The 57,682-nt window shown below is 40.8% G+C and overlaps 2 protein-coding genes across 7 annotated transcripts; one reads left to right on the forward strand and one right to left on the reverse strand.

Moving 5' to 3' along the window:
* The first annotated feature begins 2,982 nt into the window (after window positions 1-2,982).
* On the forward strand, window positions 2,983-37,525 carry TXLNG (taxilin gamma). 2 transcript variants are annotated; one of them, XM_032100717.1, is made up of 10 exons: window positions 2,983-3,578; window positions 12,204-12,519; window positions 13,208-13,299; window positions 16,522-16,692; window positions 17,442-17,636; window positions 19,057-19,176; window positions 20,181-20,255; window positions 22,874-22,966; window positions 23,498-23,593; window positions 36,572-37,525. In XM_032100717.1, exons 1-10 carry the CDS (start codon window positions 3,285-3,287, stop codon window positions 36,605-36,607), a joined length of 1,488 nt encoding a protein of 495 aa, XP_031956608.1. In that variant the 5' UTR covers window positions 2,983-3,284; the 3' UTR covers window positions 36,608-37,525. The 2 variants fall into 2 exon arrangements, with proteins under 2 accessions (XP_031956608.1, XP_031956607.1); XM_032100716.1 differs by lacking the exon at window positions 36,572-37,525 and adding an exon at window positions 24,606-30,887 and having other exon boundaries at window positions 2,984-3,578.
* RBBP7 (RB binding protein 7, chromatin remodeling factor) lies at window positions 34,862-43,541 on the reverse strand. Of its 5 annotated transcripts, none has more exons than XR_004238456.1 (12): window positions 43,229-43,539; window positions 42,853-42,997; window positions 40,894-41,036; window positions 40,273-40,446; window positions 39,848-39,963; window positions 39,138-39,298; window positions 38,604-38,730; window positions 38,437-38,514; window positions 37,781-37,857; window positions 36,797-36,870; window positions 36,195-36,305; window positions 34,862-35,395 (listed from the first exon to the last, which is right to left on the reverse strand). XR_004238456.1 is itself a non-coding variant. In XM_032100719.1 (12 exons), exons 1-12 carry the CDS (start codon window positions 43,290-43,292, stop codon window positions 35,327-35,329), a joined length of 1,323 nt encoding a protein of 440 aa, XP_031956610.1. In that variant the 5' UTR covers window positions 43,293-43,537; the 3' UTR covers window positions 34,862-35,326. The 5 variants fall into 5 exon arrangements, 4 of the variants coding, with proteins under 4 accessions (XP_031956610.1, XP_031956613.1, XP_031956609.1 ...); XM_032100719.1 differs by having other exon boundaries at window positions 36,813-36,870; window positions 43,229-43,537; XM_032100722.1 differs by having other exon boundaries at window positions 36,813-36,870; window positions 43,277-43,536.
* Between the last annotated feature and the right edge of the window lie 14,141 nt (window positions 43,542-57,682).

Below are 57,682 nucleotides of genomic sequence, written 5' to 3' on the forward strand. Positions count from 1 at the left end.
TCATTAAAAAGTACAGCTCCTTTTTAAAACAAATTCATTGCGTCCCTGGTATTGTGGGGTATTATTGATGTGTGAAGGGGGAAAATCTTTTTATTGGTTTTGAATATGCTGGGTTTTAATTTACCTGAGCAATGTGTAACATAGGAAAACAGAAGAACTTGACTTTGCCTTCTTTGCAAGGTAATTTATGTCCCACAAGTTACTTTCCTGAGCCAAGCAAGACATTTCAAACTTCACTCTTTTCAAATTTTAATGGGGGCATTTTTCCATATACCAAATAGTGTGTGGGAGCTTTCTTTAAAACTTATTCTCCTTCAGAGGTCATTTTCTGGGAGGGAGGTGGGACATGCAACAAGCACATACAAGAAAGCACCACCAAGCTGACGCATGCTGGTTCCATTTTCTGTATTTCTCCTCGTCTCATTCCACATGTATGCTGGCATCTTGTTTGTTTTTATCTATAACTATATAGTATGTTCAGCCAGTACATGTTTGCCATGTTGTCCACAATGGACCCCAGGCAACTTCCCTAGTAGCCATCACTCAATTTTAGGATCCTGTAAAGTGTGATGGTTTGGGTTGGGGTTTTTTTTTTGTCTGTATTTTTCTGTTTCCCTCCTGCCTTCATTTTCATATTTGATTAGTTACTCTGTGAAAAATAACACTGGAAGAATTACTGCTCCTACTCAGTGTCATGGTTTAACGAGGAGGGAAATGTTCCAATAAAAATTCTGATAGTCCCGACCTTCTTCCAAGGTCCAATGGAAGCAATTATCATAATCATCATGAGAAAGGGACAAAACTAAATAGTTTCCTGACTGCACTGTATGTTGTTACAATGCTGCAAGAAAAGAAATTTTATTTTTATTTCCCAGTTTCTCAATTGTCTTGGTTAAAGATTTGAACGTCTTGTTCTAGTTGTCACCTTGCTGATGTGTTTAAACATAATGAAGGAACTAATTTTTCACCCAGTTGCCTGGGAGCCCCTCTGCAATGAGGGCAGTGAAGTAGCTAAGAGATGTGTCAATCTGGCTGATAAGAGTAGAGGGCTCATGAAGACAGACTACTCTTATCAGGGTGATAACCACGTAACTTGGCTATAGTTCATAAAAACAGAGTGCTCCAAAAATTTGTAAAAAGTTGATGACTAAAGATTTCTACCAAGGGATACTTAGTTATATCCTAAATAATAATTTAAAAGAACTAATTTTCCTAGAATTTCAGCTTCTTGCCTGTCAAAACTTGAGACCACTACACCTTCTTGGCAATGCCAATTGGGTGGAACAGCTACTTGGCTGCTCCTGGTGCATAAGATTGCACGAGCAATCTCCAGCAAGGTCATTTACAGGGCACAACTGAAAATATGTTCTCAGTACATGTATTTATTTGCAGGAATGGAATATAAATTTCCCATACTGTTGACATGCGCTTTGTTGGTACGTGCATTTTTGAGGGAAAGCAGTGCACAGGAACACAAGAGACACAGGGAGAGAATGTTAAATGTAATTTAAAATACTAAAAGTAATTCTTGTCATTCAATTTCTCATTTGTGTTCTCCAGAGGACAACAGCACAGCAGGCAAACAGTGCACCGGAGACCTGAGTCCTGAAGCTGATGGCACCTCTCCTACTACACCTGCATCAGCTATCCTCAAAAAAACCTGAACTTCTAGTAAACTGAGTTATTAGGGAGACCATCTTTCTTCACAAAACAATTATAATTCATCTGCATCACTTTATCAGCAGAAAAAAACCCAAAAGAACAGGCAGTTCATGTGTGAAAAGAACTTTTGCTGGAAATATATTCTCTGACATCTGATAATTTTTGAAGAAAACTTTATTCTCCTTGACAGAGCAGCCTTGTGCCTGCTTCTGCTGCACAATGTATGCTAACCTCCCTGGCACCGAAATTCACCAAAACGGGCCTCACAATTAATTTTATTACAGACAGCAAGAGCTCTGTGATTCTTTATCCCATTCTCTCCAAGTAGCTCTTACTTGAAATTAATCTTCCTTCCATTCAAAAAGTGTCTGAGAGGGGGAAGGTACAAAAGTAATTTATGTTTGATATATATATATATATATACTTTCATATAATGCTTGGGAGAAATTAAAAATAATCTTAAAGCCCTATTTAAGGATTGCATGAACTATCCAGGGATCAAACAGAGCATGTCTGATGAATGGATCTCTTGCCACTCTCAAATGGAAGGGGTGCATGGGAAAAATACTAAAACAACAAAATTCTGCTGCGGAAGAGGAGTGGGCCTTCTTTCTTTCTCCAAGAATTTTTAGCAGTATTAGGCATGTTTGTAAAAGAACAAGTGTTTTGGGGGGACAAAACTTCCATCTAAAGATTAGGATGGTACCAAAAAATGTAAAATTGTTTTTCATCTTGAAATTAAAAGTTGAATACTTCTGGTAAATATAGGTTTAAGACGTAAGGACAAGATACTTTAAGCAGTTACTGCCCCACTGCAGCTACTTTAGTCAACACTAACTCTAGACCTATTCTCTGAAGTAGTAAGTGCTTAGGCTCAGTAACTCTAAAGTTCCCGTCAGACATGAAGTGGGTACATTTGTTTTCCCGGAAAGCAGGAACATACGTATTTCTAGGATGTTTGTTTCCACCAGTTCTAAGTCATCCCCCTGCAGTCCCCGACACCCGAGGCCCACGTGTGCTCATGGCACGGACGGTGATTCACGGGAGCGCAGGTGTGCCTTGGCAGCTTAATGCCCCGCTTCCTGTGCTGAATCCTTGTTTCCACAGAGGCGATCCTGTATCCCGGCGCCGCCGCCCTCGAGCAGAAGCCCCGTGGCGGGGCGGACGATGGCTCACACGGGCATCTCCAGGGGAAGCGCTGCCTGCAGTCCCGGCCTCGGCTACACCCGCAGCAATTCCTGGCACAACTTCCTTGCGCAACTCGCTCTCCCCGCACACACGCCCCAGTTTTCCTGCAGAAGCAGCAGCCGAGTATCACTGAGTACCTCCAGTGAGCCTCCCTGACTGGAGATATTCCAGAACCGCGTGGACGCAAGCCTGTGCTCTGGGATGGCCCTGCTCGAGCAGGTTGGACCAGATGCCCCACTGAGGTCTCCTCCAACCTGACGCACCCTTTGATTCTGCTGACCCTGGCCGCCCCGCCTCCTGTCCCGTCACGGACACGCCGCTGAGTCGGCCCCGACTTCAAAGCCATGACCAAGGCAGGAACAGAGACAAGGGAGGCAGGATGCAGCGCGGGCAGGGAGGGGACCGTCCGTCACTGACCCTCTTCGCCCGGGGCCATGCCGTGCCACCACTCCTCGACGGCGGGACTACAACTCCCGGCACGCCCCGCGGCAGGGAGGACACAGGCCTCCCACGTGGGCCGCAGGGCTGCGCGGCGATTGGCTGCGGCCGGGAGGGAGGCGGGTCCCCGGGGAGCACTTCCGGTGCCCCGCGCTCGGCACTTGTTTGGATGCTGCCGTCACATCATGGCGACGCGCGGGGGCGGCGGCGCGGCGGGACCGACCCGGCGGAGCCCGAGCCTCAGCGGCGGCGGGGACGAGGCAGCGGCGGCCCCGAGCGGCAACCCCGAGGTGAGGCGGCGGCGCGGTCAGGCCCGGCGGGAGGGAGCTCCACCTTCCCCGCCCCGCCGGCTCGCGACGCCGCGTTCCCCGCCTGCCCCGTCCCCACGCGGCCGCCCGGCCCGGGCGCACGGGGCAGGGGCGGACAGTGCCCGCGCCGCCTCCGCCGCTCCCGGGAGCCTGAATCTCGGGCTGCCACCGAGGCCGGACCCTCCGAGGCACCCGCGGGCATGTGTCGGGAAGGTCCCGGCGTGGCCCCCGGTGAGCCGTGGTCGCCCCGAGGGGTCGGGAGCGGCTCCTCCGCGCTGTCCGAGGGTCGCGGGGCGGTCCCTGCCGAGCGCGGGCCGCCGGGGGCGGCAGCACGTGGCGGGCCCGGTGTGCGGGGGGCGGGAGCCGCAGGGCGGGGGGAGGTTTGCCGCCTCCCCGGGGTCTCGCCGGCGGCCCCCCCGTACCCTCTCGACACGGCCGAGGTGCGAGGCGGGAGCGGGCGGGGGCTCTGCCCGCGCGGGTGGCGGGAGCGTTTTCTTATTCTCCGAATTAGTAAAAAAGACAAAAGGCCTTTTTTTTTTCTTTTTCCATTTTCTACCGAAACCACACTGAAAGCAGGGCTGTCCCCGGTGATTTTACAGTAATTTCGGTTTGCAGATCCGTGTAGGAAAAGCTTAAAATACCTGTGCTTGGTCACCCAACGGCAAAGACTTAAAATATGCTGTAATTCAGCTGCTGTGTGTAATATCACCAGCTCGGTGTTTTATGTGACAGAATTGCCTTGCTAATCTCACGTGCTGCTAAAGTATCTCATCCTGTGCCCTTACATAAATTCAAATGGCTTTTTAGTGGTAACTTTTTTCCATGGTACAGAGGGCAGCATCTCAGAAATAGTGACTTGGTGGTGGTGGAGGGTTATATTGGCTGTTAGAGAGATCTAGGAAGCTACGGAGCTAGTTTTCTTCACTGAAAAGCACAATCTTCTGCAATGTGTTTTTTCTAAGATGTGTTTCTTTACTAAGAAGTAACTTGTAAGTAACTTCAGTGTCTATTATGAAAGCAGATGATGATGTTAAAAAAAAACAAACCTGCGTTCCATATTATTTCAAATACAGTCAAAAGGGATTCAGTTATTTTAAAGAAATGAAATGTGGGAGGCAATGTTAAGCAAATTTTAGTTTGAACTTTTTTTTGTGAATTAAAAATTGTTCAGCACTCTCTTGCAGATTTCCCTTCCCCTGCCTTGATACTATTTTTAGGTTCCTTGTGACCTGTTTGCGTTGGAAATTCAGAACTTGTCTACCCTGCTTTTTCCAGAATCATACTGTGGTTGACTACAAAACTATTAAGTTTATAGTAAAGAGGAAGTGAAACCCCATTGGTGGAAGTGATTCATGCTATATTAAATGTTTTCTTAATTAGCACCTGTCTCAGATGCTTACATTAAAAAAAAGTCTTGTTAGATGTGCAGCACTTTGTCCTGTGTGTAAATGCGCTGAAAGCTTCCATGTAAGCTTTGGGTTCCTGCAGTGAATTTTTTGCTAGAATTACAGGAGGTGTTTGTCGTTAATTTTTTAGGTTGCTCAAAGAATCACCAGCAAAACCAGATTTAATATAAAAGCAAAAGCACGACAGAGTTCCTTGGCAGGGTTCACTCTGCTACTTACTGTGTGGTTAAAGCATGCAGAGAAAAAAACGCAATAAAATCAGTCAGTTTAAAACTAAAATCAACCAAAATGATCCGTGTGGAGGTTGGGGATGGGAAAAGGGTAAGGATAAAAAGAAATAAGGGGGACCCTCCTATTGAGTCACAAGGCTCAGAGTGAATCCCCCCTGCCAAGCTTAGCCCCAGGCTTGACTGATGGTTTAGGCACAAAGGTTTTAGAAGCACTTAAGCTTAACAGCACTTAATCGATGCCTCAAGTTAACGAATTTGACGAAAGTTTCTGCAGAATTTACTATCAGTACAACAGTAAGTCACTTACAGGCCTTACTTACTTAAAAATGTAAAGCACTTAAGAATCTCAGAGAGCAGCATTCACAGTACATTTCCTATGGTATAATCACACTTGGACAGACTCAGACTTGAAGAGTAGTACCAGGTACGTATCTGTGAAAAATTCCCCTCAGATCCAAGGAAGTACTCACATTGGATGCCTGTCAGTCTTCTCAAGGGGTACAGAGTTGAGCCTTGAGGAGTGGTATCAGCCCAGGCTCCATCACCAGCGTTTGGCAGTGGTCCTCCAAGAATAGCAAACTTGGGAGTTGGCTGGGTCTGAGAGATGCCCCCCCGAGAGGGAAATGCTGGCCACAGCCTGCTGCAGTCCAGGAGAGCTCAAAGGATCTCACTTAGGACCACTGTTTATAGGGTTGCAACAGAGGGCTTTAGTCATAATAATTTTTCATCCTGGCGGCAGTTTGGGTTGGTAATTTTCTCTGAAAGTTCAGTAACAAAAATATTGTTCCACTTGGGTTGTTATTCATTTAAGAAAAATAAATTTTCAAGGATGTTTTTTAAAAGCCATGGGCTTGTTAGACATCACTAGTTCCTGGGAGCAGACAGTGTTTTTGATAAGCTCCAGATGAATTTATTCCAGGGTGCTGTTTGTCAAGGCCAAGGCCTAACAATTAGGCCTTGAGATCATGGTGTGGCCTGGGGTGGGGGTGTGAGAGATGCACCAACACTGTTTTAATGTCTTAAGCGAAATGAGGGAAGAGATGGGGTTTTTTTTCCCCTTTGTGGTTGTGTTTGAGGTAAATTTAAAAGCTTTTCTTAAAATCAGGCATGTCATCTGTGTCAGGAGGCCACTGAAAGAGCAAAAAAACCCAGTGTGGTTAAGTGTAACAGTAAAAAGTAAGGACCATAAGCAGAGGTCATGTGAGAATGTTTCTGAACCAATATTGAAGACGAGGTCTTGAATTATAAGAGGAATCTTAATGGTGCAGTTCTAGTAGCAAAGAGTCTGTCTTGACTTTTATGAAGATAAAATACAAATTTAGGACTATTTCTTAATAGTCCTTCTGCTTTGTCGGGACTTCTAACCTTGCAGTGCTTTGAAACTAGTGATGAGCAATATTGCAGGTGCCTCAGTCCCATGTTTTGAAAGTAGACAAATGAGTGCATAGAACATAGTTTTTAATATAATGACAGAACATGGTGAAATGTTTGTTTGAAATGACTTTCAGATCTCACAGCTAAGATCCTTGTTCAGTGGGGAAGCCACCTCAGAGGCCATTAGGTTTTGAGAAAGGTATAATTAGACTGCATGATCATTCAGGTCAGCGAGCACAGTATAGAGAAATATTGCATGGAGAAATAACCTTAATAAGCTAGTCTTGTGGTCACAAGCATCTGAATAATTGTGTCTAGACCAGTGGATGAAGGTGTGCCTGCTATAAAATTCAAACACAAATTTTATGTCATCCTAAAATGGTGGTTTTCACACAGAAATTGTAAATAAAATTATTACCAAAAATTATGACTTTATTTATCATAGCTGTTTGTTGAAAAATCAATATTGAGTATTGGCACTGAGGAAAAGTATATTACATACATGTTTTCAAAATAAACTTTTCTGTGTTAGCTGGAAAAAATAAATTGCTGGTATGCAGGAAGCCTAGTATTTGTTATGAACCATAAATATTTGTGATAAAAACTTAAGTTTTTTGCCACAATATTTTTTTTTACTGCAATGGGTCAGGATAAGGGGTATAAGGCTTTAGTGACCAGCTGCATGTGCAGTAAGTTTGAAAATGTAGTCAGCTGAACAGTCCTCAACAGATGTTGAGGAATTGGTTATATATTCACTTACATAGTTAGGTTGTTTTTTTACAGTTGTGAAAATCTGGTTTATGTACATATCAAAGCTTTCAGGATATTTCTTGAAAGTATTAGCAATTCCAAAGGCTAGGAGTGGAAGAGTCTTTTCACAGCACAGTCCAACTGCTGCTGTGGGGTATGTAGGAGTTGTTTTCATAGATTAATGCTAGTGCTTATGTTTTTTAGGATAATTAGCTAACATACAGGAGAAAATGTATTCTGGTGCAGCTGCTAATTATGGTTTCTTTTATTAAAAGGTACATAGAACTGTTTTCAGGTGGTTTAGGGAAAGATTGAGTATGTGTATACACAGGAGTATGGAATACAGGTAAACACGGTACTGATAATAAGCACAGTAAATTTTAGGTAGCATTGTGTGCTATAGACCTGTATAGGTAGTAGAACAAAAAAAATAAGTGGGTTTGTGGTACGTTTTGGTGTGGTGGTAGGACAAGTTCTGTAGGACAAGTGTCTGTTTTATCCTTATGTGCAGCACATGTTTCTGAAGCAATACTGCTTGAAGGAGAGCTGGCTTAGGCTCTTATGATCATAGCTATTTTCACAAATAGGGATATCTGTCTTGTATGCTGATCTTTTAGGTATGAAGTAAGGTCGAGTTTTCTTGATGTTAATCTTTTTTGATCAAGGTATAAGCTGAAGGTACAGAGCAGTAGTGAAAACTTCGGGGTGAGCAGGAGCAATGTTGCCAGTAATTTTTCTACAGTCATCCTCAAGTGGTTTGTCCTGTAACTCTTAAATAGCTTGAAGATGATGTGCTTATTCAGAAATATCAGCATCTTGTAATAGCTGGTTTCACAGTTAGGTAGGTAGCAAATATCTTAGAATTTTGATAAATTTGTGGTCTTACGAAATTGCACATTACCTGTGCAACGTACTCTTTTTGCTGCTCTGTAAGTCTTTCTAGGCATATAATAATAGTCTGACTCTGGGTTGTCAGATCATGAGCCACCTGTAGTTGAAGATGGCTGGAAGCTGAGGGAGCATGGTAGCAACTAGAAAAGGTAGCGGCGATTTCAGTAGAAGGTCTTTGCTGGGGTAGTTTTGTTTTGGTTTTATTCAGTCAGTACTGAGTCAGCACTATTATACAATGTGCTGTGGGAAGTGCTCTGTTCTGGCTGGAACGTTAAACTGAGAAGTTCACTAGTCTGATGAGCACACATTTGAAAAGATAAGAGGTAAGAGTTAGGGTTGTTCTCACCATTGCCTCAGTAACGAGGGAGCAACTTCAGTGTTTAATATGGGTTAGTACTTAACATTCTCAATTGTGTTGCTTATTATTGCTATACTCCCAGCTTGAAGCTTGATACAGACCAAATCTGAAACTACCTGTAGTTAACGTGTTTTAAGAATAGCATTGAGTGTAAGAAGGCTCTTTAGACTTCTGGCTAATGTTTTTTAATATCTAAAGTTACAGCTAATGTAGAAAATTCTTTGTTAGTCATAATCAGGAAATCATTTAGATATTTGTGTCTGTGGCCCCTGTCAGGCAATAGCAGACTTCTGGGTTTTGAAGTTAAAAAACTTTCTAATTTAGGTTAAATAAGTTAGAATTTTAATATGTCAGATTTGCTAGAACTTACAGGCTACAACTTGTCACATGAAGTTTTAACTAAAAAGGGTTTTTTATTGTGGTTTTTTGGGGTTTTTTCGTGTATGCTGTCATTTTGTTCTAGCTGCTGGTAGAACCACTTTTTGAACACAGTATTTTAGCCTGTGGTCAACAATTTGTAATTGTATTTAAGATAAGAAAACTGGATATTTTTACAAAACCTGTCTACTGCTACACTGAGCTTTGGTTTTGCAGGGAGCATACTTGCTTGTCAGTAAGCTTGGATTTGTTCCATGTTCACTGGAAAACCAAAAGAAGGTTGACACGTTCTGTATATTTTCACCATCTTTTTAATTTTCAAATGTGTTGGAGATACACAGGACACTTGTACACAAACCTTTTTCTTCAGTTCAGTATTCTGATAGGTTGTTTCTGCCTTTGCTGTTAGACTTCGGAGAATGAGTCTGAAATTCTAAAAGTCCTTGTGGCTTTTTTGACAAAGAAAAGAGAATACTCAGAGTTTAGAAATTATTATTGTCAGTAAAAAATTGAACTGACACCTAATTTGACTTCAACAAAAAGCTCTGCTGAATTAATGAGGTGGTGGTGTTCACTTTGTGAAACTTCCAGATGCTTTAGAATATGCATGTGAATTGCGAGCTCTGAATTGACGTTTAGGTTACTATGATGGTTTGCTAAAAAAGAGATGGGCGTTTCATGACTTACTGGTCACATGTATGCCCCTGCATAAAAAAGTTGTTCTTTTTTTCACTGGAAACAACAGAATTTTCTCAGATAAAAACCAGTGAACATCTTTCAGTTGACTAGGTTTGAAGCTGTGCTGCTCACAAACGTGGTCTGGTTGACGTTCCAGTCCTTCAGTAGCCAGTGTTAACTGCGTACCTGTGCTGAGGATAAGGTATTGTGTGTTTAGTTCCTTGTGCTCTGACTGTGATTAGATTGACTTTTATTTTTTAGAGGCTCTTGTGCTTTGGCTCCTTTCCAATCATCCTGCTTTACACTTCTGTTGGCAGGATTGCCTATTGCTGTGCAGTGAACTGGGCTGAGGAACTGATCTGGCTATAAGCTGTGTTAGAACAAGTTGCATGAATGTTATTGCGATCCCAGGGAAGGCGGGTATGAAAAAGGAGAATGAAATGATAGTAAGAGCTGCTTGGGCACTGCTGCTGTTCAATGTGTGACTGCAGCCACTCAGACCTCCTCAGCTCTTGTTGGAGCTGCTGACAGTTTTGTGCTCTCCTTTCAAAAAGAAACTCCAAAGTCTCTTTATGGATATCAGAAATTCTGGAAATGCTGTGCCAAACCCGAAACTTTGAGTTTAAAGCAGACTTTCCTTTTGTTTTGCCAGACTTCTTGGGTACAAGTATCTGAATCAGAAGTTTGTGTTCTGTGCAAAGGAAAATCTGCTTGTTTCAGCTGTTCTGTTGGTACTGCAGGTACTCTTGGTATCATGTTGTGGTAGAACACGCTGATCTTTCTTGTCTTGTCAACTTACTGTGACACAGTGTCTTCAGCTTCTGTATGAATCATGGGTTTTAGACAACATCTGTACCATGGTTTCAGCCATTGGTACATACAGAGAGGTGAAGTGAGCTATGTTGTTTTCACACTTCTTCTTCTTTTGTGTTTATTTGGCTTACCCTAGGAGGGTAGGCCTTTCCTGGAAGACCCACAGTTCAAGACAAGCCAAGGGGAAAGAAATACGCATTTTACAGATGACTTTTTAGAGGTGTAAAATGTTGTAATTGGTTATTAGTTCCAGCAGTTCAATTACTGCTTGACCTTTGTAGGCATTTATCAGTATGCTGTCTGACATGGTTGGAGAATAAAACTGCATTGCATTTATATTTGTCCATAAAACACGTGCATCATTTCCACACTTGTAAAGAGCTGTGCAATGTGAGTCTTCCTTGGTAAGTCAGAAGTTGTTTCTAGTGTCTATACAGATTATTTGCAGTTAAAAAGCTTCTTGTCTTTTGAGAAAGACACTGTGAATTCCATCTACTCAAGAATGAATCTACCTTGAGATAAGGTCTAAAGAAAGGGGCTTACTTTAAGAATAGAGAACAACAAAGCTGTTATGCATGAATATTGAAAAAAAAATTTGTTTAATGATTTTTAAAAAACTTTTTCAAGCATGCTCAACAAATTTGAAGTTGAAATACATCTCACTGGCTGCATTCCTTTGATGTTGGCTAATTCCTTTTGAAGAGGAAAACAGTCCTATGCAGAACATAAAATCCAGTGCAAACTCCTGGCTTTAAGAATTAGCACATTTTTTAATAAAAAAAGGAAGGTAATCTGAAATTAATTTGTGCTTAAACAGCATAACTGTGTACAAACAAGCTCTGTTTTACAATTCCTTGTGATTTTAAGAACATTTACCTTCAGTTCACTAAAAATAAATCAACAAGAATGATCCCTTTACTTTGGCAATGAGTTCAGTTCTGCTTATCATGCTTTTAACTATCTGTGCACATTGTATAGTGGGATTGCAAATGGACTGCAGAAAAACACCCAGCCACCTTCAAGTATTGTCCTGAGTCCCAGCCTCTGCAGTGTAACCAAATAAACAAAACAAAAACATGCCCAACCAAACACTCTTGCAATTCTCATCAGCCTGAAATGTTTCTAGAAATTGAGAATGTTGTTCAGGTGGTGGAGAGAGAAGTCTGGAGATGCTTAATAAACTATAGTGTTACATAGAGAATTCTGCTCTAAAATATGACCATATCACAGCAGTGTTATAAAACAACTGGTGATATTTAACTTTTTGGTTAAGTGATTAAGCATTTAGCATTTTAGGAAATCTTTTGAGAAAGATCTGTTTAATTGAGCAGAAAGAATGTATTGTTAAAAATTATAGCTAGTAGGAGTCCAAGCCTGAAGCCAGTTAATACTCTCTTTTTTTGATAATTTCATTGATGTGAATTTTTTAAAAGCAGATGTCCTTCTGGTCCTGTTTATCATTCTTGTTATAACAACCAGCTTTCTCCAGTTAAGTTTATACAGTTAATTTCTCCAGTTAATACACTTGTATTGGGCATCGCGATTGAAGTAGCTCAAGCTTCTGCTCTGTGCCCTTGAAACAATGTATTTATGTAGAGTTCCCTAAACTTATCAGAGTTTCTTTTTTGCATTTTACCCTTATTTGTCCATGCAAAAGAAGGGTGGAAGTTGTCATTTTAAACACGTTTGCTTGACTGTTTACATCCACTTCCTGCTTTCCCTTCTGAAGGTGGTTGGTGGTGCCATGGAAGAAGAAGCTGGATCTCAGGAGATGGGGATGAATAACCAGGATCAGCTGGTGAAGAGCAAGTGCACTGAGTTGTCTGATACAGTGTTGCAGTATCCACAGTCCAACTGTTACAGCCTGGAAAACACAGGCACATTGGAAGAAGCAGAATATATCACAAAGAATAGAAAGCACCCAGGGTCCACGTGCTGCTCCCAAGAGTCCCGTGAGGAGACTCCTGGGAGAGAAGAGGCCCGTACTGATCCGCCTGATGGCCAACAAGATCCTGAGAGTGAAAAGCACAAAGAGAAGACTTTGGGTGTGTTCTCTTTGGCATTTTGATTTTTAAATGGCTTTAATGTTTTTGTAAAATAGCTATGGATTTGCTCTTTGTCTCAAATTTACTCTGTAGCCAAAAACTTGTCACCCGTAACAGGCTATTTTGAGAAACTCTATGTGCACTTCTACTTGGGAAAGACAGTTCTTAATGCATATGTAAGACTCCTTCAGCTGGCAGTGCTATTTTTACAGGAATGTTAGTAATAATAACGTGGTAATTGCTAATCAACTTTTTTAACTTTCTGATTTAAATCTGGGGTTGCAGTGTTCAATGCTGCCAAAGCACAGCTGATAATTAAATTCTAAATGCTTATTAAGAACATATGTGCCAATATCCTTTATTAGTGAAACTTAACCTTCTAGATGTCATTTTTTTTCAGATTTTTCTTTTTATCTGTGCAATTATAAAACAAAAATATTTTTGTGTTTTTATATTAAAGTAATTTTTGCTATCCTAGTTGTTGAATGGCACGTAGGGCAAGACAAATTTATTCTTGCTGTGATGACTTCCCATTTGTCATCAGTTAGGATTATGCAGCTGTCAAACTAGGGAACAACTTAAATCACACTAATTTCTCATGGATCTATATTTTACTTCTAAAGACAGGCTGCTTTTCTGGTATGTGGTTTTTCTTCCTCAGTATCATTGTCTTTCATCCATTTCATAGGAAAAGAAGTGTTATTATTAATGCAAGCCTTGAACACACTTTCTACTCCAGAAGAAAAGCTGGCAGCTTTGTGCAAGAAGTATGCTGATCTGGTAAGTAATTTGTAAAGATAGCAGAAGTTATTAATGTGTTAATATTAACTATGGAATGCAAGAACAACTAATGCAGGACAGTTAATGATTTTGAGTATTTTACAGTGTTGATAAAAAAGACCCTCAGGCTGACTGAGTATTGCTTCAGCCAAACTTTCATGTAGTCGTTTCACTTCCACATGACTGCCCAAATCCAAAGAAAAAATAGGTTTTGATAACTTGGTGTTGAAGCATAATACTAGGATTAACAGAAAAGTTGTGTTCTTTTGGGAGTAATTATTTTCCTAGTTGTTGATAATGCTTCTGTGCTAGTGTTTTATCATTGTAGGATAAAGAGAAAGAACATACTATCATACAGAGATTTGGGGGGCGGAATGTTCAGTTATATTTAACTCTTCAGTGATTTTTGGGGAATGTGGGATGTTGGAAAGATTTAGGTTTAATTTGGTTTTGTGCTTTCTGATCATGTAAAGGAACGGAAAGAATGGGTTGCATTTCTTCAGTAACAAACCAAAAAGAAGCAGTTCATAAAGTTCCCGCCTCAAGTATGCTAAATGATAATTTATTCTCTAAATTGATCACAAAGTTGGGGAGTTAGAGGAGAGGGTTCATAAGCTTAATTTCCAGAATGTTCTTGGAGATAGCAACACTTGACTCGTTTGTCTTTAGACAGGGACAGACAGGAATGGAAAGACTGGAAGTCCTGTGTGTATATGTTTTCCCACCATATTTGTAGCTATAAAATGAATGTGAACTAAAGAGATTACAAAAGCATAAGTTTTCTCAAGCTGTCAAGTGTATTATATGCAAATATTTCTGAAAATGACATAATGGCTGCACAACATGGCATAACTCTTCTGAAATAATTTTTTTTCCTTTGAGATTTATACTATCTCCAAAACTTTTGAGGATGATCTAGGAGGTAGTCTTTTTACTCACAGAGGCGATATTGATTACTTAAGAACAGACTTAGATTAGTTTTATTGAGGAGATCGAGTCCTCCGTGGAGGTGTTACATTTTTGCTTTGTTTTCCTTGCTCTCTCTCACAAGCTCTTGGTTCACGTGAGTGCATTTCCTTTAAAATTAGTAGCTTCTCTAAGAAGTCACTTTCATTTAAATGAGAAACAATAATAGTTCTGTGTTGTAACTCAAGGATGGAGAACCCACCTAAAAAATGAGCTTTGATATTGTGAGAGGAAAAAAATGCCGTAAGTTAGTTGTTTCTTATGAGCAATTGCTCGTGCATGCGATGCCGTTTCTATTTAAGCAAACTGCTCCCATGTCACCTCACAGTGGTCATGAGGACCTGCATGAGGAGCTAGGCCAGCATGAATCTCTTGATTCTGCAGAAAGAAAAGAGTCAGCCCTATTTTCACTTCAAGTTTTGTTATTGAAGGAAAGATCTCAAAACGATTAGGAAACAGCTAGACCAAATAAATTGTCATTTCCTTCAAGAAGCTTGGCAGTCAGAAGAGATGTGTTCTCGTTTTTTGCCCTCGCAGGAGAGGATCAATAGACCACAGGCGGAGAAAGCATTCACAGTCACCATCCTGGAAAACCACTTGCTTTCCCCATGATGCTCAGAATGGCTGAGGAGCTGGGTGGGAGCTTGTCTGGCTGTAAGAATAGCTCTGTTTCAGCTAAATGAGTTTGAGAGATGCTCCTGTTCCACTTAGAATGTTTAGGTTGGATCTGATTGTGTTCCTTTTAAGATGCATTCTTTTCTTCATGCTAGTGGTGGGAACCACTGGCATACATGTCGGCTTTAATGCCAGCAGAGGTTTGAACTGTTTATGACAGTGCACCTACAATGCTTTTTTTCTTTTTTTAAAGATTCATCATCTTTAAAGCTCACTGTCAGGTTTTTCAGTGGTGTCTCATGAAAAGGACTGTACAATGAAGGTAGGAATGCCTCTCTCCTGGCAAAAGATCTTCCACAATTTTTTTTTCCGTAATTTGGAATCTATCAGGAGATCAGCCTGTGATGCAGGAAGGTTTGCATCCTTGATGATATGTCTCACACTGGCACACTTTTACAGGCCTGACGTTTCATAGGTGTGCAGACAGCACAGCCACTTGAAGTGGTGTTTTCTGGCCATGCAAGAAAAGGGCTTTTTATGTTTGGATGTGAAAATACTCCCCTAATATTCCTTTTCCCTAAACTAGATTAAAGACACATTTAATTTACTGTTGTTGTGGAATCCTTGACTTTATTCTTTCTTCTGTGCTTCAGCATTATTTTGAGCTCTTTCAGAAAACCAGCACTGTATTATTTTTCTGTCATGGTTATGTTCCTCATTGCCAGCCCTCTTTTCCTGTGGTGTCCCATGGCTGAGGCACTATCTAATAAGAAACAGTGTAACACTTAACATTGTTGCCTTCTTTGCAAAGAAACAGACTCTAAATAATACCGTTTCTCAGGGAGCCCAAAAATCATGTATAATGGAACATACTCTGTGAGATACTAATGCAAGAAACTTCTGTTCACTGGATATTCACAGAATAGATTTTTAAGTATGTATGCAGTTTAACTGTGTCATCTACCATGTAGACGGCCTAAAGGAAATAGAACAAAAAAATTGCGTCAAATGGTTGAGACTGCAGATCTCTTTAAGTCATCCAAGTCCGGACTATGTAGTTTTAATAGTAACTGACCTGATTTGTCAGGGCTGCTGGTTTTGTCTGTTCTTTTCTGAAATACCTTAGCATTTTACGAACTTGTATCAATTACTGCTTCCCTTCGTAGGAGCTCCTGCTGACAAGGAGCTCTGTGGTTTTTCTTCTTGATAGCAAAAACAAGACCTGTTGGATAAACAGTTGCATGTGCTTTCAAGATAAGAGTGGGAAAAGTTGTGACTTGTTGAAAAGCCAGTCTCAGCTGGCTTTTAATTGTATCTGCCACATTTTCCTTTCAGAGGGCTACTCTTACCCCGGAGATGAAAGCAGGCTGATAGCTTGTGGTCAACGACAGGTCCATGCTGCCTGTTCCTCAAAGGCAAATGTTAAGTTGGAATTTGTGTATTTTCATCCTCTGTCCTTACACGTTTAGAATTGTCTGTAGGATGATGGTAGTTTCTCTTTAAGATCAACTTGGGGCCTTAATAAAATTTTACTTCCTTGTTTTCGTCCAAAATGCTCAAAAGTTTCTTCAGTGTGTTCATCTAGATGCATAAAGATGGTTTCACCTATGTTTATTTAACAAATTTACTCTCTAACTATAGTTGGAGGAGAGCCGGAATGTTCAAAAGCAAATGAAGATACTGCAGAAGAAGCAAGCACAAGTTGTGAAGGAGAAAGTCCACTTGCAGAGTGAGCATAGCAAGGCCATTTTGGCACGTAGCAAACTGGAATCTCTCTGTCGGGAACTTCAGCGTCATAACAAAACTTTGAAGGTTAGTTTACTTACATAAATGACTGTGCTGCTGGTGACTGAAATCTTACCCATCACTGCTTAAAATCAGGACTGCTGCTTTTTTCCTTGTCACTTTGCCCATTACCTGTATATGTAGGAGATGAGTGGCATGTAATGTAAGCATAGCTGATTTTAATGTAAAGAGTACAGGGATAGTTAACTTGCTGATCTTCTCCCTTTCACCCTGAAACGAGTTCATATTACTTGCAGTATTTGATCTTGTCATATTTGTTTCTGGGAGCAGTGCTGATGACTGCTGGAAAACATAGCACAAGTGAAATAATAGCAGCATGAAATAGCAGGGTAACCAAAAAGCTTAATTCTGTCAGAATATAATCGATGGGAGTGAAATGGAAGAGAGCCAAGAATCTGTGATTGCTGTATGAAATTGCATTATAGTAGCAATGCTGGTTTTTGCATCTGGATAATGCTGACATTTGCAAAGGTATTTATGTAGCACCTTAATACCAGCCTTTGAGTAATGTTGGTAGTGGTAAAGACAAAAGTTTCTAAAAGTTTTGCAATTTCTAGATTCTTTGTTCCACACACTTCACATGGGTAGCATTGGCCTATTATAGTCATGGTTTATATTAGTTCTAGCACTCTAGAAATGGAAACTGTACAGAAATGAATTACTGCCATTGTTTCTGACTCAAAAAGTGCATGGTTTGACCTGAACACTTCTAATATTTTATATTTAAATATTTAATGAATATTTATTCATAAAAGGAAGAAAACATGCAACAAGCACGTGAAGAAGAAGAAAGACGGAAAGAAGCAACTGCACACTTCCAGATCACACTGAACGAAATTCAGGCCCAACTGGAACAGCATGATATACATAATGCCAAGCTCCGTCAGGAAAATATTGAACTGGGGGAAAAACTGAAGAAACTCATTGAACAGTATGCATTGAGAGAAGAGGTGCTTACAGTACTCTTGTAATGGGATTTTATTAGTTCCTCGACTGTAAGGATCAGATAATTATTGAAAGGGGACCAAAACCCCCTCATGTTTCACAGCCATTTTGTATTTGTAATTTTTTAAATTATTCTTTTTACTTCACTACTGAGGAAAATTTAGGAGCTGTTTGGCTCACTGTCTGCCTTTTCTGACTGGTTTTGAATATCTAAGTTCAGGAAGCATTGGAGAAGGTCTTTCACAATAAAAGTAATCAAATAGAATTAAGTTGTCCAGAGATTGTGGAACCTCGGCCATTAGAGGTATTCAGAACGCAGCTGGGCAAGGTGTGAGTAACCTGATCAAGCTTTGAAGTTGACCCTAATTTGAGTGGATTAAATGGCCTCCAAAGGTTACTTCCAACATAAATATGTATTAATAGTTGAAGTTCTTCAGAGTTATAATTTCACATTATAATGGGAGGGCATATAAGACTTATTCTGTCTTATTTCTTCTACTTCATTAAGGTTGGGGTCTTTCTGGGAAGCTCCTTTGTGTACATAGCTGCTCTTGTTGGCACAGAACTGAAGTAAGATATCACGCTGTAAGAACATATTTGGCCTGGTGTCATAGAAGTGTCTCTACTCTAGGGCTAACTGAGCTGTCTCTAATTGGCACCAGGATGTGAGCTAGCTGCTGTAAGCTAGCATGATGGCAAACAGCCAGTTCTCCTTGTCCAAGAAAGAACTGAGCTGCATGGAGTTCTACAACTAACATTAGTTGGCTGCTGCTTAGCTGGCACAGGAGGTTTGGAGTATAATTTCTCAACTGTTTCTGGGAGGTTGTTTTTTTGTTTTGTTTTTAATCTGAATCAGTTAGTTGGAAAGCTCTCTGTAGGCTAATTCCATACCTTGTGCAATCATGGAATATTTGTATCTACCATGAGACTATATGGGGAAGAGAAAAGACAGGAAGCTGCCTTGTGTTACTTTATGGATGGAAGTAATACTGCAAAATGCAATGATCTGTGGGATTTCATCAACTAAATAAACTGTTGTTGCAAACTTTGCTCATTTTGAGCTTTTTTAATTATGAAGACTAGAGCTTTCAGAAGTAACACAGTAAGGGTTAGAAGTAGATAAACCAACTTCAGAAGCAAGGATGTAGACTACTTGCCACAGGATTTTTGCAATGTCTGATGTGAAGTGACTGACAGTATTGTACCAACTTAGTGAAACAGGCATCTTGCTTCCATGAAAGACAAAAAAGGGTAATTACAGCATATGGAGATAAAGGGGGGGAAAAGCATGTAAATCAGTCTTTTACCACTTTCTCTTTTGCATGAAACTTTTAAACAATGTGCATCTCTCCAAACACTACACTTGCCTTCATTGACCAGCAGACTATCTATGTTTGACTACTATGATTTTCTTTTTTCCTTTAGCATATTGATCAAGTGTTCAAACATAAGGAACTGCAGCAGCAACTTGTGGATGCCAAACTTCAGCAAACTACCCAACTTATTAAAGAAGCAGAGGAAAAACATCAGCGAGAACGGGAGTTTGTAAGTGAACTCTATATATGTTAAAAGAAATAAAACTCACCAAACCAGACATTGCCTGATTTAAAGCAAATACAGCAAATTGAGAGGATTTTCTTTTAAAAGTTCAGATAGATTTCAACAAGGAGACTGAGATTTAAGTTTTGTATATGATGCCTTTAATATTGATGTCTATGCTAACAGGCAAGTAATGTTACCTGTTTGCATTTTCTCAGGAAATATGCTGAATATCAATTAAATTTCTCTTAGACTGGGGAACATGCTGTGAAACACCAAAAGTACTTTCTGTGGTCAAGAGTGTAACCTTTGTTTTTATGCTATAAGAAATAACAAATACAGAATAAAGCACCTGTTTTTTCTACTCTGTTTGCCCCCCAAATTGTGTGTGTTGTTTTATTTCCATGTTGATAATCAGCAATGTACTTGCAGTCTTCTCAGAAGTTTTCTTCCAATGAATCTGTAACTTCTAGACAAAAAACCTTGGTTTTTCTGGATGATCTTAAAATGACCATGCAGTGTTGGATTCTTTTATTTTTTTTAATGTAATTTCTGAGTCATAAGCAGATGAAAATCTCTTCAAATATGAACCTACAAAATGGTGTCAAGTTGAAGTAAAATTGTTTTGAGCTAATCTGCAAAGATAATATTTTGACTGAAGAAATGAAAGTGGAAAATAAATTCGAGCGGTTACAAGCCAGTTATAAATTACATACAGTTTGTTAATTAACTATTCATAATTTAGCAGTTCTAACTTTCTAGAGAAATAGAAACGCTGACTCATGTTACCAGTTAGAAAAATGTCTCAATAAAAATCTCTGCATGCCGTCACGTGCTTTAAACTGTGTATATGAAAATACAGTGTAGTAATAAAAAAAGCCTATGTGAGAAAACATGGTTGAATAGCCCTTAGGTGATGTTAATGTTTGTTCATTTTTAATCATAGATCAAGTTAAGCCATTTTTGGGAGTACTTTTGTTCATTATGTGGCTTTTTGCATTATTTTTTAGCTGCTAAAAGAAGCTACAGAGTCCAGACACAAATGTGAACAGATGAAGCAACAGGAAGCTCAGCTGAAGCAGCAGGTATCTTTTTTTAATGGAGAGATCTTCAGTAACAGTTCCAAAAAGAAAATACCAAGAGATTTGTGACTGTAGTGAACATAATGCAACATCTGAAAAAACTTAATATTCATCAGATTCTTGTGAAGAGTACTTTGCATTTTTTACACTGAGTCTTAAATTTAATTTCCAATAGGTAACTTTTCAGTAGCAAAGCATGAAATATAAATTGTAAAGAATCAATGTTTTGTACTTGCTGTTTAATACGTCTGGAGAGTACTGTTCCTGGAAGGTGCTAAACATTGAATTTCTGGAGTTTAGTGCTCTTTTAAATTAATAGTGTTAATACTACAAAGACTAGAATGTAGGAAAGCTTAAGAAGTAAAGCTTAGGAAAGCATGGCTTCTCTGAAAATATTGTTCTCTTGTGGCTGTAAAGAGTTGTGTGGGGATTTTTACTCAGGCAGGTTTTAGAATCTGTTTCCATCACCACCTGTTGTGGAGGATTGGGAGCAAGCAATGTCACATTTATCCCTGTAGTTATTCAGACTTAGTAACCTGACTGTCTCTGTCCACAGACCCTGCTGTCTTCAAATTATTTTCTTGTTGTAATGTAAATGCTACAGCAAAATCCCCTCTGAGAGAGGAGAGATGGTCTCCAGTTTTTGTGCTTTGGTTCTGGATCACCTGCAGTCATTGACCACACGTGAGCTCAGCACGAGGCACAGGGAAATGGTAGCTCCAGCCAACACCAGAGCAGTGGGAAGCAGTAGCCATTCTGTTCACTGTGTGTGTTCACTGTGTGTCACTGCTTCATTTGAGGTTTTGTATGAAGTCTCTGTCCTGGTTTCAGCTGGAATAGAGTAAATTTCTCTTCTGTAGCTGTGTTTTGGATTCATCATAAGAATAGCATTGACAGCACACGGATGTTTTGGCTGTTGCTAAATTGTGATTACTTTGAGTCAAGGGCTCTTTTATGTCTTACGCTCTGCTACCGAGGAAGGACACAAGAAAACCCAAAAAACTGGGAGCATAGCTGGGACAGATGACCCTGTCCAAAAGGCCAAAGGGATATTCTAGACCAGAAAACACGCCCAGTATATAATATAATATAAACTGGGGGAGCTACCCAGAAAGGGAGTTGATGTGGGCTTGGGAATGGGGTCTGGCATGATTGGGCAATAGGTGGTGAGCAACTGTGTTGTGCATTACTTGTTTTTTCTTTTTTGTAATAATTATCATCATCATCTATTATTATTGTGTTATACTTTGTTTCAATTATCAAACTGTTCTTACCTCAACCTACAGTTTTGATTCTCCTCCCCATCCCACTGGGGTGGGGAGTGGGGATGAGTGAGCAGCTGTGTGGTGCTTAGTTGCCAGCTGGGCTTAAACCATGCCAGTGTCTTTGAAAGCTGTTCCATGCCCTTTTTTCACACTTACTGGACCCAGTTCTTTCTGAGGCTTTCCAGGAGTTAGGTTTAAAGCACGTGTGTAGTTAGATATAATCATACACATCTCTATTGGACTTGAACACAGGAATATCCAGATACTTCCAAATATTTTTTTTGCCATGCTTAGTCTTTTATGATTTTTTTTCCAAGTTGATTACCCTTTATTTAAAATCTCACTGCCTTTTCTGTTGTTTTTAATAGTTACAATGGGTATAATTAGTGGTTTCTTGGGGACAACAGATCTTTTTTTATGGAATATGATGAACTAGAAGGTTCAGTGACAATAATGGCAAAGAGCCATGATGTACTGCTGACAAACTAGGCTGATTCCTGTTAAAAAATTCCCTTTACTAATAGAGCAAAACACAGTATTTCTATGCTCTGAATTGTATTGTCCTGCAACCCCCAGTGTAAGAATTGAGAAAACCTACTGTTCTTCACTGGGAGTAAGAAGTTACTGCTAAATGGTAATGTATTCTTAGAACATCAAATCCCACACTGATTAAGAATTATTTTTAAAAACGATGTTATTAAACATATTTTGCAATTCTTTCTTGGTGATTTATCTTGCAGTGCAGGGCAAGAAGATTTTCTGTCATTGAATGTTAATGCTCTTCACTTTTCAAAGTGTAGTGCTTTTCACTGTTACGTTAATTTCTTTTCAATATTCACTTTCCATGATTTTTGCTCACTGGGTAGATTACATTGGTTGTGAATGTGTATTTTGATTTCCGAAATCAATCCTGTTTATTTTGTCCCAGCCTTGGTTATTAGCTTTGGCTGGTTAAGGTGGAAAGGTAGGTAATTCCTAAGTTTTAATTTCACTAACCAAGTGCTGAATTTCCTGTATATGTGTATGTCCACAGATTTTTTTTTTTTCCCCAGGGGGAAAGTAAAAATGAGGTAGTGATGAACTGTGATGTCTTCCAACGTTTAGTTAAACATAATGCTCTCTTTACTTCAGAATACACTGCTGTTCTATAAACACAGACCTCTAGTTCACATATAATTTGAACAGCACATTTTCAGACTAGGTCTGCATGTTCCTCAAATGGAAATTGTACTGTAGTTTAAAAAAAAAATAGGAAGTTCATGTTTTACTATTTCTAATTTCATTTTGTCTTGTACCTACATATTTTTGTATTTGTATACACTGTTCAGATTAATGTTCCTGTCTCTTTTCCAATAGCTTTCTCTTTACATGGATAAGTTTGAAGAATTCCAGACCACCATGGCAAAAAGTAATGAGCTTTTTACAACTTTCAGACAAGAAATGGAGAAGGTATTTATAGTATTACCTAGTTTCATAAAAAGTAATACAGAAATGCATGCTGTTAGTGGGTTGCATTTTAGATTTTATAAGCATTTGCCTTCTGAAAATAGAAGGAGTATTCTTACAATTTCACAATTTCATTTGGATCAGAAGATAGGGTATAAGAATTATGGAAGAGAATTATGTCATTTTTTTTTTCTGTTTTTTGACACACGTAAATAATACCTAAATTGTAATTTCAGTATTTTACCAAATATTGCTTCTCATTCTCTTTGGCTGTGCTTATGTTTTAAAACTTTTCCTGGAGCTTTTTATTACTTGTACTTGAAAGTTGATAGTCTGTTTCTTTTAAGACTCAATCTTGTTTTCTTTGAATGCAGAATCTATATTTTTTGGGTTGATTTTGTTCAGAAGCACGTCTCCAAAATAACTTGTTCAAACTGGACTTGGAAAGTAATGCTAAGAAGTCAAATTACTCATGTAATATACTCGTGTTGCAACACAAGCCACAGAATTAAATCTTTTATTTATCTTTTGTAGATGACAAAGAAGATTAAGAAACTGGAAAAGGAAACCATTGTGTGGCGTACAAAATGGGAAAACAACAACAAGGCTCTTCTGCAAATGGCTGAAGAGGTAATCATGTTTTAAGCAGCAGTATGGCTCAGCTAGAGTCTGAGTCCTAGAGAACTTCATACATTATTTCAGTTTTAGAGAACTGGAAATAATACACTGTAGCCTCTTCTTGGGTTGTCTGCGTTACATTTCTTATTATGTAAGGTATTGTCAGGCATTTCAGGCATGGGAAATGGAAGGCTGTTATGTAAATCTAAGCTGATGGCACAAGAAAAATTGAACCTCGTCTTTGCTTACGGTGTAATTGGTGGGATAATGCGTATGAAATCATACTAGCTGAAGGAATTGACTGTATTCCAATATGCTGAGCAAAGTTCAACCAGTGCTGTGATAGAAATCTGTTTGAAATACATGCGATTGACATGAAGGAAGTAACCCCTGTGTGAGGTATCGATTGCTTTCTTGCATTGCTGCTGCTTTTGAGGTCATGAAATGCCATTACTTACTTGTAGTCTGGCAGGAGCTGCCCAGTGCAGCTGTGCCTGCGCTGTCCAAGGCCTGGTTCAGGTATGTGAGGTCTGGCCTTGGCAAACTGTGCTTGATTTGAGTAGGTTCTGCTGTACTGCTGTTTACCTTTCCCTCCCTTGTTATAAGGAGCTAATTAGGAGAGCCACGAGTATGGTACATTCTGGCTTGGATTCTGCTGATGGATTGGGGATTTCTTACTTCCGTGCCCTTCTCCTCCCTATAGTTGCCATTATTTGGGTTGTAGTTGATTAACAGTGTTATGGGATTTCATAGTTAGGGTCCTGTTTGATGCCCAGCCCTTACTCTTACAGTTAGCATTAAGTGGTTATGTAGTTCTCATTGCTTGTTTTTAAAGGCATCCATTTCCACTCCAGCTCACGGTTAGGTGAAATATTCTGAGGAATTGGCTCTAGTTCAGCTGGAATTAGGCCTACTGGATTATTTAAGACTTAATATTCAAGATTAAATAGTGGTGATTCTTTTCATTAATTTAGGGGGGGGAAAACGGTTGTATCACAGAATTTTTATTTCCTTTGTCCTTCAGAAAACAGTAAGAGATAAAGAATACAAAGGCTTTCAAATAAAACTGGAGCGTTTGGAGAAGCTATGCAGGGCCCTTCAGACAGAAAGGAATGAGCTGAATGAGAAGGTGGAAGTGCTCAAGGAACAGGTTTCTCTTAGAGAAGCAGATGTGGATCTGGCTGTGCAGGTGTTGCAGTCCTGCACACTCAATTCCCATGAGGAGCTGGGAACTCCCATTGACACGGAACCAGGAATCCAACCCGATGCGGAATCGTGTGCGGCCAATAGCTCCGAAAAGACTGTCTCAACAAGTCCTGTTCCTGGCACTGAATCTGTAGACTAAAATGAAGTGTAAACACTGTATTGAGAGATATATTTTGTGTAAAACTTTCTCTGTTGGTGGTAACTATTTGGTTTTGTGGTGAAAATTTTCTTACTTTTTCTACCATATCTGTATTTTCTTAGAACTACTGGACTTATGTGGTACAGGAAGCTGCATAGCAGCTTTAAATAGCTTAAACTATAAATTTTCCACAACTGTGTTGCACATCTGCCTCATTTTTTAAAAGAAAATATTTTTCCATAAAAGGATGCATGTGCGTTTCCTCCCCACTACACAAATCACTGTCATGGAAGACTGTGTACAGATCTAATATCGTTTGGGGAAAATGGTGACAGCAAGTCACTCTTTTGTTTTAAAGAACAGCACTCTGGTTTTGTTCATTGATTTGCCACTCACTATACTAAAGATTATCAATTTTTCCAGTAAATTTATCTACATAAGGATGTCTAACGGCCAGTAAAAAAGTCAGCTTTCCTCCTATATATGTTTTCATATATATGAATGGAAAAGTAAAGGTCCAGAATATAGTAAAAGATACGTTTAAAGGGTTTTATGTACTTCGTGGTATGAAAAAACAGCTTTGAAATACATTAATTTGCAGCTGGTGAAACAGGGTGTACAGCTTTTTGCAGATGTCTCAGGGTTGTGTTGTAAAGGTTAGTTTGGACTATTTGCCCTACCTGTGAACATGTTAAATATGTGTTGGAAAATGTACAGTGATGCTACCGAGTGGGATTTGGAGCTGTGGAGCTTGTTGCACAGGTGTTGGTCACATGCTTCCTTCTTAGCTGCAGTGTGTCCACCACATGATTATCCTGACTAGAGAAATCCATTCATGTCTGAGCAAACCTCTGGATTACCTGAAGAGCTGGCAAATAAGACACTTCCTGCTGGAGGTGTGGAAGACGGGAGTCTGGCATACAGACTTCCTCTAACAGCCAGGTATGCGATGTATTTAAGTGTTAGTTAAGATTATAGTGGTTATAATTGAACATGAAGATTCAGATACTTTTCCTGAAGTACAACATGGAATTTCCTGCATGTTCAACCTCAAAGCTGCACCAGTTGGCAGAGTGCCTTCCCAGTCAGGTTATCTATTAAAGATGGTACTTCACATTCTTAGGCTAACATACCACAAGCAAAGCCCCCTTGTTAACCTTAAACCATATTGTATTTTCCTAGAAAATTTGATATCCACATTATGACTTCTTTTCTTGAAAGGAACTAGGACCAACGTTTATTTTTTAGCAAGGCAATGTGATCTAACTACAAGCTACCCCGAACTTTAATTCCCATGCATTTACTTTCTAGTTTTGGTTACTGTCATTATAAGAAATACGAACATGTGTAGCCTTTTCTGGTACTTAAAGTTTTTTGCACTTACTTGGGAGGGGATTTCTGAATCAAGCACATCTCAATGAGCTTCCCACCCCCATTGCCCTTGGCAGTTCAGTGGCTAAGTTACTTAAATGTTCAGGCTGCACTGAGCTCCCAGTCCTTTTCCTGTAGTGATGTATGTTGAAATAACTTAGCTGTCTCAGACAGAATGGTTATGTAAGGCCTAACACATGTGTTAGCTCATACCACTAAGAGGAACTGTGCAAAACTGACATTTCTGAAATGGAGTAAATGGGAAGCTGGCCATTTTTCTCCTAAATTTTTGTGGGTTTGGTGTTTGTCGTCCAAGCACAATGCAGGAATGAAAAGAACGTAGCAGTGAGCAGTCAGGTTAGATTCAGAGCTTTGAAATGTTGATCGTGCAAACCCTGTAGCATAAAAATAACTGGAAAGAAATATTTCAGACTTGCTGTTCAAATTACTTGCTTTATAGAACCAAGCTTGAAAAAAACAGGTGGTGTGAGAACTGGTTTTCAGCTAACACTAAGTATGATGTAATTTTCCTGAGGAAAAGTGTGAAACTTTGTATCTGGTGCATCATACCCTTGGCAAGGTAGGACATGCAGTTTTCTATTTTTACAATTTGTTATTTGGACATTTGTATTCTGAACAATTCTTTCGGTAGTACTTGTTCTACATGGAGGCAAGAGAGTTTTTGGACCCTGCTGCAAGAATAAAATAAAGGGCTTTTAGAGACACGACAGATGTATAGAACAGCAATACAAGTATCTTTGTCACTGGCTAAATATGTAAATGAAGCAGAATGCCCCAGCTGAAAGGCTTTTAAAACGGGGATAGCTTCTCTTTTCTACCATCAACATACCCTTATCATAGCAACTTATCTGGCCAAGGCAAGCTGTACTTCGCTTCCTGGAACCAGTCAACAGAGTTTCATGCATTGCTTAAAAAGTGTTGTTTTAAAAAAAAATACAAATTGATGTAAGGGATAAGCTCAGCACTGTCACTGATCTGCCATACTGCAGGCTATTGCACTGCCAGGCTGCAGCCGAACGGGCTCCAGTAGGGTTTTTAAGTAAACTTGTATTACTGCCTTTCTCCCACTACTACAAACCATTTAACTCGGGATGTAAAGTGATGCAGCCTGAGATGAGTGTGTCTGATTGTCAAAACTGGGGCCTGGTCAACAGTTTCACCACGATTAAGCTGCAAGAAGCTAAATTGTATGTGATTCAAGACCCAAATACGTGTATAAATACACACGTAAGTTAGGGCTGTATCTCTATTGTTTTGTCCTTCCTTTCATTACACCTGGTTATGTTACAGTTCAATTCTCAGGTGTTGCAGAAAATCTACCTCTTTGGACTGTAGATGGAAATAACTGTGAAAAAAGTGATGCAGAAATCTAGTTTGTGCTAAACACACTGCTTTATTTTTACAACCCATGTCTGCTTTCATGAGGAAAAGTGATAAATGAACAGGCAGTCTTTGTTTTGCTTTTCAAAAACATTTTGTAGAGATTTTTCACTAATGTGAATCTGAAATTTTATCTACTCAATTCTGTATAGATTAAGTAAATAAGTATGCTTAATATATTGGACTCTGAGTTTTTCTTTCACATCATACTCATGTCTTCTGACTGAATCTGCTGAAACTGTATTTATTTGAAAAGTCAAGAGTGAGAATTAAAAGATGTGAAATTTGATTTCAGGCGTATTGTTGGAGTGAGCTGCCCTGGGAAGGGGCTGTTCTGGGGTCGTGGCAGTGACTTGCACGTTCCTGGTGGTGTCTGGTGGGAGCAGCCCGGGGCAAGGGGTGAGTGGGTGCTGCACTCTGCTCACCTGACCTGGAGTGTCTTAAGGTGAGGGTCACTTGAATGATGGAGAGCTGGAGCTCTGGCTGAACCTGCACCTGCCTGCTTTGAATTCTGCTCGTGCCTTCTCTCTCTAAAAACCTATCCATCATAGTTCACTTGGGTGCACTGTGAAAAAGTACCGGGACTTAGGCTAAAAAATGTTTCCTAGTGAGTTTATCAAGTGCTCCACACTGTGTCATACTATGTGGGATCATTTGTTCCTGACATACACTCCCTCCTAGTTTCCTAATACTGAAAAGTGTTCTGTTTGCCTTTTTTTGGCATATTCTCTAACATTTGGCAACTTCCCTAAATTGGGTTTTGTTTTGGAACTCGTTTTGAGTTCAGTTTTCCTTTGTGTCTATTTTTTCTAGGTAGCATTTGGAACTGCTCTACAACAAAATACTCTGATGTGCTCTATGACTCTTTAAAGATAGTACTAATTTTTTAATTTTAAAAAGTTTATTAACTTGCTTGAAGATACCCATTGTATAAAAGGTGAGCAGCAGAGTTCCTAGCCCTGAGCCATTTTTAGAGCTGTGCCAGGTATTTTGAAATCCAGCTATACTGTCTGGTCTTAGTGCTTTCCTTGTACTTCAGAGTATTCCTTTATATCTGAGACTTGTCTCCTCAAAGGTGCTGCCTCTGCTCCTGTGTAAACACCTCTTTCTCTCTTTTCTTCCAGTGCATGCTGATACAGAAGTCAAATCTGTTATTATTTCCTTGGATCTTGCCAGTCTTCCTAAGTTCCTTATCAAAACTGGTCAGATTTGCAAGCTTTTGCTAGAGGGAAGTTTGGTCACAGTTAATAGCTGGGGATTTTGGCTTTTTCCTTTTCTTAATCAAGTGCTAAGTCTCTCCTGCTAATGCACGTGCAAACATGTACACATACATTTGAGCTGTACTTCTCTTGTGAAGAGTAGGTCTGAGGGGAGAACCTCTTTCACCAGCTGCATTCTGAGCCCTCCAGGCACACGTGTTTGATATAGTCAGAGATACTTGGTTTTAGGCCTTTAGAAAGTTACTCCTCACAGATACTTCTTGTTCCTTTCTGGTTTGATTTTGTTTGTTTTGTTTTGTTTGTCTTTTTTAATTTTATGTTTTACATTTAAATTTTGATAATTCCACGTTTTTCTTCTTGTTTAGACATTTCTTCTTGAAGGAGGGTTGTATTTCCTTCTAAGAGCTGAACTCAGCCTCATCAAACTGTGCTAGCTTTTACAGATCTTGCTGACTCTGGCACCCATCTAGCCTGAACTTTTAAGTGATTTAAGAATACTATGCTGCTCCTGAAGACTTTATTTTAATTTCCTTTAAAACTGTTTGTTATCTTTTAGCTTTGAGCTTGCATGTTGTTTTGAATTTCTTGTTCAAACAGGGATCTGGGCTGTGCCTGTCTCATGGACGGGAACACTTGAAGCAGGCCTTTGTGTAATTCCAAACTATGCCAAGGACACTGCTCCTACAGCTCTACTTCAAGAAAGTAACCTCTTAGAGCCTTTACAAATTGAATACCCTGTTACATCTCATGATATTTCAAGCTGAGGAAATGAATTTAAGTCACTCATTTTTAAACTTAATCTAATACAGCCATGTGACAGATACTCCATATTGCTGTAGTTCACTATCACTTCCACCAATTTATGTCCTGGTGTTAAGGGTCAAAATAACTACCTCAGTTCTGCCAAGTCCATGATATGATACTGATATTTAATTCATGTAATTTGTTGGGAGTTGTTTGGTTGGTTGGTTTCTACCCTTTACACTTGTATTCATATAAAACCATTTGATCTTGGTCATGCTGCCTGTTTTACAAATCCTGCTCATCAAAGCTTTTGCTGGCTTTGTGCCTCTGCTGTTTCCTGCTGGGTGGTTGCTGACTCTCCTCCTAACCCTTTTCTCCAGAATATGGATTTTATGCACTCTTGATGTCTTAAAAGAGAGATCCATTGCCTTTTAAAGGGGAAGAACAGTCAAACTCTCAAAACCTGTTATCCGTGTTTGACTCTGCTCGAACTGGGGGAAGCTTTGGGTTTGACATTCACAGGACAGAAGTTGATGTTGAAAGAATTATGAAGAATCTACTCCACCAAACATCTCAGTGGCTGTAAAGGAACAAGTCAAACTCGGTGTTGACTTAACTACTTGTTCCCTGTAGAGAGTTTACACAGCTTTGTTCAGCTGTTTCAGTGCTGAAGAGGCATCGCATACACATGGAAGACAACAAAGTATAGTATGGATAATGGCATCAACTGTGTAGCTACATAGCAAAAATGACCTGGTGTCCAACAGTATTCTCAAGGGTCTTGCATTTTACAATAAAAGCAAATACAGATCTTTGTAGACAGTAAAGGAAAACCCCAAACTTGCTTTTTGCCACACTGAAGCAAAATGCAGGAATGTTACATGCACTTTCAGGTTTGTTGTTGTATAGGTATTAATCTTCCAAAATACTTCAGTATCAGTTACTCTTAAACCCTTGCAGCTCCTCACAAGTACTTCTGTCAAGTTTATCTTCAGAGGAGTTGGTGAGGCAAACCATCCCATTCTTAGGGAAGAGTGGGAGCAAAAATTTCTGATGGACACTAATAATGGCTCTTGGCTTTATTAGCAATAAAAGATCTCTCTGCCACAGTGCTGCTGCTCTCCCAAAGTACTGGTGTGGTCTGATGAGAGCCTGGCTGAAGATTTTTGTCATTCAACTTCAGAAAAACAGGTCTGTTGAAATAAAATGGCTGGTTTAAAATACAGTATATAGTTTCACTGTCATTCATGTTGTACTTCAGTTCAAAGAGGAATGAATTTAGATTTCCTTGGTGTAGGCTGAAAACCTTGGAGAGAAAAAATACTGAAAAATTGCATCAAATACATAGGTGTTGAGAACAAGTGAGGAAGTCACCCTAAACTGGCCGTTTTTCACTTTAAATTACCTTCTGTAATTTTTGTTTTACCTGGTCTTCTGAGAACAGCCAATACAAAAAAGGTAGGTCTCAAAACTGTATACAGTTCCCTTGAAAAGAAGGGCCAGTGTATGGAAAGCCTGATAGTGTGTCCTTTTCCCAGCACATATGAACCTCCAGGAATAACACATTGAACTAAGTGTACTCTGTAAGTACCATGTGAGCACACCTAAAGTAACTCTTGTCTAATGCAATAAATAAAGATCTTGCTGGAGCCATTGTTCAGGTTGAATGTTCTATTACTTTTCTTTTTTTGAAACTTCAACTCCCATTGTATTTACTACTACCAAATTGCAGTGCATAAGCAGTTATCTACTTCCTGTGGGAGGCAACAGTTTTTAAAATCAAAATCTTAGGCATTCAGCTACATAGACTTCACTATTATGATCTTCCGCTGTTTCACAAGCATGCTACTCAGGCATTAAAAAAATACTTTGAAAAAACTACTTGCAAATTAAAAGCCATATTGGTTCCAGCACCACATTCTCAGTAATAAAACACTTTCAGCCACTAAGTTGTAGACTCTCCTAATTAACTTAGAGCTGCCTAAAAAAGATTGGTATGAAGTTGCTGCTACTGAAGGATGCTGTGTGTACACAGGTATGGAGCGGGACACTCCAGACTTGGGAGAAAGAAAGCAGAGTAGAGGTTTCATTTACTGCTGTGCTTTGAACTGCAGGTATAGTTAAAGGTAATTTTGGTCCCTAATAAATTATCCCATCCTTTCAGCTGTAAGAGCAGGCACTGGCTGCATCCCTGGGTGCGTGCTCCTCTGTGCTCTAGAGGGAAGTAGGGCTTTGTCGGACATTTAGGGTGCCACCAGTGATCCCTATACCTCCAGATCTGAGCTCTTGGTGTTTCAGTAAATAAAATCTAGAACCCTGACAAAATTTGACAGTCAGTGTCAAAGAGGGACTTTTCACAAGTGCAGGGAGTGATGCTGGGTAATTACTTTAACTCCCAAAAGGTAGATTTTGATTAGATATTAGGAAGAAATTCTTTACTGTGAGGGTGGTGAGGTACTGGAACAAGTTGCCCAGAGAAGCTGTGAATGCCTTATCTCAAAGCCCCATCCACGGAAGTGTTAAAGGACAGGTTCAATGGGGCTTGGAGCAACCAGTCAAGTGTAAGATGTCCCTGCCCATGGGAGGGGGGGTGGCAAAACCCATATTCAGAGAATGCATTCATTTCCATTTCCTGTGCATGGCATTTTAGTGTTTGTACACCCAGAACACCAGCTGGACCAAAGCACAGTTAATCAAGCGGTGGCCAAGATGTCCTTTGGCAGGTTTGACCTTTCATGCTGTTTAGCATGTCCTGTCCAGTTGTCACCTGCCTGCTGAACTCCAACAGCATCTCAGCCTTCCAGAGGAATATTCAAGCTCTTTTGCACCTACCTCCATCACTTTAATAGAAACCATTCTTGAAAAAGGTGTGGAGAGAGACAAGTCTGTGCATGGTGACTTAGTGACTACAAAGCAGGGGGTGGCCCCTGTAAGAGCAGGCGGGGAATTAAAAATAAGTAGCATAAGAAAAGCAATGACAAGAGCAGTGCAGTTACTACACTCCACTTTCTCCCTCCCATTCAGTTAGTGAGGCAGTAAAAAGACTTTAGTGAATAACCCCAACCATATTTCACACACAAAGCTGGAATCACCAATTCTAGAGATGAGCTGTTCTCTACATGCTAGTGCCAAGCAGCCAGGAGGTCTCCTTGAAGTGAGCACTGAAGAGGACCAGCAGCAGGGAGGGGTCATGTCAGAGAGCACTGCTCTATCTTCGCCAGGAGGAACCACCACCATTCTCTCAGGGAAGTATTTCTGTTTTTCCAGAAAGTTGGGCCATTGACGTTATGCTGTGGTGATTTTTTGCCTTTTCTTTTATATACCTTTTATATATTTTCTGTATTCTTAGTATACGTATTTGAAGCCTGATATTGCAACTTAGTTCCAGTATTTTTCTAGGCAGGAGGACAAAACATTCTAAAAGTCTCCCAGCTGAAGGTCTGAAGCCTTCATGCTATCTTGCTTCTCCATAGGAACCAAGGCTGGAACCAGTTCTCTAGGACATATTTTTGTAAACAGGATACAAGCCTCATCTGAGGGGGGAGACTAGAAGTTGCCAGAATAGGGGGACACTACTTTATCTATTAAGCTTCTCATTGGGGAACCTTTGTCAGATATGCTAATTTGCAAAATATGTAAAAATTGTATACGCGTCAAGCGCCGTGTGCATTCTCCAGCATTTTCCACCTTATCAAGTTGTGCACCATAAGGATCCTTATTAAATGAGGTAAAACCCCTTTTATTCCCTTAACCATTTCTGGATCATAGTTCTAGGACCAGAGAAAAAGGCATCAACATCTTCATTTGCTACTTTTCAAGAGCTGTGTGTGTTATAATGACTGCCAAAAGAATGTAGGGCCTGACCAGAAACCATCTCTGAATTCAGTGTTTAATGCTTATCATGTGCTGTCACTTGCATTTCCCCAGCAGGGCGGTGGAGAGAACAGGAAGAAAATCTCCTGGGTACAGCTGGAGGAGGTTTAGAGCTGGATGAGGAGGGAATGAAACCACTTGCCTCCTCCCTGACACAGGTCAATGCCCTGCCACCATCCAAGAGGGCCACTACCAAAGGCCCTCTTCACTTTCCTCCATCTGTTTTATTGCTGAGCATGGCCCAAAGTAAGGAATATCCCTTTGGCCAGTTGGGGTCAGCTATCCCAGCTGTCTCCCCCGCAGCTCATGTCCCTTGCCCCAGCCTACACAGTGTGCAAGCACTGCCCAGCAAGAGTCAAAGTACAGGCACCTTATCAGCACCATTCCAGCCATAAATCCAAACCACAGCTCCCAGCACCACATCACTCTCAGATGGACATGCACTCCATCCCAGCCAGAGCCAGCACAGGCAGCTTCAAATATGCAGCTTGAGCCCAGCAGTCTATAACTTGTTACAGTCACAGTGGAGAGGAGAGCAAGGTATCACATTTTCAGTATCAGTCACCACAGTCTTCTTTTTTTCAGCTTGAGCAGAAAGATCAGGACAGCCAGCAGTTCATTTCATTAAGGTCTTAAGTAGGTAAGAACTATAAACTCCAGGCAGACACTGACATTTGTCTGACAGCTCCCAACGTAATCCATTACCTGTCTGTAGATCCATAAATATGGAGAAATTTTGTTTCTATAGAGTAAAAATTCTTGAGCTTTTCAGTCAGTGCGAGGTTTAGAAGCAAACTGTTGTTTGTCTTCTATTTGTTCAGACACTAATGTATTTCAGACAACTGCCCAGTTGCCTCACTTAAGTAAAAAATGCCCTAATACAGGTGTCACCAATTCACTGAGAGGGCACTGGCACCTTGGCACTTAAGAAAATGATAAAGGATAGTGCTTTTACCACCACCCAAAAAACCCCCATAACACACACACATAAACCACATCAAAACAAACAAAATCCAACCACTAACCACCCAAATACAAAGAAGTTACTTGAGTCTGCTCAAGATTTATACTTGAACTTTACAAGAGATCTACCAGCTCGCCCCATGGATTCCCTAAACCTCCTCCTACACCCATTTCCTTTGTGAAGGAGTCAAGTTATCTATTCCAATTTTTTTGGCATGAAGACAACTCTAATCTTCCCAGACCTTTAAGTGTGGGCTAAGTTATAAACTAAAAAATACATACCTTTATCACCAGGCAGCAATTAAATTATATTCAGGCAAGAAAGCATTCAACTTATGCCAGTGGACATTAAACACACCAAACTTCTTTTAAATAGATTTTATTTATGCAAAGACAATCCAAATGTGGTGTGTAAAAGTGGAAAGCTCTTTTTACATATTAATAAAAAGGGGTTTTTTTTAATATAGTTTCTATGTGTGCAGAGTGAGGATTTGACAATTTTATTTACAGGAATCCAGTAAGTTTGTTTAAAAATATAGACATAGGTATCAAGTCATTCTTATTTTCTCTAAAGCTAATTGCTGTACCGTATACAACACCTCAAAGTGCCTACACAACCAAGGGTAGCCCACGACAATGTGATTATACAAGCTTTTTGTGCCTCATTAAGAATATTCTTGTTTTGATGTAATACTTCTGCCCAGTGATTGTGGGGGCTTTTGGTTTTGTTTTTTAGTTGCCCTTTTTTATTTTTAGGGCTTTATTTTTTGTATGCGTAGTTGAATTATGTTACTATGTCATTCCCAGTAGTTCCTTAAAGAAGAAAAGTTACATTCCTTGAGCTTCCAGTTCGGCTGCTGTTATATCTGGTTCTTCATCATTGTAAATGTTTTCTGCCTGAAGACACAAGACATTACATTACAAGTGATACACACAACTGTTTTTAAACAATCTTCTACACTTCATATAGAAAAAGAGCTTGATAATACCAAGGTGGCACAGCTATCATCCCCTCCTTGAAGGGACTTTCTCCCTGCCCTTTCTTAAAGGGCAGCCAAATTTAGGAATAGGCACACAGTGGCTACATTTTGGCAGTTACCTTCTTGAATTGCTCCATTTCAACAGCAAAAGCCGTAGCCATTTAACCACTAGCCTTATTATGAACATTTTATCTGGAATTATTTCAACCTTAGTCTAAACACACAAAACAAGAACACATATTAAAAAAAAAGAAGCCTGACCTGTGGAACACACTTAAGTCCGTTACAGTTTTTTAATTTAATTTATTCCCAAATTACTTTATTCCACATTTCTAAGATAGCTGTTCCATTTCCTGTAATGTAATATGAACTAACTGGGGAGTTAAAAAGCATCCTGCTTTACAGCCAACATACGGGGGGAAGAATAAGTCTTGGCTAATACTGGATATAAGTTTTCAATTGCTTTAATTAAGAATAAATCTTAACTAGTACCTAGGACTTGGAATCAAGAATTAACTAGCAGTTGCTTTTATTCAAGTTGTTTGAGTCTTGGGTTTTCTTTTTAAAGTCTTACACTGTTTGATTAGAGCAAGAAGTATATGGCACAGACAACTTTCAGTCCTCGAAGGCACAAGCTGCCCTAAGAAGAACAAGCCTTTTCAGTTTCATTTATACACTAAGCTTTAGAGCAACTCAAGAGCTGTTATGACACTCACCATTTGCCATATCTGCATTATATTGTCCTCTGATACAGAACAGATTACCCAAGGCTCATTAGGATTCCAGCTGAAGTCTGAAATTTTGGCAGTGTGTCCTCCATGAATAAACTGTTAAAAAAAACCCCACAAGCTTCAGTAAGCCATTTCAACTCTAGATAAATCTGTTAAAACCTGGGATTCTTAAGTTAAATTCATCATGCTAATGACAAAGAAAAACTTGCTACTAGAGATTCACAACAGACATAAGGAAGGTGTGTGTTCAACTGCTTCCCATTCACTGGACACAGATGCAGCTGCTGAGACAGCATTTGAGGTAACAGTTCCTATTATTACAGCAACAACTGACATCCTCAAAATGGTCTCTCTTCACACAGGGCTGGGCTGTGAAATCCAGACATTTTTCATTCTGATTACATCTAAGAGCACTTACAGAGTCACACACGAAATGGGGAAACCTTCAGAACTGAACAGAGGAAGCCTACAGCAAATGAGAGCAATGGACTGGAAACCAGGGAGGTGAAAAGATTTACGAACAGCTGCAGTTTTAGCAGCACAGTGACAAGACATCACTGCCACACAGCATGTCAGCACACTGAAACCTGAACAAAAGGGTACCAGCAGCTCAGGAGGCCCATCTTCTGCATCCTCTGCAGACTGCTCTTCTCCAATTTTACTGTAAGAAAGTAGTTTATACTTTTTATTAAAATTACAATTGCATTCTATATCAACTTAACAGTTCCTGGCCTTTGTTTCCCATATTTGCAAATTGTTTTCCTCACTGTGAAATAACTATAATCATCAGGTATAAAACATCAGCTGTATGGCACTGTCATTACTGAAATAGAATCTTAACTTGTGAAGCACATGGAAGCAAAAATCACTTACTGATGTGATGCCTAAAGATTTTTACCCTTTTTCATATGTGTAGCTTTGTAGATTTTTAAAATATAGTTGTATGATTTCTAGTACTTTTCCTGCCCTCTCTCACATTTTAGAATAATGAACTAACCCTTTCTAACACATTCCTGAAATTCTGTTTAGTCTTATTCTTAAGACCACAATTTCTGACAAGGACATCTTGTTTTCCACCAGAACTTGAGAGACATAACAAGAAATAGGGGAAAGAAACCCCTGGACCAACTCCAAAGGGGCAGACCCAAGAGTGGGTTACCGGGCCAACTGACCCCCTACTGAATATACCTGCAAGATACACTAATTAATTAACCTTTTAAAAACTGTAGAAATCCTTTACCACGCATGCACATACAGCTGTGTTTGTGCACCTGAAAGGTTTCATTGAAGAACTGCTTTTTATCCTACCACTTTAACACTGTTGCAAGTTTTTTCTTTTGAATCTAGGCAACAAATGGACAACAGAAAACAACACTATTAGCAAGAAATCCTGATGGAGAAGTAACTTTAGATGTACTGCGCTGTTTCTATTTATACCCAAAAGACCAGGCCTGAGGTAAGCAAGGAAGGCTTGAGAACAGCACAAATCAAACCTGCCAAATAATGCAGGCCAGCAGCCTTTTTTTTAACCATCTGTTCATATATACTAACAGAAAGGAATTGCTCCTCACCTTAGATCCCATACGTTAAGCCGACGATCGGTACCACTTGAAGCAAGAATGGTTTCATTATGAGGAGACCAGTGAACCTATTAAAAGAAAACAACTTCAGTGGAGCAGTTAACTGATTTCTAAAGCATATCCTGTATAACCAGCACTCCGGCCACTAATTTTTAACTGTACTCTGCAAATCAGTTTCTTCCAGCACAGAGGGTATCTAGTAGCTCAAATAGACTGCTTTAAAGTCTTAAGGTTTCTCAACCTGAACAAACAACATTATTTCAGTGTTACAGATCTACCATATTTTATGAAATTTGTCTAAAAATCACTGTTACTTGCACCCAATTAATTAGGCAGAGTTCACAAAATTAGGTTTGAACCCAAATCCTCTGTACAGCACATCATTTTAGAGAAACCTTCTACCTGTACTAAAGGTACTTGTGAACACCCAGTATCTTTTTAGCAGCAAGTTGTTGACTACTTGCTTTAAAGGCAAGTGGGGAAAGGCAGAAATAAACTACATGGTACTGTCTGTAATTGTCAAACACAACATAGTGAGTTTTGGTTCAACAGATATATTTGTGTTGCAAGAACACAAATCTACATGTTCTTGTCCAACTCAGTACTCTTCGTGGGTTTTTTCTACAGGTTGTGAGTAGTTTACCCACCTGAAAAATCTCATCCTTTTGAGACTCAAAAGAATGGAGTTTCAGCTTTAAGTTTCGAAGATCCCACAGAGCCACCGTCTGGGAGACACAAGTAACAAGAAATTGGTTATACTATAATGGCCTTCATCTGCACTGCTTGGGAATGTAAAATATACACAAGTAAAAACCTTGTCAGCAGAGCCAGTTGCCAGAATGAACTCGCTGTAAGGATTGAAGGACAGACAGTTGACCTCGGCTGTGTGAGCATCTACTGAGTGACTCGGCTTGGACGTGGCATTAGATCTTGTGTCCCAACTGTGGCAGTGACGGGTTTGGGGAAGGGGTCAGGGGCAGGGAGGAAAGAGGGAGAGCAAACAAACTTCAGTTTTTACAGGAGGTTCTTTTTCACGATAGCTTTTATTACTAAACCCAACTCTGAAGCTACAGTTTTCATTCCAAAACCTTCAGTATTTTGTCTGCTGTACATGAACAGCTTGCACCAGGAAGCTGACATACATATTAGTTACATCTTCTTTTCAAGTGATGGGAACACATTAAATGGCATGTAGATTTAAGTGATTCTGCACCATCACTGTAGCTGATTGCCATAAAGAGCTACATGAAATCATGTCAAAATTCAGACTTTGTTTTTTATCCAAGTGCTGTGGACTAGGTCCACTGGCAGCACACAGCATGCACTACCCAGAAACCTCCTAACTTACATCATAAGCTTCTGATCATCTGCCACGGATCCAAACAGAGACTCATGGAGCAGGTGCCATGCCACGTCTTCCACTACTGCAGAGTGCCCGGTAAAGATGGCTTTTGCCTCAACAATCTTGCCTTCTTTGGGTCCAGCACTTATATCCCATAAACACACCATCTGTAAATAAGCCACATTCTACTGAAATGCAGACTCTGATTGTACTATCTTTCAAATAAATAATCAATCACACTCGACAGAGACGACACTCCTGAAGCAGTTCTCTGCTTTTGAAAAAGAACACTTAGTATGCCACAAATGAGAGCTAAGTTATCAATCAGTTTTCTGCAAGTTCAAGGCCCAAGGATTATTTAGAAGGCCACAAAAGCAATTTACACTTTTAAAGTCCACAAAGAAATGTATAAGCTATTAGTTCAACTGATCTTTGAGAGTCTTATTAAATTATGGTCTTGACCCAAGCCAATTAAAAGGGTTTCTTCCAGCAGTAAACTATAAAAATATTCTTACATCAAGAACCTTAAAAAGAACTCGTTGTTGATTACAGCCTAAAGCCAACTGACAGCCCTTAGAAATGTAATTACAATATGTGAGAGCTTCCCCACATAACAATACACAGCTGCACTAGGACAGGTTTTCTCCAATTTTCTACTACAGCATAAATTAGGAGGAGTTGGGTTTTTTAAGTAGGGGAAAAGATGTGGTTTTTACATGATCATCTGATGCACTGAGAAGATGTCCACTCAAATTTGAGTTCCATGATAAGCCATAGCCTTCCTTCTGGTGTCCTCTTAATCTAAGGTCAGGATTACACTCTCCACTCGGGTCTGAAAGACAGAAAATTCCTTCCCTTTAGTGTCTCCTTGCACATCAATCCATAGGAGCATCATTACCACCCAAGAACTTTGCTTCTGTTGCAGTAATTGTATTTTATACATGAACCTCTCCAGAGAGTGCTGCTTCTATCAAGATTCTCTTACAAAAGTGAGCATAACCAGGCAGTTGAAGTCCCTGAAGATATGGGCCTCCTCCTTTGGATTCCAGAGCCCAGCAACTCTCTCCCCATCACAGTCAAACACAAGTTTACCCTTCGATGACAAGAGGCATTTTGCTCAGCTCCAAGGAGTCTGACCCACCTGGTTTTGAAGGATGTTTAGTGTAGTCAAACACCAGCACATCAGCAGAGGGTGTTTTTGTTGCAATGATGCAGGGGTTCTGCGGCATGTATCGGGCACGGTTCACTTCACCCTCATGGTTAATTTTAATCTCCATCTCAATTTTGCCAGTCACAGATCCAAAGCCACCAAATTCTACAGTTGTCAGAAAAATTTCAGTTTATCACACCAATTATTTTAGACTACTGAAACAGCATCTTCCCTACTCCAAGATACAGTGGTAGCACCTCACTAAACACAAGCAAAGACTAGGAAAGACTCACACCATGCAACACAATAGCATTAACACTTTTGATATTTGGAATCCTCTTTCAGACCTTCAGTCTTTATTTGAGGTAGATGTGTACCTGTTTTCACGACAACTGAGAGAGCTGGTAGAAAGCCTAGTAGGGATTATATACCATAATGTTACCTAAGCTCTTCTGAAAAAAAGTTTCCTCTTTTTAGTAATCTAGAATTAGTGTAGACTGGTAAGTATATGTCCACTTTAGTATTTAACAGCAAGTTAGAACACCATTATCAGAACAAGTGAAAGCAGTAATGATACTGCTCAATCAGAACCTAAGAATGCTGCATGCCCACCTCCTTTCTCACTGTCATACTGCAAAGCACCAAACTGATCATTGCTGGGAATCTGGACTCCGGCAACAACCAGGTGGTTCTGTTCATCAGACGTGTGTGTTCCCAAAACCAGCCAGTGCAGAGCATAATCCTTTCCTTCTGGCCTGTTTAGAATAATAAATGTTGGAATAAAAGTATGTGCTCAGTTCCAGAAGTTCCATAGCTTGCATCAATAACCCTCAAGATCCAAACCTCTTCAGGGAACTAGAAAAGAGAGACTCTGTAAGAGATCCTCCCCTTTGTTGCAAAGACTTGTGCAATAAAGCAAACTGGACTCTGCCATGAGCAAGCCAAAGACACAACCAGCAAGGCTCGAGTGACAATACAAGCCAGTGAACATAGCCACTGTGGCTTGAAAGGGACAGTTACAGTTCGCACAGCAGTTAGAGGTGACACCAATACCTACTTCTGTCTAATTTCCCTGGAGTCTCACAGTATTGATTTAGGAAACAAGCAATAATCTTTTCCATAAAACATAAATCCTGAGGGGGCAAGTGGCAACCTGTTTTAGTTACTTCTCCTAGAAGCTTTTACCAGTTACCTTAACTAGAATCAAATTTCTCTTCTGGTGGTTGAATGTAACATTTAGTTAAAAGTGAACAGCTGGATGGATGGTGCCATTTATCTCTGAAAGGACAAATTTGAGCAGTCAAAACCAAGCAACCTTTGCATTCTTGAATGCAACAAATTAATTATGTTGCCTGAATCCAAGCAATCCGGAATCATTTGGATAATCACAAACAACCAGAGGTATTACTACACCACTTCCAAGTGTAAAGGGGGAAAAAAAAATACAAAACCAAACAAGAAACACACAATGCACATGCACTTACTTGCATCAGGAACAGGTGTCCCATCATGTCAGGTGCCATACAAAGAGGCAGTCCTTGCCTTAAATGGCTTACATATTTTGACACTGGATAATTGGAAACACCAGTTTTTAAACTGAATATTAAGTCAATCTGCAAAATACGAGGCAAGCAGAAGTGTCCCTCATAAGGGCTCCACACCCTCAAGTCCCCACTTCATTTTCTCCATGCCATGACTGGTTGGCTCACATCTCTCAACATCATCCCCAAACATTCTGGTACACCAAATGAAGTCATCACCTAACCAACACATATGTTACAATCCCATATGTGAAAAGGAACTTTACAGAAGAAAGAGACCATCCTCTGATAATTGCATGAAGCTTACACATAAGTTTTTTTAAAATCTACCTAAATCCACGTTACATCACTACCTCAGTGGAGCCCCGAGTGGTTACTGCAACAATTTAAGTTCTGTAGTAGCTGGCACATGAAGAGATTCTATCCCCACCTTCATGATTCTTTAAGAAAAAGAAACTCAGCCCACAATTTTTTCAGGGAGATGGGGAAGAATGGGAAATTTAAATATGTGAAGTCAACAATGAACCAGGGACAAAACCAGAATGTGAAGAACCAGTTTTAGAATGTTCTCTTAAGTAAGCCCAGACTTAAAAGACATCAGGCATATACTACAGATCCTATAGCTTGGACAGAAGAGTATATATAGTGCACGTGAGGAAAAACAGTCTTTAAGAATGAGCTAATTTAGTAGATAGATTTCTCAAGCAGAATTAACTACAAATGAGCACTAGATCTCTTATTTAGAAATAAATTGAGAAAGACTTCTGTGTTCACGCCTCACAACACCTTCTGATAGGCTAATCTAGACTTCTGTGAAGTATCAACTTGTGACCTTTTTCCTCGATGCTTCTGCACACCCGCGGGGTTTTTAAAGCTGTAAGCAAAATAAAGAGCTATAAGCTCACAAAGAGAAGTTTAACGCAAATTATTCTCGTCTTGCGTGGTTTTTATCCCCAAGTTACTCAGCACACCAGGTTAATAGAAAAGAAGCCTTCCCGGTGCCTTCTCGGCCTCTCTGCCCGTCTCTCACCTGGTCACATCAGGCAGCCACTGCACCGTGAGGCTGGGCCACTCCAGGGCGTGTGTCATCACCAGGTCGTACAAGAAGGGGGTGTTCTTCTTCCAGATCTTGTACTCCTCGCTGATGACACGCTCCTCCACCGTGTCCTCCAGCACTGCAGTAAGGGAAGGCATGAACAGAGCGTGGAGGGGGGTGAAAGGGAGCGCAGCCCCGGCCGGGGCTCTACCGGGACGGGGCAGGAGCGGGGGTCCCGCAGGGCCCTCGGGGGCGGCCGGCGGGACGAAAACTGCAGCCGCTCCAGCCCCGCTCCCAGCTCCCGCGGAAGCTCCTCGGGGAGGAATCCCGGAGCGCCCCAGCTCCGCTGCGCCATCCCGGGCACACGCACCCTCACACCCCAGCGCCCGGCCGGGGAGAGCGGAGCGGGGGCTCCTACCGTCCTTGCTCGCCATGGCGGGCGAGACGCGGCGCCGGGAGGGAGCCGAGGAGAAGGCGGCAGCGAGCGGAGAGGGCGGGAAGAAGCGGAGGAGGCGGGAAAGGAGGGAGGGAGCGCGCACAGGAGCCACTGGAAAGGCGGGAGAGAGCCTCCGGTGGCGCGGGGAGACCCCGCCTCTGAGGACCCCCAGCCCCGAAAGGGCTGGGGCTGGGGCTGGGGCGGGGCGGGCGAGGGGAAGGCCAGGAGGGGCCAGGGGAGGGCGAGGAGGGGCCGAGGGAGGGCGAGGAGGGGCCGAGGGAAGGCCAGGAGGGGCCAGGGGAAGGCGAGGAGGGGCCGAGGGAGGGCGAGGAGGGGCCGAGGGAGGGCGAGGAGGAGCCGGGGGAAGGAGAGGAGGGGCCGGGGGAAGGCGAGGAGGGGCCGAGGGAGGGCGAGGAGGGGCCGGGGGAAGGAGAGGAGGGGCCGGGGGAAGGCGAGGAGGGGCCAGGGGAGGGCGAGGAGGGGCCGAGGGAGGGCGAGGAGGGGCCGAGGGAAGGCCAGGAGGGGCCAGGGGAAGGCGAGGAGGGGCCAGGGGAAGGCGAGGAGGGGCCGAGGGAGGGCGAGGAGGGGCCGGGGGAAGGCGAGGAGGGGCCAGGGGAAGGCGAAGGCGGCTGGGCCGCGCTGTGGCCACGAGGTGGGGCTATAGGTAAAGCAGCGCCACAGAGGACGCCTCTATCGATATGTCTTGTCTAATGAGCCCTAAATCACAATAAAAACTTGGTATTAATCCCCCTTCGCAACTAGAAATGATAGAATCATTGAATCGTAGAGTGGTTTGGGTTGGAAGGGACCTTAAAGATCAGCTCATTCCAACTCCCTTGTTGGGCAGGGACGCCTTCCACTAGACCAGGTAAGTAAATCTCTAAGTAAAAATGGTTACAGTGGCCACAGCTGAATAGTTACTGTTTTTTCAGCAATGGTGCTGAATCTTTTGTAATTTTCTAGAAGAAATGTATGTTTGAACTATTTTTTAGCTGCAGTTTTAGCATAGAAAGCACTGAACTGCATTACTGAACTGTCACACACACAGGATCAGTCAGTGTTCCCAGAGACTCAAATTCTATTGCTCTCTAATGGGGTCAGTGGTAGCGTCTCATACTCTGGCAAGTGACATGGCTTTGTTTGAGCAGCCACGTACAAATCAAACATCCGGCCCTACCACCCTCCAAATCAAACATACAGCCTTACCACCATGCCTGCCCAGCCTTGCTGATCTCTCCTTTCACCTGCCAGTAGACGAAAGATTGTTCAAGGCCAGCTGGATGGAGCTCTGAGCAACCTGGTCTAGTGGAAGGTGTCCCTGCCCATGGAAGGGGTATTGTAACTACACGATCTTTAAGGTCCCTTCCAACTCAAACCATTCTATGATTCTGTGATTTAATTTAACTGCTTTCAATTCAGCTTAAATGAACAGAGCTTGCCTTAACCAGGGTAGATCTTTCTGGCAGCTAATAACACTTTCCAGCACAATAATGGAAATAGAGGCAGTTAAGAATCAGGTTAGATTCTCCCAAATGCCCCTAAAGATTCAAAGGAACTTTTGGTCTCCAAATAGCATGTGTTTTCTTGCCATGTTGTGACTTACAGTCTTAAGATGAATTCTTGCTTCAGAGTTAAACTCACAGAGATGAATCCTGTATCACTGAGGCTCACATGCTTGGAGTTCCAGAAGGGAAGGAAATCAACTCTGAAGTGGAGCTCACTGTGCTCAGCTAGAGATGGTCGCAGGAGAGAGAAACAGCCAAATAATAGCTGGCATTTAACTTTAATTTCCCCTCTGTGAGGACACTCTTCATGGACTGAACCTTCTAGGGTCTGGACACCAGTTTTTCAAACAAGGAATCCAGTTATGGAAAATGTTTATGTCTAGCAAAGGCAGGAGACTCCAAGGCTGGTAACAGCAGCCAAAGGTTGTAGCATGGGAATCAGGGAAAAAGACTGAGGAAGGCAGCCAGCTCCTCTAACTGGAAGCTTTCCCTAATAAACCACTGCTTTTCTGACCAGAGTGTTAAAAAGCAGAAATCTTTTGGTGAAGTTAAATGAGTATATATTCATCTTCTCCTTAATCCGCACAAATTGGATTTATACCTATGCATGCCTTACTTATTCGAAATGAGAATCCTGTTAAATTGCATGGAAGCTGTACAGCAGCAGGCTCCATAGGAGTGCATGAGTTAACACAGACACAGGGCCTTGTCCTACCAGATGTGGCACCAGCTTCCCTTTGGCACTGCTTACTCAGTGCTTTGGTGGTGGCTGCCAAGTATGTGTCTACTCCTACGAGGTGCTGAGGCCTTCCTAAAATGTTTTCAGAGTGAAGACTGAACCTTTCAGAGCCTGTGTGTTGTTACAGAGTGTTGGTCACTTAAACCTCAGATAATGGATAAAGGAAATCTCTGTCAGGCTTCCTGGCTTTAAGTGACCTCTGTTAGCTCTCACTGAGGGGTGATTACATGGCCCCTTGAAAGATGAAGTGTGTATGAGCATTTGGGTAGGATGCTCTTTGTGATTGTGCTGCAAACAGCAGTATTTGTGGCCACTGCTTACCTGGAAAGTGATAGGGAAAATGTGAATTAGTTTTGAAAAGTTATGGACAAAATTGTTCTTCAGTGATGTCTTGATGGATAAACTATAAGTGAAGAATTGCTCCCCAGCCCTCCACAAATTTTTGCTGACTCTGTTTAGGATCTGGAAATCAAGTTGGATTGTAATACGTTCCAGAACTAGTACTAGCTTTGGTGAACAAAGCCCGTCATGTCTAGATGTCAAAATAGTTAGTAAGGGACCAGCACAGTTCTCCTTGTTAACAATTACACTTGCACACAACCAAATTTTCTTTTCATTTAAATCTGTGCACCAAAAATCCTGTTATTAAGTGCTCTTCTCCCATTGAGATTATGATGGAAGAGACAATTTATAACACTACATCTATCAAAGACAGCACATCATCGACTCTTATGTTGCTTATTTGCAATTCATTGGCATGGTCATATCTGTGACCACACATCTAAAATGTATCCTTTGATTCCCACACTTTGTAAGGAAAGCAATTACCCAAGGCTGTTGTTCATCATTTGCAGTATGTGTAAAATGTACCATAAATGAGTTCTGAAGTGAAAGAGTGACTTGAATCATAAGCTTTATTTTTATTAAGCTATATTTCTTTCAAACCTAAGCATGAAATACTGCATCTTCATTTCAGTAAAAACCCACCATCTCCTGCATCCTCAATTGTATGTGCTGCATCATGCTTCAAATTGCAGGTATATTTATGAAAAATTATATGCACTTGTTAATTTTAGATTGAAGACATGTATGCTGATTTATTATTCTGCAAAGAATTAGCTGGCTTGCTGTTGCTTCTTTCTCTTATACATTATGCAGAGGTGATGGATGTTCTTAGCATAACTCAGCAAGTAGATGCAGGTATTACTGTGAACGACCATCTGAGTCAGAAAATTGTGTAAGGTAAAACAAGCACAAAACCTCAAAATTGTCCACTGGAAAAGTAAAATGGCAGCCTCAACAGTTACTATTCTGTAACATATTTGCTGTCATTGCATAGTCTCAGTAGCCTGTTTGGAATAAAGTATCATTTTCTTCAAACGTGTAGATAAGAAAAGCACACTTCATTTTAATTGGTGCAAGCATTCCTGTTGGGGAAGATGAAACAGGAAAGCCTTATAAATATGATTGCCTGACAAAAGATTTTGAGAATATGAAAACTGTAAGCGACATCGAAATGAAAGCCACCTTTTGAGATACCAAGTCTTAGTTACTGAACAACTGGAGAACAATGGTATGGCCGACTGAAGGTAATCCCCTCTTGATTGAACAATACCCTCTGCTTGCAGGCAGGTCCAAGGGTCAGAGCAGACCCTACTAGCTCAGCAGAAGGGGTCCAAAGAGTAGTTTTTAGAAGTTAAGATGTAACACTCTATGGTAATATAAGAACTCTTATAGGCTGTATGTAAATGCTATAGGATTTGTATCTTGTATTAGATTGGTTAGTGACAATTAGAATATTCAGTACAGAAGATGATTTATTGTATTGTAACCAGGACTTCAGACACTCTTACTACACTCTCTCTCACTTCTTCTTCACTCTCATTCCTCTCTCTCTCTCTCTCTCTCTTTACTTACCCGCTTACTCTCTTGCTCTCCTGGGCCTGCTCCGAGCTGAGTCTGGCAGCTCTAAGCAGTGCCCCTGTACCCACGCCCTTTGCAATAAACCGCATGTTCCAAGATCTGACTTCAGAGATCTCTCGTCTCCGTCTGTCCCGACCGTCCGACCCACACCCACCCAAGCTCCCGCACATTCCCTCAGAGTTTCTTGAAATGTGACCATGTTTATTTTCTCCACTGCTCATCCAATATTTTTTTTAAATTTACCCAGCAATTATTATCTCCCCTGTATCAATCACGCCTAACCAATACCCTGCTGTCACAAAAAATCTTGAGCTGCAGCCGTGTCTTGGACATGTTCTCTGTGACTTGCAGGTTGGCATTTGTCTAATGACAGCACATCTTCGATAGTTCACTTCTAAACAGCCATGGCTGTGTTTTATCCTGATGTGCAACATCTGTGTGCTGCACAGCCATGTACAAATGGCAACTTTTGCTTTGCATTGAATAAAGTGCATTTATGGGAGTGTCAGTTCTTAGGGGAAAGAATGACTCACTGGGATTATATCCAGCATTGTAGACAAATACTCCTCTTGCACCTTCTAGATGGCATTGTTCCCACTATTGGGATGCTGTACTGGGAACTCATGAGCTGCAGGGTTGGGATAACTAGCACTGTTTGTCACACTTTCAGCTAACTGCTGTAGATTGTATTGAAATTCAGGCCACAAATGAGAGGAAAGAGGCAGTCTTGTGGATTCCCTCAGCATTCAGGAATATACAGTGTTTTACCTTTGAAGTAGAGTATGTTTATTCTGTAAGGTACAAACCAAACTTGTTCTTATATAACAAGTCCCTCCTTCACCTCCCAAAGTAGCACTGCACTGAGCTAAGACTAATTCAACTGTGCTGAACACTTTTTTGTTGTTTGCATGGACATGGCAATATTCCCTCAACAACTAGGCTTGCTGGGCTATTTCTGTGCTCTGTGATATTTGTTTAGCATTTTGTATGTTTTTTGGGGTTTTTTAAATAATTCCATGTAGAATAGCAAGTAAAGTATTTGAGAAATAGATATCAACGTTTACATAACTGGCTTGGTACATTTTTATTAATTTTGCACAGAGTACTGGAACTGGCTGAATTACAAAAGAGCAGGGAAATATGAGTAGTTTTTAACAGGCCATCTTATGAAACAGTTGCTGCAATATGTGTTATTTTGCATGCTATATATTTCCAATATGTGTTTTCTTTGTATAGATTGCTGTAGCTCTGCAGCCTCTGGTCTGGACAGGTTATTGCCCATATGTGGAGTTGCAGATCTGCAGGGATATTAAAAGAAATGGCAGAGAATATTTTGCTTGGCAGAAAATACTTTGGCCTTTTGAAAGATGTAGCAGATATGCAAATTTATACAACAAACAATCTATTTTCCTAGAAGTACAAACACTTAATGCCAACAGGGAGATTTTCAATAAAATGGAAGGAGAATTCTGACTTCTGAAGCTTCCAGCACTTGGCTTAATGGAATTCTTTGTTGCTTGTTGCCTTGGCCTTCCTCTTTGTGATCTTGGAGGAACTTGGGGAGCAGGACTTGGGTAGTTCCAAGCCTGTGTCTGGGTCACAGGAATCAGAGGAGACTGTAATCCAGACACTGCTGTTTTCAGTTACATGGAAAGGAGTCGAGGCAAACTGCTGCTCTCAATGATGTGCTGAAGCACAGGAAAGTCTCAGCCTTTCATGCCAAAGAAGGTGAAAGGGAGTTGTTTATTATAATCCATTTCCTCTTCAACTTCCACTCTAGGGCTTAAAAGCCTCTGCAAGTATTCAGTGAAGGAAAGTGATCTCTGCTCTTGCCTTCTAATCTTCAGGAATGTCTCTCCTCACCTGAGCTGCCTGGCCTTCTTTTTCAGAGACTTCTCTGAGGTCACCATATGGTTTCTTTCTGTGTTCTTCACTCTTACTCTTTTGAGACTTGAAGCAATTAATAACGGCATTATCTTCAAGGTTCTGGATATCTCAGAGGTGAATCCACTGAGACAGGAACCATGCCAAGCTGTTTCAGCTCACTGATCCTGTTTCTGTGGTAATGAAGATTTTTCTTTATGCTGTTTGATTTACTCATTTACATTATGGCAGAACACCCTCACGTGCAGTCTTTGGAAGCTCTGAGATCTTGATTTTTATGTTCTGTCTTCTTTCCAAGTGTTTTAAATACCAAGAACCACAGTCCTGCACAGAGTGTGCATTAATGGACAGGTGTTACATCAGACGTCTGTGCTGCTTTTTACTTTGGGAGGCAGAGGCTGTGGCCAGAGGACTATGGATTCACAGTGTGTTATGGATATCATGTAAGGGAAAAAGGAACAGGCAGACAAATCTGCTTAGACCAGGTTGGTGCCCGTTTACATTTCTGCAGTCAGTTCTAAAATTGGTGGGTACCCAAGCAAATAAACTTTGCTGCTGTTTCTGCTAGTTGCTTCCAGTGGTGACTCAGCTAAAGTGGTATAGCCACGGGTTCAGAAATGGGAAAAAAGGGGACAGTGGCACTGCCCTGTTGTGCCAGTACTTAACACATTCTTACATTCCCTGCACACCAGTTCAATGCTGCTAATGCTGTTTTGCTAAACATTTCAGAGAATGTTTGTATGAACAATTTAAGCCAGTATAAGACCATAATAATGTTAGCTGGTCTCCCCTCTTGCTCACCACTCTTCTGCTTTGCCCAGTGCTAACATTCACAAGGTCAGTGTGGAGCTGAACCAGGTCCCCAAAGGAGCTGACTTTTTTTTTCTTTAGCAGAGTTGATTTTCAGCCAGATGATCAGGCTGAGCATACTCATTGCATGTCTTCCTGGTTTAAAACCTGGCACCAAGGGGAGGACATAGCCATGGGCAAGAGCAGGGATGGTTCATTCAGGTTCTGGTTTCAGATTCGTTTGCACCAGTTGTGAGACTGCACCACTGGCCGTGCAAGTCAATAGTTGTAGCACTCTACTGCTGGTTCACTGCCAAGTCTGGAGTGTTCAGTTCTGTGAACTGCCAGGTAGGAGTATTGTCTCTCTACCACTTGTCTGTCTTCTGCAGATGTAGTACCTCAAAAAGAAGGTGAAAACTCCATTCACATGCTGTCATTTGCTGACATGGGGGGAAAGCTTTAATATTCCTACTTAGTTACTGGTATAAGCAGGATATATAATTAGGACTTCAGTAGGAGACAACTGAGCAAAATACAAGTACAGGAACTCGCATTGTCATGGGACACCGTTGGGACCTTATTTGACATGCATTAAAATATTCTTCAAAGAGGTTTTTTAAAGGAAAAGGGTTTAACAAAATTGCTGCTTTGCTGAGAGGCAGCACAACTGGATCAAATTAAATAAAAGCTGAATTTTAAAAGCATCTTGTGATTTGAGATACTGCAGAGATCCTCTTTAAAAGGTATCTGAGACTAAGCATCCATCAACTGAGGAAATCCCTAGCACTAGGGGCTTTAGAAAAATTTAAGCTTTCATATTTGAACTATTTCTCCATACAGCTGGAAATCTAGTGTAAACAGGGCCTAAGCAACTTGGCCAAAGTAATTTAGGAAATCAGAACTGCTGACTGCTAATACTAGCTCAGGTTTCTAGCCCCATGCCCAGAATGCTAACGTTTGGCTTTATTGTTTTGTTTTTCCATTATTCTCTGCTGTGAGGTGCAGTGGGGGAAGAGTAGAGCAGTGATAACTGTTAACATAACACCTCTGCCCTGTTTCTTAGGAAGTACCTGTTTTTTGCTGAAGCTTAGGGAGGTAAGTATAGACTACATGATAACATATTTCTGTGTGAAAAGTCATTTTTGGCTCTTCCTTTAAAAACCATTGCACATGGGAGGTTAAGGAGGGCGTGAATAATCTCCTTTCTTGTTTGGAGGAGTGACGCAGATGCAGTGGGTTGGATGTCAGAATAGCTCTGTTATTAGTTATGTGTTACTGTAGCATCTCCGTGCCACAGGCACAGGGCAGCACCTCATTCTGTCAGCACTCTGCTGACACGAAAGGGAGATGCCAGTTATTGACCTGAAGATCTGTCTTTCTCTTGGATTCTGGGAACAAGACAGTTGGATACAGGAAGACGGGGCTGTGCAAGGTGGCAATTATTGGTGAGCAAAATAAGCAGTTCTCATGGTTGCAACCTCCCTGGCAGCAAAGAAAATATAGAAAGAGAATTGAAATTTGAATTTGAAAGAGACGCAATGTGGCTTTCTGAATACTTATGGGAGAGCTGTGCCTGGGTGAAACAAGCAAGTAGGAAAAAGGGATAGATAACTTTTCAGGTAAGACCGGGTTGTTTCTTTTTTTAAATTTGGTTGCCTCTCAAAGGACTTGTTCCGGAACCCTGACTGCAAGTCTTCTGGGGTTAACATCAACACTTTAGTTTGGACCAGGAGTGAACTTTGAAGCAAACCTTGTGACTGCCCCCACTTAGTGCACTTTGGTTTACACTGCAGGCTGGTCACAGAGCACTGGTCACTGAATCCTTCTCGAGAGAAACAAAATCAGAAATATATTCCACCTGCCAATGAGGGCATCAGATGTACAGAATCAGACAAAAGAGAATCTAAATCATTAACAACCCCATCAAATATATTTAGCATGGAGTCAAGGGCCACAAAAACAATTGTTTTACTCTACAGATCCACTCCTATTCCATGGTACTACTTGCCAGTGTTAGACATAAAGTACCTTGTTTCTTTGATATTTTTTGTTGAAAGGAATATAGCTTTTTGGTAGACTTTCAAGTGCTCTTTGCTTGTATTTCTTAAGCATGTTGATATCTGATCATCTGTAATGCCTCAGTGGCATTTGCTTAGGTCGCATTATATGTTCTGCTTAGTATTTGCAGTGAAATGGCACCTATTTCAGAACAAAGTTTCTGGATTCGCAGTAAACATCTTGTAAGCTAAAATGATGTACTGAAGGTAAATCTCAAATGCCTACTCAGCATTTTGGCAGTGGCACATACGGAAACACACAGTTAAAGATACTGAAGGTCAGAAATTATGTCTCAGGGGATTTTGACTTGAAATGTGAGAGTTTAAAAAAAAATGTTACAGGTTTTAGCAGAACATTTGGAAACACTTTTCCCTCTTTCCCATGTGTGGCCATGGAGTCATTCATCAGTCTCTTCTCTCCACTTACTTGGCTCAGCAGTGGAAACATCTAGGAGCAGTATACTGTTGATCTTGTATGTATTTTATTAAGGCCTAGCACGCCTTCAGATCCCACAGAAGAGTTCAGAAGAGAAATATTCTGGTAACATGTGGAACACAAGAAGTTGAGGTGGTGGGCTGAAATGTGGAAACACTCCCTGGTCTCCATACGCTTAAAGAAAGGGAAGAATTTACCGCAGGTTGTTAAGGGGTAATGTAGCACATTCTCACAATCAACCACAGGGAAGAGGAGGGCCCCAGAGAAGTGAAATCTGGTTCTTCCCTCAGACTTTTCCTTGGACTGGTACAGCTACCCACAGCCTCTCTTATAGTGAGGCATTTGTGTCTCTTAAGGCTCATATATGTAGGAGATGGTGGTCAGAGAGGGTGGTCACAGAAGAATCCCAGTTTCATTGGGACTGAACTACAAGAATGAAGGACAATAAATTTCCCCCCCTTTCACCACAAATCCCCGACACATTTATTTAACAAAGCTTTTGTGATACAATACAAATAAGTAGCAACATGGGAATTTAGTAGCAAGGGGGGAAAAAAGTAATGCCAAAATTGAAAGCACAGAACCCACCTCCTAAGAAGGGATAAAAGGATACTAAACCCCAGGTTATAAGAGCCAGGTCACACTTGTAATTCATTCTTAAGACTCAAAAGTGTGCCATGAAGACAATAAAGCTATTTTAATAGAATAGAATTCCCCAAATACATTGTATTTAAGTAGTATTTTTCTAAGTAACTGATAATAGTGTTTGTGTGTTGTTTACATAACAACACAAAATTAAGTCTGTGTAAAGACCTGTTCTGAGTGGGGTAGGGCAGCATGTAATAATATGCCATGATGCCTGGGTTTTTTCAGACATCAGCTTGCCCCTCTTTTTTCTGGGATAACAGCAGCTTACAGGAAGCCTGAAGAAGTGCCAAAGTAGCTACTGTCTCAGAAAAAAGTGAGCAATCCGCTGCTGCCTCTGAAATCTTGCAAGTGTTGGGCAACAGAGCTGATTTGGGAGTTGGTGCCGTACAGGAGGCCAAAGTATTATTCAGCATTCTCATTTATTTGTGTTTAGAATGCAGCAGGACCTTGGTAATGCCTACTAGGTGATCTTTCAGCCTAAGACACAGACTAGCAATGGGTCTTTGACCCTTTCTGCTAACAGGATCATGTTTGATCCCTTCAGAAATTCTTACTAGCAGAGAGAACTTGTGTTAAAAGAGTACAAAGCCTAAACCTTTTTTGGCACAGGTATTGCTGCCAAGCTAAGAGAAGAGCAAAAGAAGTGACTCCATGAAAATTAATGAATATACTGCATAGCAACTAATATTTGGTTTATTGCATAGAGTAATGCTGAAATACGCAGAGGGCTTACAGCATTCTGCAAACTAATGTTCTCATGGGAAAGTGAGGGCTAGAAGCACTATACATCTGTGCCATCAGCTGGGTGAAGCTATGTCTAACTAAGCTTTACACCAGCAAGTGCTCTGGAGTTCTGTGCAAGTGGGCAATTGGCTATATTTCTAGATGTTTTTGAAGATAGGAAATATCTGGGTTTGTGTGTGTGTGCGCCCATTGCTTTCCACCAAAATTATCCTTTTTTTCCCCAAAATGAAGCAGATATGGAAAGAACAAGCAAAGGAATGTGGAAAAAACACATCTCTTATAGCTAAAACATTCTGTTTCTTGTGATGTCCTGTTTCTTTGCTAAAGGGTGAACTGTGAGATAATTTCTGGGCCATTTTGCTCTACACAGCTGTATGATAATAGCATCTGCACTGATAACACCAATTCAGGATATTGATTTGCAAGAGTTTAACAGAGTTACCAGAGCCAGCTCTTTCTCTGCATAAGCAATCATGCCATATATTTCCATCCAAATTTGACCAATTTCACTTTCAAAACCATTAAATAAGTTTGACTTGCTATATATATTGGAAAACTCCATTTGCCCACAATTACTCAAACTTGAAATTGCTGAAGGAAGTGTTGTGAGAACAGAATCAGAATTTCTGATCCATTCAGCTCAAGACAACAACAAGTCCACAGCAAAGTATTACACAACTGGAGATACATAGTCCTCATAGGCTGCAAGTGTAACAAAAGAAAGTACAAGACCTTAGGCAGGCAGAACATGATTTTAATTTACAATTCCCTAAGTAAGTTGATTCTACCCACTCACACTCTCATGCGCACATACTTGCAAGCTCTAAGACGTGTGTGCCTGACCAGTTTTGCCAGGATCACCTGTATGTCATGGAAGGCAGCAGCAAATAGCTTTCAGGTCCTCACTACATCTCTTGGGTTCCTCTTCATTGGTGACAACAAATGGGTTTGGACAGGTTTTTAAACTCTCTAGGCATCAACCATTATTATGGGACAATATTTTTGCTGAACAACCTTGTGTATTTTATCCTCCATAAATATTCAACAAGAAGGCTGCCTGTTCTGTTTGCTTCTTCATTTCACGTATCTTTATGACTATGATCTGTCTCAATGCTGAGCTAACAGGGAGAGGAATGGCTCTTCCACTGTGCTGCAGCTTTGCTGCTTTGCTCTCTTGTTTCTTCCGGTGCTGTTGTAGATTTCCATCCAGACCAATTCTAGTATTTCTGTTATGTAGCTTCATACACTCTAATGGCAAAAAAAGTTTTTCCACTTTTTGTTGTAAAGAAGCTTGCAATACATCTGAGCATACTTGGCTGAGGATCTGAGGCTATGGCCCCAGAAAACTTTGAGCTGCATGCCAGATTTTCTCTCAAGTGCATTACCTCAAGGGACATCATTTGAGTGTAACTAATTATCACTCTGCAGTGAAGTCAACTGAACGTCTTCTTACATGCCTGGATACCTGCCTTTGACCCGAGGCTACTACTGCTTTCTAACCAGTGTTCCTCCCAATATCCCAAAGAGGAAGGTGGGTGAATGTCTCACAGCTTACATGAAGATACAAAGATTATATGAAGAAGTAATACTTTTTCTTGTCAAAACTGAAACTTCCACCCCTCCTCCTCCCCCCCTCCCTCCCGCCCCACCCCCACAAACCAAGCATTCAAACTCAGTTCTTTCAGCAGGTCACTCAGAGTACAAAAACATGTTAGTGATGACTAATGTAAGCCTTGAAAGTACATATTTCAAGCTATTTCTTCTTGCTGCATATATTCAGGGATGCAGATGTGTTGTGTCAGGTCAGTTGCAGAATAAAAGGGAACCTTTCACACATTTTCCCAAGTTCTACATTTTTAGTGCACATGAAGAAATTTTGATAATGACCTTTTAAAATCTATACTTCATTATTTTCTCCTAACATTAGGCACACTAGGGTTTGGCACTATTTCAGTGTACTAGTTTGAAAACAAACCAGTGGGAGGCACCAAGTCAGAATAACAATTTAATGGAAATTAAAGAAAAGGGGGAAAAAAAGGTAAAAGAAAACACTGTCAAACTGACAGAGTCAAGGTACAACCTGACACCCTGTTAGGCACGGTGGTGGTAGCAGTCTGGTAGAATGGTGGCTGCAGTCCTCTGAAGCAGTGATCCTGTAGTAAAACAGTCTGCTCTTCCTCAGGAAGTCCAGTGGTGGCTGTGTAGCTCCTGTCCTCTGGAAATCCAGTGGGAAGCCAGTGTCTCTGGTGTTCAGCCTCAGATTATATCCACGATGGGATGCTTGGTTCCTCCCTCTGGGTGGAGCATCTCACAATGGGGTAACGGGTCATGAGGCCAAGTGTTGATTAGGCTCATTAACAGAAGATAGTCCGGAGGGAGTTATCTCTGAGTCAGGCGGCAGGACAATGATGGGCAATTAACAGAAAGATAGTCTGGGGGGAGGAGGCAAGGAAACACTGCCCCACCTGATTTCAACAGCTGATGGGGATGGTAATAGAATACACTGCAACCCAGGACATTCAGTTATTACAGGTTATTGACCATTTCAAACTGACATTCATTGTCTCTGAAAATAAAGAGTATTCAGTTCAAATTGCAATAAATTTTAGTCACAAGACAGGAATTGCCAATGTAAGAGATTTACCTCTGAAAGATAGCCTGATGGAAAATGTTTTGTCATCTGGGATATGGGATTTTTATCCTGGCTTGAATCAGTCTAGTGGAGCTCTGTCTCAACAAATGCATCTAGCCAAGTAATGAAGGACTGTGGAGCCAAAGGAGTAGTTTTTCTTTTATGACTCTTAGAAAGGTTTGGTTTATTTGATTAGATTTATTTAAGTGGCTTGCAAGCAGTTAGTAGTCACTAAAATTACACAGCACTTAAAAAATGTTTGTGCAGTAACTAACTTGGTGATCAGCTGTAGAGTTTAACGCTGCATTTATTCCCTTTGGTTTTGCAAAATTGTAGCTTAGCTCTTAGAAACACATTCAGTAAAGAAATATCTGCAACAACATAAATTGTTATTGACCAACACTTTGTTGTCCTCCTGCCAGAGGTGAACACAACCACAATTTCAATGTCCTCCCTGGTGGAATCAGTAGAACAAAATGGTCCTTCAGCCACTTTGTTGTGAAATCTAAAAGTTTAGTAACAAAACCCAAATTACTGTGAGAGGCAGTTGATGCTGAGCTTCTAGATTTCATATGATACTGGCTTAGAATCACATAAACATTACTCGTAAGGGATTTGGAAAATGTAACTGGGTCTGGGCAGTGAGGAGAGTAAGGATTGGCATCATCTTAATCACTGCAACTGTTTCTGAAATGAAAAAGCACACAAGCCTTGGAATTCTAATCTGCCATCACAGTAATTTCTGTACCACAGCTTTTTGTCATCCTTTACAAACCCCTTGGAAATGCTGATAGGAGCGTTCAGAATAGATATGATGCTCGCTTACATCTGTTCCAGAAGTATGGCCATTAGTCACTCAGGAGATAGTTTAGGGAAAAGTTTCTCTTTTCCACCATCTGGAAAAGGAGATACTATTTGATTTTTGCCTTGAAATGCAGCTTTCAAAATATTGAATTAGAAAGTCTGCATGACGAACAAAAGGCTAGAAGTTCACTGAGTCTAAAATTTAACAGGTGTTACGTTTTTGTGCC

The sequence above is a fragment of the Corvus moneduloides genome, chromosome 2, assembly GCF_009650955.1.
Source record: "Corvus moneduloides isolate bCorMon1 chromosome 2, bCorMon1.pri, whole genome shotgun sequence".
Classification (NCBI taxonomy): Eukaryota; Metazoa; Chordata; class Aves; order Passeriformes; family Corvidae; genus Corvus; species Corvus moneduloides.

Excerpts from the sequence above, each read along its gene's own strand:
- TXLNG (XM_032100716.1), top strand. The coding sequence starts at position 3,285 with ATGCCGTGCCACCACTCCTCGACGGCGGGACTACAACTCCCGGCACGC. Across the intron at positions 3,579-12,203 it reads CCCCGAGCGGCAACCCCGAG|GTGGTTGGTGGTGCCATGGA; the intron begins GTGAGGCGGCGG and ends TCCCTTCTGAAG. Across the intron at positions 12,520-13,207 it reads GCACAAAGAGAAGACTTTGG|GAAAAGAAGTGTTATTATTA; the intron begins GTGTGTTCTCTT and ends TCCATTTCATAG.
- RBBP7 (XM_032100718.1), bottom strand. The coding sequence starts at position 43,292 with ATGGCGAGCAAGGACGGTAGGAGCCCCCGCTCCGCTCTCCCCGGCCGG. Across the intron at positions 42,998-43,228 it reads CCGGGCGCTGGGGTGTGAGG|TGCTGGAGGACACGGTGGAG; the intron begins GTGCGTGTGCCC and ends CCCTTACTGCAG. Across the intron at positions 37,858-38,436 it reads AAAAGGATGAGATTTTTCAG|GTTCACTGGTCTCCTCATAA; the intron begins GTGGGTAAACTA and ends TTCTTTTAATAG.